At 47.5% G+C, this 71529-nt stretch overlaps 1 protein-coding gene across 2 annotated transcripts; it reads left to right on the top strand.

Moving 5' to 3' along the window:
* Positions 1-40634: 40634 nt before the first annotated feature.
* Positions 40635-44614, top strand: Six2 (SIX homeobox 2). Of its 2 annotated transcripts, none has more exons than XM_041631234.1 (2): positions 40635-41466; positions 43444-44614. In XM_041631234.1, the coding sequence occupies exons 1-2, from the start codon at positions 40907-40909 to the stop codon at positions 43772-43774; spliced, it is 891 nt and encodes a 296-aa protein (XP_041487168.1). In that variant the 5' UTR covers positions 40635-40906; the 3' UTR covers positions 43775-44614. The 2 variants fall into 2 exon arrangements, with proteins under 2 accessions (XP_041487168.1, XP_041487167.1); XM_041631233.1 differs by having other exon boundaries at positions 40635-41472.
* The last annotated feature ends 26915 nt before the right edge of the window (positions 44615-71529 follow it).

Raw genomic sequence — 71529 nt, 5'->3', positions numbered from 1 at the left:
AAGTAGCAATCTTAAAAAACAAACAACAATCTTTAAAAATCTAATGTTTTATTTTGTTACTTCTAAACTCTTATTTTTGACTGTATTCAGACTTAGAAGTAGAAACTCTCTGCAAAGACAGACTATGTCTTGGCAATCTTTCTGTTCCTAGCATTTTAACTTGGCTTCCTTCATTCTCTTGGCCAAAAGTCTAGCATATTCTGAAGCCTCCTTCTTGTTTTGCTTAGTGCGTTGTTTCTTGGGAGCTGTAGTAGAATGGCATCTGTGTTGCAGGACACAAGGAGTAACAGGACGCTGGATCCCCGGGGGCTTTGGTCCTGGCTTCTCCCCTTTGTTTAAGGGCTTTCTGACTGCATGCTGATGAACATCATCTCCTGTGGGGCAATTGAAAAAGCTCCGAGTTTCTGACAGCCAGCAGGTGGGAAGGAGATATTTAGCTTCATTTTGATACATCTTACCACCTAGTGATAGACAAAATAGGGGAGATGGATCAGCACTCAAGAGCACTGGCTACTCTTCCAGAAAACCTGGCTTCAGTTCTCAGCACCCATGTGGCAGTTCACAACCATCTGTAACTCCGGCTCCAGGAAATCTGTCTTCCTTTTCTGGCTTCCTCAGGCACCAGACTCACACATAAGTGGTGAACACATACACACAGACAATATTGTAAATATATATGTGTGCTTGTATGTGTTGTGTTTATGTTTGTTTTGTTTTATTTTTCAACACAGTGTTTCTCTGTGTAGCCCTGGCTGTCCTAGAACTGTAGCCCAGGCTGGCCTTGAACTCACAGAGATCGACCTGCCTCTGCTTCCTGAGTGCTGGGATTAAAGGCGTGAGCTTCCACTGCCTGGCAAGAAATTTTTAAAGGAAAGAAATATATATATATGAAGAAGGAAGCTTTTTACAATATTTTCTAATGGCAGAATAAAGATTGATCTATAGCTAAATAGTCTTCTTTCCAAATACCCTTGGGGCTAATGAGACGGCTCAGCAGTTACCGGTGCCTACACCCAGGCCTAATGACCCGAGTTTGATCCTGAGACCCACACAGTGGAAGGAGAGGACTAACTTCCACAAGTTTTCCTATGGCCTTCACATGTGTGCTCTGGCATCTGCATGCCCACCTCCCACTGAACAGTGTCGCTTACAAAATCCCTTCTATACACACCAAGAGAAAGGTCTACCAGTGCAGAAAAGATAAATTTATTGGCAAGCTATGAAATTCGCTTGGATTTGCCAATAGAAAGAAAGGGTCCATGGTGTGCCAGCGTTGAGAGTCAGTACCCAGTGTTTACAAACTCATTCCCACATCCAGCCCTAAGTTACTCTTGATTGCATCAATTGCCATTTTATTAGGTTCTCATTTCAGCATCCCGAGGGCCTGGCTTCTCTTTCCCTCTGAATTGGCTGGGTATCAAATTCTCTGCTCATTCCATCTTCTTTCTCTGTGTGATCTTCCTTGGGGAGACTGGTGTTCCCACTTGTAAAATTCACAGCCTTTCTTCACATTAGTATCAAGACTGTTCCATCTGCTCATTATCCTAGCAATCCCCATCTGTGTAGTAAATAGGGGCGGCGGGGCTGCGTCCCCAGCACCCCGGCTGCCTGCTCGGCTAGCTTATGCCCCGAAATAACAACATACAAACTGTATTCTTTTAGACACTGCTTGGCCCTTTAGCTCTAGCCCTTACTGGTTAATTCTGATATCCCGATCAACCCATCTCTAATAATCTGTGAGCACCGGTCTTACCGGGAAGATTCTAGCCCATGTCCATCCTGGGTCGGAGCTTCATTGGGTGTGTCTGCCCAGGAGCCGGGAGCATGGCGTCCTCTCTCTCTCTGAGGCGTCTGCTCCCGAGAGGAGAGCTGTGGAGTCTGAGCTCACTTCCTCTTCCTCCCAGCGTTCTGTTCTGTTTACTCCTCCCACCTATCTTCTAACCAATGAGGGCCAAGCAGTTTCTTTTTATTTAACCAATGACCTTCCTCCATCACATCTGCATACTTCCCCTGTCAGGAAGTGATCCTGCTCCTATGCGGGTATGTGGTGGTTGGGGGGGGGGGTGTGTGTGGCAGGTAATAGGAAAAGCCTGGGGTTCCAGCTTGGGGTGCTTTCTCTTGACCAATCCTACAACTGGTTCCCAGCACAATTTGAGTCCACATCCAGAGGCATGGACTGGATGGTGGATGGCCACTCCTCTAGTAAAATTAGGACTGGGTGAACCTCTCCAGAAGCTAGGCTGAGCCAGATGCAGTCATCTGAATCAAGAGGAAACCATCTGAAGGATAAGTTGTGTGCAGCAGATTTTCTTGGCGAAAGCTTTGAATCAAGAAACCTCAAGTGAAGGGTGCCATCAGCGATGAGGCTAGGACACGAAGCCTGTGAGGGGAAAGGAGACTGAGACAGCTAGGGACCAACACATGGTGACAAAAGGGGGGGATGAAGTCACAGGCCCTTCACCCACCACACAAGAAAAGCACGTGTGCTTACTGCCTCCCCCCCCCCCCACATGCTCACAACAGCTTTGTCATAAAACACTAGATTGAGCTGCAGGGCCAGGATGTTTACAGATCGGGATTCCCTTATGACTAGACCAGGCTAAGACTAGTACGGTCTGAGATGGCAACAGAAATCAGGACAAAGACAAAAGGCAGGGGCTGCAACCCTGGAATGAAACCCATGAAACAGCCCTGGTAAACCCTCAGCATCAGGGTGGATGCCAATCTGTCAGAGGGCCCAGTCCCACTAGTTTTACTACGAGGTAACATTTCTGAAGTATGAGTTTCGCTGACAACAGCATAGGTGATTCTACAGAAATATAAAGCTCATTTTTTTGCTAGAAACACTAAACCTTGGCCTTGAGAGATGGTTCAGCAGATGAAAGTACCAGGCAAAGTGACTCTGAAGTGGATCCTCCTGCGTACCATCAGGAAGTCATGTGAGGGGTGCGCTCTCTCACCCGTGCATGGATCTCTGTCAACAGTTTGGTTCTTAGTCCTTCTCTTGTACAAATGATGTACTTTGACGGCCGTTGGTGAATAACAGAATTGATGTTTGTTTTCTGTTTGATTTTAAACAGAGAAAATAAAAGGAGTCACTGCTTCTTTCTTTCTTTCTTTCTTTCTTTCTTTCTTTCTTTCTTTTCAAAGTTCTACCAGTGTATTCAGTGACAGACGGCAGAGGGACATGCTGAAGAGGGTTTTACTGTCTTGTTGACAAAGCTGATTTTGAACACTGGTAGTCCTGTTTCTTTGACACCACGCACTATTAAGTGTTGATTCTCTGTGACAACATCCTCTGATTCCTAGTGCCTGGGGTTCTCTTCCGTGTATGTAACTGAACACTCATCCATCTGGGCTGTTTTGTTGTTGCTGTTCAGTGGTCTTAAGGAGCACATCCTCTCAAGTCATCCATGTTGTTCCTCAGGCATTTTATCCTTGCTTAATTGTGAAAGAACGGTGGCTTGTTTCATGGCTTTTGTATTTGTGTCTAATGCACGTTGTAACATGAGAGCTGCGATGCATCGTGTAGCTACAGTTTTGTGAAAAAGTCAATCTTGTAGAAGTTGTTTTTCATATCTTCAATAACTTTTTTTTAAATTTCACAAAAAAATACTAGACAAGTGGGATGATTTGCATGAGAAATGCACCCCCCATAAGCTCATGTATTTGACCATTTGGTCTTGATTAATAGTGCTACTTGGGATGAGGGGAGATTATGGAATCTTTAAGAAGTGGAGGCCTTGGGCTTTGAGAGTTCATAGCCTGATTCCACGTCCAGCTTTCTCTCCGTTACTGCTGAGGGTATGATCTCTCAGCTTCCTGAACCAGGTACTCCCTGCCTGGCTTATGGACTCTCCTTCTGGAGCTATAAAGCCAAAATAAACTTTTCCTTTATAATCTACTACATTAATCAGAGTTCTCGGAAAGAAAAAAAAAACAAAATTGATATGGTGTGTGTGTGTGTGTGTGTGTGTGTGTGTGTGTGTGTGTGAATTTATTACAGTGCCTTATAGGCTGTGGTCCAGGTAGCCCAAAGATGGCTGCCTCCCCATAAAGAAGCCAGGTATCCCATAGTTGTTCAATCCACAAAATTGGATGTCTCAGAAGTCCCCAACTGGTGTGGGAGTCCAGAAAATTCCTAGGTCTTAAAGTCTACACTGGAATCCCAAAGAAATAAGTTCCAATGCCAGTGAAGAGATGCCTCAGCAACAGAGGAGACGAATGTGCTAGCAAGAGTAAAGGCAAGCAGGCAAAAAGCAAAAGCTTCCTTTCAGGTGGGCTGGCCCAGATTTAGGGTGAGCCTTCGCACCTCAAAAGATCCAACCAAGAAAATCCTTCCTAGTCATGCCCAGCTGCTTGGGCTTTGGTTGATTAAGATGGAGCCAAGTTGGCAAACACTATTAGACAGCACAGTTGATTATAGTGTTTCATCACAGTGACAAATGGTGGTTAACAACATTGAGCAAGTTTGGTAGACCAAGTCTGGTCCCCATAAGCCACATAAGAAGCTAGTCAAGAAACACTCCTACAGTAATGGGGGCGGGGGACAGAGAGAAGAGAATTTCCTGGAAGCTCATGGGCCAGCTAGTCTAGAGAACATAGCACAGTGGTTTAAAAAAGAAAAAAAAAGAAGAAAATGTGAGTTCCTGACTCAATAAAATGGAAGTCAAAACCAACTCCCAAAGTTAAGTTGTCCTCTGACCTTTAGACACATGACATGGCATACATGCACCAACACACACAGACACAGACAGATGGACAGACAGACACAAACACACATGGGGGTGGGGTGAAGACCACGTACAAAATACTAACAAAAATAAAATAAATCTGACTTTTTTCTGAACCTTACAGGTGACTAAAAGTGGGTTAAAAGCTCGGCATCTCTGTCTTTATGTCTGACTCCTTTGTTGTGCCAACTTTTGAGGCTGTCTGTCCTCAGCTCTGAATGTAGATAAGCCCTTGAGAAACACTTCATCTAAGACCACAATACAGAGTTAACTGGAGCTATTGCCTGTGTAAGTGGGTCTGTGTTTCTTGGCCTCCACCATGGTGCTCCAACTCCGCCACGAGGCCACGTGTGCATCATGGTGACACCAGCAACAGAAGAGACTCAACAACGCCTGATCAGTTACAGCGAGAATCCTTGAGCAAGATGGTGGGTCTGTCAAGGGGAGGGTCTTGGCAGTTCCTGGATTAAGTTGCCATCCTTTAGCCCATCGAGTACAAGGTTAAGATGCCTACACATAAGAAAAAGAACTATGTCTGTGACTAATGAGCAATCACCAACTTCAGTCTCTCCTCCAGAGCAACACAAGCCTGATGCCCACTTCAAGTAAGAAGCCTGCTCAGGACTGGCTGCATTTGATACAAGTTGGCCGGCCTGAGCTGATGTCCCAATACAGAATCCTTGCCAGGAGTGTTTGTAATATGGGGCTTGATCTCATTTCTACTATTTCCATGCCATAAAATCCCACTGTACGGTATTAAAACCAAAGAAGCCATGAGACTCCCATGTAAGCCAAAATTACATGGGAACAGGAATCAGATGTAAACAGAAGCCAGAAATATCAGAAGGAGAATGGAAAACCCAGAAAGGGAATACGCAGTGCTGCAGAGAGACAGACCACCGTGGGAGAAAGTAGCGGGCCAGATTTCTGGGTTCTAGACCACATCTCCTGCTCCAAGCTCTCACCCTTCAGCTGGCTGCAGTTGTTTTCCTTCACTGGGTTTGAATCATCTGGACAAGCGGTAGCTCTTTCACTGCTGGCAGTCCCAGGCCCTCTGAATGCCAATGGCTAGGAATTTAGCACACAGAGTTTTGTAATCCCCAGCCTTGAACTAGAAGCTGTGGCTCCTGAATTTAGAGACTGTAGACATATATTCAGACTAGAAGCTACTTCTGAGCCTTGGTTTCTAGCAATCTGACACCTTACAGCCATGATTCTCAGCAGCAGCTAGTCACAGCTAGTTAGCTCCAGCCAATGCTGTCTCTGCCAAGCATTGCATGCTGAGACCCTCAGACCCCGGCAAGAGCTAGTGTTACAGCTGTCAGACCTCGGGCGTTGGGACCCTGGGTCCTTAAGGCTTGACAGCTCTTGCAGACTTGTCTTTGGCTCTTCCTAGTCTTCTGCTGTCTACAGACTTCACTTTCCCTTCTTTCTGCCATCCTTCATTGTCTTGGCTGTCTCTTCTCCCTGCACTTTCTGCGCATGTGCTCTCTAGAACTCTTCAACTGCTTTCTCACAGCTCCAGCTATAAAACTGCTGCCCTTGCATGGATGCTGCTGCACCCCTGAAAGCAGCCACATTGCCATGGCAGGTTGACAGCTGTCCATCAGAGGGTTTGACAGGCTGACCCCCAGTAGCCTTGCTTAGCTAAAAGGAAAATTATTCACTGAAGGTTGCTGATGTGGGATTCCCCTCGGTATGCTGTGAATATGTTTTATTACCATTGGCTAATGAATAAAGCTGTTTCAGCCAATGACTCAGCAGAGCAAAGCCAGGCAGGAAATGCAAACAGAGGGAGAGAGAGAGTAGGAGGAGTCAAAGAGACGCTGTGTAGCTGCCGAAGGAGAAAGACGCCGCAGCCAGAACCTTTCCAGTAAGCCACAGCCTCGTGGCAAGCAGTCTCCGTTTACAGGTTGCTTATAATAAAGACCCATTATCATTAATATTGTCATCAACTTCCAGTGCTGTGGAGGTCAGAAGAGGGTGTCAGGTCCCCTGGAACCAGAGCTATCGGCCAAGTGAGTCATATAATATGGATGCTGGGGACCAAACTTGGGTTGTATGCAAGAGTTGTATGGACTCTTAACTGCTGAGATACCTCTCCAGCCCTTTCAGCTGCATTCCTCCTGAACACATGTATTTGTGGTTGATAGTCTGTGAATGTCAGGCTCCAACTTCTTCAGCCTTTAAACATGAACTCGAGTGAGCAAATCTCCAAAGAGCTTCACAATGAAATTATATCACTGGTCCCCCTTGATCTGAAACTTCCAGCTTGCTGGACTGAGCAACCACTGGGTTCTCTACCTTCCCGGCATACAAAATAGCCATTGGCAGCTGACCCAGCTTCTGCTCATGCAGGCTAGGTCAATGAGCCCACCTCCTCTACTTCCTGCCTGCCATGATATGAGCTGCCCTACTCTGCTGCACCTTTCTGGCCATGATGATCTGACACCGATGGAATCATTGACCAAAATAAACTTTCCCTCTCCTTCATTTATTTTCTTAAGTAACTTGGTCACAGTGCTACAAAAATAACAAATATGATGAGTAATTGTCTGAAAGTTACTGTTGTTCACCAGAGTTCAGATGTTGTCTAAAGTCTTATGGACGCTTATTTTAAAATTATTAATAATGGGCTGAAGGGGTGATTCAGTGGTTAGGAGCATGCACTGCTCTTCCGGAGGACCTAAGTTTGATTCCCAGCACCCATAACAGGCAATTCACAATTACATCCAGCCCAGGCAGAGGGTGGGGGGGTCTGACATCTGTGGCCTCTTCAGATACCTGAACTCATATACACAGACACACATACATCTAAATAAAAATTAAAGTATATTACCATTATTTGTGGGTTTTCTAACTTCAGAAATAAACAAGTTGTCTTTAAGAGAAAACAAAATAATGCATGAATCCAGGAAGTATAAAGAAAATGATGCATCAATGATGACAGCCCTAAAGATAGAAACTAGTTCCAGAGTATGCACAATATACAGTTGCTCTTTTCTGAGTTTTTTTAGATAGATGATAGATAGATAGATAGATAAAGAGAGATACAGACATATTAGATAGATTACACACAGACACACACAGAGAGAATGTTGGGTGTGCAGCTCAATAGTAGAGCATGTGTCCAGCATTTGCTAGATCTGGGCTCCATCTCTAGAATTACAGGAAAAAGCATTTGTACCAATGTGCAATTTCTCGTTGCTGTTATTGTTTTCTTTTTAAGTTGGAGCATTGTGTACCTTTCCCCACATGGTGACATACAGATCCATGTCATAGTTTTTCATTAATCCCATGACTTCCATTCTGCACGTTGTCAAATAACTGCAGCTTGTTTCTCTATCAATGAACGGTTGTGGGGCAGGGATGTACTGAGGGCTGGACATGGTGGTGCCTGCCTTTCACCCCAGTGCTTGGGAGGCAGAGGCAGATGGCTCTTTGTAAATTCATGGTCCGCCAGGACTACAAAGTGAGATTCTGTAATAATACTAGTAACAATAATAATTTCATGAGTATGTCTTTCATTCACAACTATGTGAGGATTTCCATACAATATAATCCTATATGTGTAAATTTTTGTTCAAATGATATAACCCTTCAGAGTTCAATAAAGAATGGCAAATTGTACCTCAAATTATTTTGCCAATTTTTTCTTGCATTCTCAGAGTAAAAATGTCTTCCTCCCACATCTCTGCCAAACTGGGGTGCTAGTAATATTTGTCATATTTCATAACTGAATAGGAAAATTTAAAAAAAAAAAACAGACCTTGAGCCAGGCAGTGGTGATGCACACCTTTAATCCCAGCACTCAGGAGGCAGAGGTAGGCAAATCTCTAAGTTCGAGGCCAGCCTAGTCTACAGGGCAAGTTCCAGGACAGTCAGGGCTACATAGAGATACTCTGTCTTGGGGGGGAGATAAAAACTAAATAATAAATTGTTTCATTTTGCCTCATTTATTATTAGTAAGATTAAGCACAACTTAATATGTTTTAACAATTTTTTTACCTCCTATTCTATCTTCTGTAGATCTGTATAAATATTTTACTCCATTTTTCTAGCAAGTTGATTTTTTTTTCTACTTATAAAAAGACAGCAATTGACTGGCGTGATGGCTCAGCTGGCAGAGGGAATTGCCTCCAGTCCTGAGGATCTCAGTTTGATCCCTTGAATTCATAGTGTAAAGAGAGACCCAGTTCTTGCAAGTTGTGCTCTGACCTCCACATGCATGCCTGCGTACACACACACACACACACACACCCCAATAATAAAATTTAGAATGTTTAAAGAAGACAGCAGTTGGAAAAGCCTCTATTGAAATACATAAGTAAGTGGTTTAATAAACTGTGTATTTGTTTATCCTCTTGTGTCAATATGGGTTTTTAAAATCTTTTGCTGTCCTTATAAAAGCTCAACAACATTTGAGGGTGATGGTGCATGGTTTTGATCCCAGCTCTCAGGAGATAGCAACATGCAGATCTCTGTGAGTTCAAGGATCAGCCTGGTCTACATAGTAAGTTACAGGCCAACCAGGGATACCCAGTAAGATCCTGCCTCAAAAAATAAATAAGTAAAAATAACTCTTTCGTGTTTTGAGTGCCTGGGGCAAAACTAGGTATGTGGATTAGGAGGAGAGCATTTATAGAGGGATGAGGTGAGAATGGAGATGACAGTCAACATTTGATGTTATCATCTAATGCTCATGGTCACCTGTTCCCACGGGAGCTCACCATTAGTCACACAAGATAAGGAGGGGTCTAGTTTGAAACTCAATGGTTCCCAGACATTCAGTAAAGATTCAACTGATGGTTTTGTTTTTTTTTTCTGCTTTCTTTTGCTGTTTTCCAAATAACTAGAATGCACCACGTCAGTTTTGCTCAGCAGATGGTCTATGTTCAGCTCAGATCTCTGATCTTGAAAGGTTCCCATCAGAAATGCGGGTCAACCCTCCAGGGCCAGCTCTAAAATTATGGCATCTCAAGCCAGTTCGCTGTTGACTTCCCCTCCTTCTAAGCCTCTATTCCAGGATACATGCTTGCATATAATAGATACATGTTTGCATATAACAGAGACATGCATATGGCAGATACATGCTTCTATGTAAGACTCACAACACAAGGGTGTTGGCACCTTCCTTCTTTGTTGCTACCCAAATGTAACTATGTTAACAGTATCAAGTGCCCTCTACTAACTATAATAATCAAGTTGTGAAGAATTGGTGGTATAATCTCCTTCAAGGAAGGAAAACCATACCAATTTAAACTAAGATCTGAAACTGAAGTGAGCACTGAGCACTGAGGCTCAGAGCAGTGTTTCCACTGTTAGGTGAGGTTTCTCCTCCGGAGGAAATTGTTGTTTTGTTTTGTTTTTTCTTCCACTGATTTTCACTTTTATCTTCACCCAAGGCACACCAGCTTCTCCACCCGCCCCCCCCCTCCACCCGCCCCAGGCTGCAGGAGGCCAAGGGGGTGCCCACAGCTGCTCAGCAGGAGCCCTCTCTGGCAGCTGATTAGTCCCTGAGCCCTGTCTGCTAGTCCTGCAGCGTTCCCCAATACAAAGCCTGAAAACATGCCTTTGCCAATGAGGGAAACATGTGAGATTGAGTTCCCAAGTCATGTTTCATGTTTACAATGGTCTTCTCATCAGCGTTAGTTGGATTAAATTTAGTGATTACAGAGATTTTTGTTTTTATCAATAATACCCTTGATCTTGAAAACAAGAGCAATTTAAACAGCCCCAGATGTTCTAAACCTCGCCACATGTGTGGGGTAGCTTTTTTTTTTTTTAATCGCATTGTGTTTGAGGCTGTCCCGTCAGCCAATAAAATACGAACGATATTCCTACGGTTGCATTTCCCAGCTTCTCGCACAGAGCATTCACTGTTTTGAGCTATTTGACTGCAAAACTTTATGAGGAAAATGTTTAATATCAATTGTCCTATTATCCCTCTTTCTGGCAGCACAGGTGTGCACCCCAAGCCGACCCCCCCTGTACCCCCACTCTCACACAGGTCACAAAGCTCATGGAGGAGCAAGAATAGCATTCCAGGAAAAACATCCCTGAACCTGCAGAGTTGTTGGGGTTTAATCCACTGATGCCTGTTTATTTCTTTTCAGGAAAAAAAAAGAAAAAAAAAACTCTAAAAAATAGGTCTTTTCATTACATTCTACGATCACCTTCATCTTTTTCTATCAATGAGATTCAACCAACCCTTACTGTGTGACCAATGACTTTGGGTAAACATCTCCTCCCGCTCTAAATCTAAGAAAGCAACTACAGCGACTTTGGTCATGCAGCAGTGCATTCTAGGACAGGAGAGGCAAGGAGTAGGGAAGGGGGGCGTGAAACAACGCAATCATGGGGGATGTGTTTAAGGACCAGAAACTACATCCTGACTTTAGCATCCATCAGGGACCCCAGACATCGCACTTCGTTGGAATTTATTTTCTCATCTGTGAAATAAGCACGTACCCGACATCTTGAACAGAAACACCTGTCTGGACACTTTAGAGTAGTGGTTCTCAACCCTGCTAAGGTTGTGACCCTTCAATACAGTTCCCCTTGTTGTGGGGACCCCTTAACCATAAAACTATTTTCACTGTTACTTTATAACTATAAACTTGTTACTGTTATGAATTGTAATGTAAATTACCTATGATTTCCGATGGTCTTGGGTAACCCCTGAGAAAGGGTTGTTTGACCCCAATGGGGTCGAGCACCCACAGGTAGAGAGCCACCGCTTTAGAAGATGACCCTTGCAGAACAACTGCTTCATGGTGGACTAGCACAGGACAGGAGCTGCTTCCTTGTCTTAGGAGATAGAGCCTTCTCTGCCAGCACCTGCACAGCTTTGGGATTGACCTGACTGGGGAGCTGGGGAGGATGAAGAAACAGTAGACACACATACTAAAAAGCTGGGATCAGGGGACTTGGTGCTTGATGGAGCTGCTGCAGAAACCCGGAGTCCAGAAATGCAATACATTTATTATCATACACAGCGGGGTTAGCTAACCTTGGCGGGGGCCCTCTGAAGGCATGGGCTTGGCAGGGGGTCTAGTCTAGGACACAGTCTTCCAGGAGGGAGGACACTGACAACATACATACTCACATCAGATGAAAGCCTTGCTATGCTCATGGGGTCTGAGGCACTGGGGTCCTGACATGGCCATGCTCATGCCAACAAAACATTCCCTCAACATTCCACCCACCACTTTCCATTGCTCTGAGATAAGGGAGGAAGCTGAGGGACTCCAGCGGGAAGCACTGAGGGCTACATTGTGCAGGAGAGGGGTGCAAATCATGGTGCCCACTGCCCAAAGAAAGTCCAGAGGCAAAGATGAAGAATAAGAATCTTACTTCCTAGTCCTCTTGTTGCAATACAATGCCCTGGCAAAAGCAACTTCAGATAGGAATGGGCTAGTCTGGGTCATAGTCTGAGAATATAGATCGTTAGGACAAGGAGGTCAAGGTGGCAGGCGCTTGAGGCAGCTGGGTAGATCGTGTCTGAAGCCAGGAAGTGCAGAATGCTAAATGTCAGTGTCAGCTCCTTTTCCCCTTCCTCCTTTACAGGGAGTTCAAGCCCAGAGAACCGTGCTGACCTCCTTTAGGGTTGCTAGTCCCACCACAATTAACTTAACCAAGATAACTTAATCTAAAGAGCCCTCGCAGGGATTATTTAGAATAATGTGCTTGGAGACTTGTCTCCTAGGGATCCCTGATGCTGCCAAATTGACAATCAGCCTTGTCATCTGCAAGGGGCCTGAAGAGCTATTCACATCCTTTAGATGGAAATGAAGAAACTTTATCTCCTTAGGTCCCTCCCAGGATGAGCCCTGGCTTGGATCCCTGTCCTCTCTAAACCAGCATTGGAGGTGGGTGGTGTTTGGTGCTTTTTTTCCTCTTTTCTTTTCTGGGCCTTCTTTGAGGGTTCCTGAAGACTTTGGAGGAACACTAATTGAACTTATAAAGGGGGATTGTGCCCCACTGGGGAGGGCATTACAAGAGCAGCCCCAGATACACAGGCCAGCAAGGGGATGGGCGTCAAAAGAGTTAGTCATATAGGATGACTCACCGTGGACCAGGATCACTTGATTCCGGTTGTTTCTTTTACCTTAATAGAGTTTAATTTTAGCAAAGGGCAAAGTTGTCCCACGCTCCTTCCAAGTCTCACTCCCCAAACATCCTACACGCTGACATCCCATTGTACCAAACTCTACCTCCCATCTCTAGCAATGGAGGCGGGCTGTGAGAGCCACCCGCACCCTCTCCCAGGCTCCTGGCGTTCCAGCTGCACTCTCGGACTGACCAGACGCACTTGATGCAGCTGGCAGCCTCGGAAATGAGTCCTCTAATATCTCTGCTTAGATATCAGCTTGACCACTTTGAGATTTAGCTCCTCCAATCAACTGCCAATCAGCTCACCCGGGACTCCCTTTAGGGTGTAAAGAGCTGAATAATCCTGAATGGAGTCAGGGCCATTGTAGAAATCAGCTTGCTGCCAGGGGTCAAGTGCTTTCCATTAAATGTCAAAAGGCCACTTCAAGATCAGAATGACCTCCTTTCTCATTGGTGTTTGTTATCTGTGTGCTACACCAAGCACGGTAAATGGGAGTCTGTAGTGTCTAGCAGCCTGCTTCTAGCTAGATTTGAATTCAAAGACTCAAGACCTAGTAATAAAAATGAACCTCTTTTATTTTTTTATCATGATGCAACTTTGGTTAAGCACAAATTAGTTCACAAAATAAAGACAATAACTCTACACAGTTTGGTCTTATTTTCCTTATTCTGATATAGAAATGAAGCCATGGAGAAAGTGACCTGTCCAAAGTCACAGAGCATGCGAATCTAACGGCAGGTTCAAAGGCAAGGCTGGCTTCTTCAGTACACGAGCCACCCTTTCCAGGGGCTGGCACTCCCTGTGCTCCTGTTACATACAATACAGACAGCAACAACAGCTAAAGAAGCAAGTAAGTTCCAGGCTATGGAAAGGGACTCTAGAAGAGCTAGCAGAACCCAGAGGAAGTCAGGAGCCTATGGAACATGAGCAGGAAGATGGGCGGGCCACCTGTCTGGCCGACTCTTATCTTCAGAACTCCTAGGAACAATACCACCACCTGGAGAATAATCAGAAGTCAGTTGGCCCAACCTGGCTATGTGTTCAGACAGCACCACTCAGCCTTGACCAGCGGGGCAGGCTTAGGTGCAGCGTGCCGAGAAGGAAGCAAGGTCAGGAGTTTCCTGGGAATCAGGGCACTGTGAGCCCACTAGAAACTGCTCCTCTGCCTTGGAGAAGACTGGCAGCACTGGGAGAAGCATTCCCTCTCACCCAGGGGCCACGGAACCCTCCGTGGAATTCTTGACGGACTCCTGGCTGGTCCCCGGGCTCATGGACCAGTTTGTATGAGCTGGTCCACCATCAACAGATAGGTGTCCTTAGCCCAGTTCTCCTCCTTAAGAGGCCTACGTGGCCTATGCCTTTCCTCAGTTTGTTTCCCCACTCCTCTTACCCCCTCGCCAGGTACTCTCCAACACCCTACCTAAATCACCTTCCTCCCTCAGCGAATGTCCAATGTCCTCTGAGAAGCCTTTCTTGGTCCTTTTGTATTCTCCTCCTCTAATAAACACCTTCAGCCATTAATCTCACTTGATTTTGAACTGTATTTACCATCCCTGTTCCAAGAGTTCAGAAACATTTTCCCCTTCTTGGCCTTCTCTTCTGCCAACTAGAATAAAATTGGAGATTTTCCCCCTCCGTGTTTTTAGGTTTTCCTTACATCAATGAGTATATGTCTGAACACGATGGTGAAAAAGACCCACAAATATAATAACTACCTTTATATAGCCTTTTCAAAGGCTTCTTTGTGCATTATTTTATTTCTTCCAGCAGCCCTGCGAGACTATGCCACTCTGACATTGCTGCATGAGGTCCCACGCAAGGTCCTCACTGGAGGACAGAGTCATCTAGTGGCTGGTGTCGGTGCCAGCTGAGACTTCTGGAGCTGATGGCCACAGCGCCCACCTGTCTGTGGCTTGGACTTCCCTCACAGCATGGCTGTCTGGGGTTGTCAGACTTCCTCTGGTGACCCAGGACTCCACAGGTGAATGATTCTCAAGAAGACCCAGGCAAAAGCAGGGCTACCTCTTCTGCTCCTGTGTCTGAAGTCACGCTGTATTACTCCCTGATGCATTTCATTGTCAGTAGGCTGGGCTCTGGTTTACAAGGGAAAGAAGCCGGGATACTGCTCAATGAGGAGAGCGTCAAAGATGCTGTCTAGCATGATTTTAAGTTGTCACAAGTCCACACTGTGCTGACTGTTTTCAATGAAGAGCATCCGCAGGGGGTGAGGAGGTTATTCAGTAAGTGAAAGGCTTACTACACAAGTAGGAGGATCTGAGTTCAATTCCCAGCAACCCACGTAATACCAGATGCAGTTGTGTTCACCTGTAATTCCAACGCTCCTATGATGAGAGAGGAGGCAGACACAGAGAAATGTCCAGAAGCTCCAGGGTCTGCTAGCCTGGCATAGGCAGGAGTGAAAGTCATGGGACCCTGTGTCAGCCAAAGTGGAAGGCAAGACCCGACATCAAAGCTGTCCTCTGACTTCCACACAGGTGCTATGGTGTTGTGGGATATTTGTTTAACCGGACAAAGATGTGTTACATTTGTTCATGCTGCTTTGGTTAACTATGTAAAGAGTGTTGCGTTTGCATTTGTTAAATAAAATTAACCTGAGCTCGGAGAGGCGGGGTTGATAGGGAGGAGCTTAGTGTGCTTTTTTGTTATGGTTGTTTTGTTTTTTAGTTTGGGTGATGTGGAAGGGAGTGCCTTCCAGGATGGCAGCAAAGAGAGAGAGTTAGCCAGTTGCTGCTCAACTAACTCTCTGAGCTCTCAGGTTTTCACAAAAAAACTTTGAATCTCGAGTTTTATTAGAAGATAGAGATTTAGTTAGAACTACCTTTAGTGACAGCAACAGAGCGATTGTCTGGGGAGCAGAATTCCTTAGCTAAAATGCAGTCATTGTAGAGGAAGGAAAGGAACACTTATGGTACGAACCTGCTTGTTCTCTCTCTCTCTCTGTCTCTCTCTCTCTCTCTCTCTCCCTCTCTCTCTCTCTCTCTCTCTCTCTCTCTCTCTCTCTCACACACACACACACACACACACACAAATACACCATACATATCATACATATAAGGGTAAGGATAGGGCTAATTGGCTTATGTTTGAAATCCCAGCACCCAGGAAGTGGAGAAAGGAGAGTAAGGCATTCAGGAAGAAAAGAAAAACAAACAAACAAAAAAACAAAGCAACAACAACAACAACAAACAAACATAGAGAGGTTAGTGTCCTTTCCCAAATGGTGCACCTGACTAGGAGTGTGCAGTGAGAAGTCACCTTTGTTCCCTGTGCAGTGCTTTTCCTTTTCCTGCCATCTCTAGGCATGTGCAGAAAAGAGAGAGGAATCAAGGCCAGTGACCCCTCTATGCCTTCTCAGCATCAGCAAGTACCTGGGATCCATCCGCACCTCTAGGTGCAATTTGACAGGTGTCTACCCTCTTTGTTACCTAGAAACTATTAAAGTACGAGCACTAATGACAGATGTGTATTATTGTATGGAGGAGCAGGCTGTGTCCCACCACCCAGCTAGCATAACCACCCAAATAACCACAAAGAAATCGTATTAATTTAATTACTGCCTGGCCTATTATATCTAGCCTCTTCTTGGCCAACTCTCACATCTTGATTTAACCCATTTCTAATAAATCTGTGTATCACCACGTGACTGTGACTTACCAGCAAGATTCTAACCAGCGTCAGTCTCAGGCCAGAGATTCATGGTGTCTCAACTCTGCCCTTCTTCCTCCCAGCATTCCGTTCTGTCTACTCCACCTACCTAAATGCTGCCCTATCAAAAGGCCAAAGCAGTTTCTTTATTCAACCAATAAAAGAAACACATAAACAAAAGACCCTCCTTCACCAGATGTGTGTACCCTGTATTAACCCATCTATAGGGAGCAGATATGGCTCTGTCTACAACCACACAAAGGGGCTGAAACTGAGCTCAGAGCTGGCAGATGGGCTTAGGGACAGGAGCTAAACGTGAGGCTAGAGCTAAGTCTGGACCTAAGGACAGGAGTGGGAGCTTAAAAGAGAGAGGCTGGGGCTGGGCTGGTAGCTAGAGTTTATGTTGGAGGCTAAAGGCTTGGGCTGGGGATGGGAGATGGTTTAATTGGGAATGTGTTCTGGGGACCTCAGGACTAACATTGGAGCTAAAGGATACAGGTTAGGGTTGGGGCTGGAGACTGGAAGCTATGGTACAGTGTAAGTCCAAAACCAGAGGCTGGAGGCTGGAGTAAACATCTTTAAGCCCACTTTCCAGCAAGATCTGGTACTCAATCCAAGCCAGGACGCCTGCTCACGCATTTGATCAGTACTTGCTAGTGATCGATCAGTTGGGTTTTACTATTGGACTTGCCGCCATATTGATGTAGCTGAATGTTTAAACCACTGTAATTTGTAAATCTCTTTAAAAAGCTTTTGTTTGCTGCGTGGTGGTGGTGGTGCACGCCTCTAATCCCAGCATTCAGGAGCCAGAGGCAGGTGGATCTCTTGAGTTTGAAGTCAGTCTGGTCTACAGAGGGAGTTCGGGGACATCCATGGATAGACAGAGAAACCCTGTCTTGAAAAAACAAAAGAAAAAGCTTTTGTTTTAGTTTTTAAATTTCATTTAGCTAAGACACTGAAATAAAACAATATGATTTGGGGATATAGATCCGCTGTGGAATAACTAGCATATGAGAAGCTCTAGGTACATGACAAAACTCCCAGCATGCAAAAAAATTAATTAAAAAAAACAACAAGAGCTAGGGTGTTGCTCAGTTGGAAGAATCTGACATGTACAAAGCTCCATGTTGGATCTCCAGTTCCTCAAAATTTAGGCATAGTGGTGCCTAACTGTAATCCTGGCACTCAAGAGTTGGAGACAAGAGGCTAAGAAAGTCAAGGACATCCGTGGTTACATCAGGGGTTCAAGAAAAGAATACATAAGACTCTGTCTCAAAAATAGTAAGTAAATAAATAGATAGATAAATGATAGATAGATAGATAGATGATAGATAGATAGATAGATAGATAGACAGATAACGCAATCATGTAGCTATAGACCTTCTTTCCCTTTACTTTAAGTCAAAGCTTGGGGTTCTGTGTAATGCATAAAATGTGTGAGCTAATATTTCACAATTAAAATCAATTTCCCATTTAGGAAGACAGGATAATGAATTCATTGTCACCTGTAATCTACTGACATTTCTATTAGGAGCAAAAGTTGCGTGTACCTTGTGATCCAGATGTCCAGAAGTCACGCTATGAAAGCAGCCAACAAGCCCAAGAAGTTGAGACCTCTCGCCAAAGCCAAGGTAGCATGTCTCATGCCAAGCCATAGGGCCACAGTTTAGAAAGGCTGCATCCTCACCAAATACAGAGATGAAGCCCATGAAAACCAAAGAGCGCACCTATTGAACAAATTCATAGCCGAAGAACAACCTCCACACACCTCAACCACCTTAGCTTTGCTGGTCGTTTGGTCTCTGAGACAGCATCTTACCATGCAGCCCAGGGCCTGCCAGGAACAGAAGATTCCCTCGTCTCAACCAGATGAGGGCTGACTCCCTTTGGCAGGCTTGGCTTTGCATCCCACCTACAGACGCCTTCACCATAAACCCTACAGGATAGCTCTCAGAGGCTGTTGAAAACCCCCAAACAATAAACCCAACCGCCCCTCTGAAGGCCCATTTTTTTAGAGTCACCTGACATGGTGGCTGGATGTTTATAGGCAGCAAGATAGAGGAAGGGAGCCTGGCTCTCACTCTGGTTAATTGGTCATACCATAAACTGGATTATCTCAGTCTCTCTCATTCTATTTTCCTAAGTAAACAGGGCTGGTTAGAGGATTTTGTTTTTTTTTTTTTTTTTTGTGGTTTTTCGAGACAGGGTTTCTCTGTGGTTTTGGAGCCTGTCCTGGAACTAGCTCTTGTAGACCAGGCTGGTCTCGAACTCACAGAGATCCGCCTGCTTCTGCCTCCCGAGTGCTGGGATTAAAGGCGTGCGCCACCACCGCCCGGCCTGGTTAGAGGATCTTTAAAATCACTGTTATATAATTTTTTTTTATTTCTTATGTCCCCCAGAATCTTTTATTTTACATAGTCATGTCAGGGGTGTTTGACATTCTTTTTAGGAAAAAGAGATGTGTTGTAACAGGCAGGGCTTTGAGATGGGTCCCCAACTCCTCTCCTTGACCCCCTGTTTGGTGCCTTGCTCTGCGAGAGCCTCTCTGTGAAGTTCAGTGCCCAGAGAGGCCCTGCGGGGAAAGTGGCAAGGCAGTAATTGGGCCCACATGCTGCCTGGTGGCAGGGCCCAGCCAAGAAAGATAAGGATGACACAGAGGAGAGTGAGGCCCATCCTTGTGGGGTTGCCAGTGGGGCTATCAGTGACTCCCAGAATAAGATCAGAGGCAGAGTCTCTCATCGCCCCACCTCCATGAAATAAGTCATTTTCAAACATGTTGTCCTCTATAGCAGACCCCTTCAGTGAAATGAAGAATTATCCAGAACCTCGTAGGTTAGACATCTCAGATATGAGGGGAAAGAGGTGTAGAGGATATCCAGGAAATCTGAACTTTAAGTAAAATAATTAATAAAAGTTGAAACTTACTATTTTCTAAATATTTCACGGTTCCATGTAGTTGGTTGTTTTTTACTCTTTTGGGGGGCCCACCACCCAGTTCCCAAATAATCACACACAGAGACTTATTTCTACTTATAAATGCCAGGTCTTAGCCCGGCTTCTTTCTTACCTGCCTAATTTAAATTATCACGACGACCTTTTGTCTCTGGGCTTTTGCCTTTCTCTATTTCTGTGTATCTTTCTTTACTTCTTTTTCCATGGCCAATTGTATAACTGAGTGGTTGGCCCTGGAATCCTCCTCTCCTCCTCTTTGTCGCTCCTCAATCTCTCTTGCTTCCTGATCCCTCTTTTTCTCCTCCTATTTATTCCATCTGCCTGCCAGTCTCTCCTATTCTTTATTCAGCTCTTTGTTAGACCAACCAGGCATCTTAGACAGGCAAAGTAACACAGCATTATTGTGGGAAGTCCTTCTGTATATGTGTTGCTTTTATTGGTTAATAAAGAAGCTGATTTTGGCCAAGGTTTAACAGAATATAGCCAGGCTGGAAGAGATATAGAAAGAGAGAATAGGTGGAGTTAAAGAGACACCATATAGCCGCCAGAGAGGAAAGGTTCGAGCTGCTAGCTGGGACCTTGCTGGTAAGCCATGAGCTTCATAGTAAAATATAAAATAATGGAAATGGGTTAATTCTAGATGTAAGACCTAGCTAGCAATACACTTAAGTGATTGGCCAAGTAGTAATTTAATTAATACAGTTTCTGTGTGGTTATTTCAGGGCTCAGCAGTCGGGAACGAACAAGCAGTCTCTGACAATACAGTATCCCAATGTTAAACAAAACATAAAAGAATGCAACACATCTTTGCATCACTAAAGCAAATATTCCACAGCATAAACAAATATTCCACAGCATAAACAAATGGGACATACCTTAAAATAATATTTCACAACAGTTTCACTTTTACTAAATAGTAGTTATTACTTCCCTAAAATTAAACTTGAACTGAATATTTTATTGCTAAATTGAAGAGCCTACTGGAGATGACAAAGGAATGGGAGTGAGGAACCCTTGGGCACAGGAGCTCCACAATCAGGCTTTCGGCCTCTCTGGGCCTAGTTTCCCTGCTGACAGAGCCAGAAGCTACATCCAACAGGTCATGATGGGAGAGTGGGAGACCCCTGCATTCCAGAGCTCAGGCTGAGGCAATCCTAGGGCTTCTATCAAATATCTAAGAAAGATATGCAACTCAGCACCTGGCTGTGGTGGCTATAGAGAAAAGGGCTCTGTCTGGGGTTCGTTTTCTGGAAACTCACCTTAGACTTCTTGAATCTCCATAGATTCTAGTTTTCTATCTATTCATCTTTGCTACTCTTCTTAAATGTGAGCCAGAAGCTGGTTATAAGCTCTTGTGGCGCCATCCTGAAGACTGGAGTTTGAAACCCTGCATCCAGCTAACAAGCCATCAACCATGCCACACACACATGTAACCCCAGCTTTGAAGGGGGCAGAGGCAGGACGATAAGTGAGGCTTTCTGGCTTTCAGACCAACACACACCAAAACAAAGCAAAACAAGAAAATAAAATGAAATACACACAAGCCTTCCGCTCAGGAAGAGACCCTGCCTCAGTGGAATAGTTGGAAGGTAATAGAGGAGGATGTCTGGAGCCTTCTTCTGGCCTCTGAAGGTGCACACAGGAGTGTATACCCACACATATGCATGTGCATACAGTACCACAGACACATACACAAATATCATAAGCAAATAAAATCTTGTAAAAAACAATAAGCCAGGTAGTTGGGGGCTAGGGATGACGCTCAGTATCTTGCCTAGCATGTGCAAGACCCTGGGTACAATCCCCAGTACCATACACACACAGAAAACAGTAACTCAATAGAATTCAGAAACACTTTAGAATGTTTTAGAAAGGTACAGTGACTCACACCTGTAAACCCAACATTTTGGAGACTGATGCAGGAGGACCCTCATTAGTTCAAGGCTAACCTAGGCTGTATAGTAAGTTTCAGGCCATCCTGAGCTACAGTGTGAGACCCCGCAATTGAAAAACAAGCAAACAACCACAGAACCCAGTGTGGTTGTTTGATACGAATTCTATTTCTTTCCCCTCCTCTTCTTTACCTCAAGTGACTCCCTCAGTCTAGCAAAAGGCTGGTCAAGTAGGTTCTAGAGCTTAAACAAAGCCCCAAGATGCCTAAATGGCTGTTCCCAAAGCTGTTCTCTTCCCTGGATTAGGGAGCTGAGTTTGGCCTCAAAGATCTTTCACCTCCACGGGTCTTAGAAGTGCTGCCTCTAGGGTCTCCCACCCCTCCCCCAAGAGTTTAACTGGCAAAAAGATTAATGCTTTTCAATAGAAAGAGAAAACAGTCCTAAAGCTAGAGAGAAAGCAGCAATGGGAGCAAAAAAAAAAAAAAAAATGGCCAAAATCTTGGAGCAGCCTTCAGGAATGGGCTTTGAATGGCATGGAGCACGAGCAGTTCCCCAGCACCTCCAGCACCCCCAGCTTCCGAGCTGGCTGTGAGTGGCTGAGCCGCTCAGCTGGCCATAGCGTTTGTTTTCTCTTGGGGGTGGGGTGGGGGACTGTTGTCAAGGAAGTCTGCTCTCAGTTCCCTATCCGATGGCTCATCTAAGCTGCTGGCAACTTAAGGGTAAGGAAGAAGGGAACTGGAAGTCAAAAAATGGACTAAAAGGGGCCCAGACATAGACAGAGGGGAGCTGGAGAAGCAATGGTCACAGATACGCCCTCTCCAGTATCTACAAGAGCGCTGCGAACACAGTGAAAACCAAGCAACAGCAAGAACGGCTTATTTCAATTTCTCATGGGTCTGTGGGCTGACTGGGTTGGCTTGGAAGTGCTCACTGTGGGTCCCTGCAGCCACCTGAAGCCTTGGCTAGACGAAGTCCTCCAACAGGCCCTTTCATGCGTATCTGGCAGCTTGGTAGAGACCATAGGGAAGCTGGGTGGTAGTCTCCATGTATTCCCATTATGTGGTCAGTCTGGGCTTCTTCCCATGTGGAAGTCTTAGCATAGTGGATTTCTCACAGATTGGTGGCTTACCCCTAAATGTGGTGTATATCTGGAGACCATGACAGAAGCTGCAGACTTATTTCTATGACTTGGCCTCAGAACTCACACAGTATCACACCCTTGTGCATATTGGCAGCAACGATTGGAGGCAGCAGGTTAAAGTACAAATAAAGAGAAAGAAGTTATGAGATGTGACGGCATTCTGGAGGAAAGAGTCGATGCACTCAAGGTATTCTGTATGCTATATAAAATTTTTTTAAGGTTGATTTTTTTTAAATCATGTGTCTGCGTGTGGGTATGTGCACATGTATGAGGGTATCCTCCAAAGCCAGAGGCATCCGATTCCCCTGGAGCTGGAACTGCAGTCAGGTGTGAGCTTCCTGACTGATGTAGGTGCTGAACTGAACTCCAGTCCTCTGCCAGAGCAGTGCATGCTCTTAACTGCTGAGCCATCTCTCCAGCTCACAAATATAAAAATTTCAAAGAACAAAGAAGAAGGAGGAGGAGGAGGAGGAGGAGGAGGAGGAGGAGGAGGAGGAGAAGAAGAAGAAGAAGAAGAAGAAGAAGAAGAAGAAGAAGAAGAGAAGTGAACTACTTACTTGCCTCTGGTATATTCTAGAAACTAAAAGTACCAGGACAGATCCAAGACGGGGGACTTTGGAGAGTGTAGGCTAGCTACCACAGTGTCCTTGCGATGGTTCTGGAACAGCAGCACAATGAAGGCTTCCAGGTAGCAAAAGTTACTTTGGTCAATGGTACGAAGGTGGTCCTCTAGACCTCAGAACAGATGTGTGTGCTTGCTGTAGTTTAGATGGTGAAGGTCCTTTGGAGGCTTGGTGGCCCAGACTGGTGGAACCCCTAAAGATGGGGCCTGCTAGGAGGTCTTTGATAGCTGGAAGCGTACCATTAAAGAGGATTATGGGACTCCACCCACCAGGCTTTAAATTTTCTGAAGCAACAAAATTCAGGTGGCTCAGTGGGTGTGTCCAATTGAAGAGGTCCTCTACTTCCTACAAGGTCAAATGTGTGTGTGCACGCATGTATGTATGTGTATGTCTGTGTGTACTAGAACATACATGTGCATTCGAGAGGATGCAAGTGTACCTCTGCACATCTGACTCTGCCCCAGAGAAGACTGCCAAATGGGTAGTTTATTCTGGAAAAACCCAGAAAGTCTGGCAACTTATGTAGCTATGTGTATGGCCTCTTAATTTAGCCCTCATTCCAAATGCATGACACATCCTTTTGACACCTTGAAGAAATGTTTCTCAGATGGCAGGCTGGGCACCACAGCTCCAGGCTGCCAAAGGAAAACACACATCTCTGAAAATTAAAAGTGATTTAGATCCTCCTAGGAAATGCCTCGCTTCAGGCCACTTGATGTGGTCATTTATTAAGTGGCTTAATCAGGAAGGGAACTCAGTCTCGGAGCAATTAAGTCCCTTTCTGGGCACTCTTGGATCCCCTGACGAAGGGTGGAGAATGTGATCATGATATATTCTCTCCAGAGGAGAATTGAGCCCTGAATTGGACAGGGGTTTGACTGCGTAGCCAGGAAGACTGCTGCCTAGAAATACACAGAAATCCCCTCCCTGGTTTCGGGGACTTCGCTTTGATGGAAGCCAAGATGTCTTTTAGCATGGTTTCATTTGCCATGCAGCGGGAAGGTTGGGGTCACAGACTGGCAGGAGGTGAAGTTCTGCCCTCTCCCTGGCCCAAGCCTGCCCTCCCTCTGCCAAGGAAACCAAGACAGAATGTCAGTACACGAGGCCACACACTTTGACTTTGGCCTAACACCACCCAGAGCTCCTTTCTCGAAATGCCTGGCTCTTGACTAAATTAGAGAGGAAAGGGAAATTCTTCAGGGCTCTATGGGGATTCTGAAGGAACATTCTAGAAACCTGCCCCTCCCCCAGATAAGCAGATATGGATCCAGGAAAGGAGTAAGACCAAACGGACTCAATAGTCCTATGCCAGTGTGAAAGCTGGGTATGCAGAATTCGTTCAGAAGTATTTGTCCGGGGCTCACCCTGTCAGGCTCTATGTAAGGAGACAGGACAGATCAGGGGCTGCCATAGGGGGCGCTCTTGCCTTCCAGCTGGTAGAAGGAAGGCCGAGGGTGAGCGGATGTATACATGGACACCTGTAGATGAATGGACAGCTGGGAAATAGATGGCAGGGGAGGGTTCAGAAGGGAAAAGCTGCCACTGCTCTATAAGCCCACAATGCAGCTAACATCAACTCTAAGCAGAAATTCTTCTCTGAAACTATAAACTGCACAGCCAGTCCTCCACCACCTACACCCTGTCCTGCTTCAACCTCTGTGTCTTAGTTCCCGTTCTGTTGCTGTGATGAAACACCCTGAGCAAAAGCAACATAAGGACAGAAAAGGGTGTTTTAGTCTTACAAGGTTTCAGTCTATAATTGAGGGAAATCAAGGCAGGAACTCAAGAATTTGAAGCAGAAACCATGAACCAACCCTGGCTGCTGACTGGCTCACCTGTAACTTCCTAACTGACTAGCTTTCTTGTAAACCCAGGACCACCTGCCTGGAGATGGTGCCACCTTGCTGTCTCAATAGTCAATCTCCCACTGACATGCCTAACGGCTGTCCCCAAACCAGGCAATCCCCAATCCAGGCTTTCCTCTAAAACGACTGAGCAGTGTCAAACTGACAGTTAAACCAGGACACATGGCCTTTTGTTTCAGCTCTACCTAATCACATCACAGTGCCCCCAGAACTACCACTAATTAAAGTCATTCCTGCCCCTTAACCCAGGCTGACGCCTCCTCCTTAAAGGTCACCCCCTCACCCACCTACCCCTGCACCCAGCACTCTCTCTGCCTCTTCTCCAGCCCCTGCTCTTGACACCGCACCTAACCACTGGAATTGGGCTGTATCTATCAAGTTAGAAAAGCCTCATCATCCCTATTAGTTGATCAGGTCATCAAGGATATACACTGCCCCACCCTCCAGGCTTCCCAGAAACTAAAGCGTGTGGTAGGCACACAATGGATGATCAGTAAAGACTTTAAAAACATCATAGTATCTAGAAGTAGGTGTGAGGGGCCCTTAAGGCACATCCCTGGATGGGGCTGGCCCCCGGGGAATTGAAAAGACCCCCTTCCTGTACTTCTCCATTCTGCATTACTTTGTTGGAGGCTGCCCTAGGGTTGCCTTTAAGTGGAAACCAGAGAACCAAACAGAGACGGAGAAGGAGCCTCGTGGCTCCTTACCAGCCATTTTCTGAGTTATTAAAGGACTCAGAGAGAACAGCTGTAAACATGCGTTTCCTGTCCTGATCACCCAGTCCCAAATAACCTTCTCAGAGGCCTGAATATGAATTATAAGTGCTTGGCCAATAGTTCAGGCTTGTTACTAACTAACTCTTACACTTAAATTAGCCCATGGCGACACCTTTATTAGCATGGCACATTCATCTCCTGTTCCCCCTGCATCTGGCTGGTGACTCCTGACTTCCACCCTTCTCCTTCCCATCATCCTTAGTTTGGTTGCCCCTCCTATACTTCCTGTCTAGCTACTGGCCAATCAGCATTTAAGTAACAATGAGAGCAGTGCATATTTATAGTATACAGAGGTGGTTCCACAGCAAACAGTTATTCTCATGCTGTTATGAGAGGGGCACAGAGGGTCCAGCTAAATGCTGCCAGGCCACTGTGCCAGGCTCAGCTCCCGGCCGCAGTAAGTCAGGGCACCTGAGGTGTGAACTGCCAGCTGATCTAAGCCATTCTAAATAGACCAAAATCTCTTAGAGTTTCCAGGCCGTCTCTTTTTGTCCTTGATGTCTGGAGCTGAAGCAGTGGCTAGAGGTTAATAACACTGGGTGCTCTTCCAGAGAGGACGGGGTTCCATTCCCAGGAACACGGTGGTTCAAACCATCCATAACTCCAGTTCAAGGGATCCAAACCTTCCGAACTCCCAGGGTACCAGGATGCGTATGGTGCATGAGCACAGTGCAGACAAAAAGACTCATATACATAGAATAAAATGAATTTTTTAAAAATTGACTGCAAGACCTAGCAGCAAATCTAGGAAGCATCAGATTATCAAAGTGATGGGCATAACTCTACCACAATAACTGCATTGGCTAAGATGGAAATTTTGAGCATGTCCCTCACTTTGTTATGACAACTGCGTGCATTCCTAGAAGGCCTCTTAAATTTCATTTTGAGGTTATAGAAAGTAAAGATGCCCTTTCCCCATCCACGTTCACAGATGCCTTGGATCCCTTGGTTAACATTTTATACAAGGGTTATGTATGCCATGATAGTAGAACTGTCCATCAAATGGTGTGATCTCGTGCAACAGCCTTGGCATCCTCAACCCTACGTACTCTGTTTGCCGGGCACTCGATGAATGGTATCTGACTTCCCCTCCTGTCCCTACCTACTGAGGGCTACGGGAGAGCCTCCACCTGCAGGCTTCAGATCGGCTGTCTCCTAAAGCAGGCCTATCCAGAGAGGAGCAGGCTCCTGCATCTCTTGTTGGACTACGATTGGAAGTAAGTGGGCAGGAAACGTCTGGAAACAGTTCATCCTTATGAAAACACCCTCCCTTCGACACCAGCCAGCTCCAAGATGGGAGGAAGGGAAATGAAAGCGAATCTCCAAACTCCAGCTCTGCCCATTACTGAATGACCAGGAAAGCATGGTATCAGCTTCTCCTTGCATCCCAGCTCCAGTTGCTCGGCCCCCAGAACCACAGCAGGAGGAGAGGTGAAAGGCCTGGCTTTAAAGGGTTCCCCGTCCTGCCTACAATGATAGGCTTGCTTGATGACCGGTCAGGTCCCGATTTCCTTTCTTTCCTTTGTCTTCTTCCAAATCATGAACCTGTGTAGTCAACTTCAATCCATCAGTCCCGTTGCTTATAGCACAGTGTGGGATAATGGCCACATGTCAAGACTCTGGTTCAAGTTCCTTCTCTGTCACTTTCCTAATAAACTCTACAGTCTGTAACATGGACCTCACCTCACAGAGTTCTCAGGGAGTCCCTGAATTCCTTCTTCAAAGTCCCTTGCTTGGGGGCAGATGCACATAGTAAACACTCAGTGAAAGCTTCCTGTGATTTACCAATTAACAACAACAACAACAAAAAGATTTCATTGACCTCCATTGTGGATAAAAGCTCTATGTGATTGTATTAGATGCTTTTCTGCTGCTGTAATAAAGCACCATAACCAGAAGAAACTTACAGAAGGAAGGGTTTATTTGGGCTTGCAGTTCCAGACAGTTAAGAGTCTATCATGGGCCGGGCAGTGATGGTAGAGGCAGAGGCAGGGGAATCTCTGTGAGTTTGAGGCCAGCCTGGTCTACAGGGCTCGTTCTAGGACAGCCTGATCTACACAGAAAAACTGTGTCTCAAAAAAACTATAAATAAAGATGATAGATAGATAGATAGATAGATAGATAGACAGACAGATAGATAGACAGACAGATAGATAGATAAAAATCTTTTTTTAAAAAAAGAAGGTAGTTCACCATGATGGAGAGGCATAGCAGCAAGTAGCAGGCATGGCAGCCAGGATCAGGAAGCTGAGACCTCACCTCTTCAGAAGCAAATTGCAGACACAAAGCAGAGAGCAGCCCAGAAGTGGGGTGAGGCTATACACCCCCAAAGCCTGTCCCCAGTAACATACTTCCTCCAGCAAGGCTGCACTTCCTAAACCTCCCCATACAGTAAAACCACACCGAGTGTGCAAGTGTGTGAACCTATGAGGACATTTCTCAACCAAACCACCACAATTAAACCATTTATACACTTGTCAAAGACAGACAGGGCAGGGAGGAAGAAATGATTTAGTCCAGTAAATTATGAAGAGTTTCAGAAAAAGAAAGATTTGGTGTCTAAGGAAATTGATGGTATTGACTGACAGCTGAGAATGATGTTTACTCTTGATGAGAAGGGAGGGTCCAGGGGCAGGAGGCTGGGGTGAGTGGGCAGAGTCTTCATCCACCCTCAAGCTATGAAAAGGGATTAAAACCCTGTTCTAGATACTAAAGGTGCTAAGAGCCCCCAGCAGGCAAGAGCCCCCCTGCAGCCTATCCGCACCACTGAATTTGCATGTATGTACCTGTAAAGCATATTTGCGGGGTGACAGCTCTCTTCCCATGCTAGACTGGATCTCTGGCCCCATCTCAGCTAAGAACCACACAGCGTGCTCAGCCTATTTAGGGAACCCCACCCACACCTCTCCCTGCAACAGAGCTGGATTTACTCTACAGAGCTGTCCCTTCCTGTTTTCTCATCGTAGAAGTCTGAAGGCAGCAAACACATACCCTAGGCCTTCACCCGCCCCAGCTAGAAATGAAACTGCAGCCGTGACCATCGTGTCCTTCATTGTGAACTGCAGGATTGTCGCTCACTCTTCTCATTGTGGGGCATTTACTGAGGACCTGCTACTTCCAGGCACTGCTTCCCATGCTGGAGGTCTAGACAGGAATTGATCAGGTACGTAATGTATCTTCTAAGTGGTAGGCTGGCAGCGAGCAATCAGAAAGACACGATGCCATCACATGGTGGTAAAAGCTATGAAGAGGGCTGGAGAGATGGCTCAGTGGTTAAGAGCATTGCCTGCTCTTCCAAAGGCCCTGAGTTCAATTCCCGGCAACCACATGGTGGCTCACAACCATCTGTAATGAGGTCTGGTGCCCTCTTCTGGCCTGAAGACATACACACAGACAGAATATTAAATAAATAAATATTTTAAAAAAAAAGCTATGAAGAAAGCAGGATTACAGTGTGGAGATGAAGGGGGGCAGCAAAGGTGTAAGTTAGAAGTGGGGAGGGGCTTTGTACGTTTGAAGGGCAGGAAGGGAGCAGAGAGAACCAAGTGTGGTGTGAGAGCTAGGCAGGGTCACACTAGCCCTAGAGATCTTGCTTAGGAGTTATGCTGGGTGCCATAGGGAGCCACTGGGGAATTCTAATGTTGCAGCACCGTGGCACATTTGGAAAATTGATGGAGGTTCTGGGAAAAGTTATGGGGAGGAACAAAAGCTGAGAAGTCACATGTCAGGCACCAAGCCAGGCCCAGTAACCCCATAATGAACAAGACAGCTCCAGTCCCAGACCTCATGGTGCTTTGGGTCTTAAATCAGGGGCTTTAGGGCTTCCTGCACCAGGCTGAAACACTGGTGGTCTCTGAGCTCAGAAAGAGGGAGCTGCAAAGTTGCCTCCTGCTCTTCCCAGTCACTTCAGAGGCCTGTCTTCACCCTACAGACCTCCATACTGTCCCCTCTCAGTTCCTCTCCCCTAATTATCTGGTATCCAAAGTCCTTATCAAGGCTGTCTTTCTCCAAGATGTCTTCCTTGCCCACAGGCATCAGTCTGATGGTGAGGAGCAAATGGGTGTCTTTTCTTCCGCATCTTAATATTTTCATTGCTAGGGGTAGAGATGCAGCCTAGTTTATAGGGTGTTTGCCAAGCATGCCTGGAGCCCTGGGTTCAGTCCCTAACGCTGAGTTAACCAAATAGGGTGGCACATGCCAAATTCCTAACATTCAGGAGGTGGAGACAAAAGAGCCAGAATTCCAAAGACATCCTTGGCTACACGGTGTGTTAGGAGCCAGCTTGGGCTACAAGACACCCTTTCTAAAAGGGAAGAGAAACAGTTATCATCGTTGGACATTGCCTGTTCCCTCACCTGTGACTTTGATTTGTACTGACCCGAGCATAGAGTCAAAGCACCTTAAATGTTCTTGGGTTTGTATTGGGAGCAGGGAGTGTGCTTGTTGACCAGAACACAACGAGGTTAGGCTGAAGTGAATGGCTGTCAGGAGTGATGTGGGTGATATGTGACCTTCCGTCATGTCTCTGATGAAACACAGGCTAGAAAAAAAAAAAAGCTACAGATTCCCCAGCCACGTGCCGCAGTAGCCACAAAGATTATAACACATTGAGGGCACAAATTTTTCCAATTAAGAATGCATGCTATTCAGTAACTGAATTTATTTACATTTTCTACTTTCAACTTCCCCTCTTACCACTTGAGACTCCCTCCCCCCAAGCCATGGCTATAAATCATGAGTGAAACCCCTTCTGAAAAACCTGACTCGAGGGATCCAGAGGCATGGAGTGCATTGATGGTGAACTTGCCACTGTCGTGGCTTCAGGAACTACTTTTACTTGTGAATATATGTGCTCACATGTGTACCTATCATCCCAAACTATAAGCATGATGCATTAATGTAAATCTATATGCACACATGTAGGAACACAATGTTGCTTGTATGCTTGTTACTTATATGTGTGTACACAGATGTTCCTATTTAGTTCTATGTACATGTGTATGTATGTGTGTTCCTCCATATACCCTTAAATGTCTTTCAGGGCTACCAAATACATTGCTATATCTTAAGCCATTTTCCAGGGCTATAACAAAAATACTTGAAGCTGGGAAATTTGTGAAGAGAAGAGGTCTTGTTTGGACTGATGGTTCGGGAGGCCAATGAGTAAGCCGAGACAAATCCCGAAAGCCAGCCTCCTTTGTACAACCCAGTCCTGCAGCAGCATTACTCGTGAGAGAGAGGTACACTGAGCTTCGCCCCAACCCAATGCTCCCTCAGGCAAACCCAAAGTCAGTGAAGAAGGGAATTGTGGATCTCCTACAGGAGCATAAGTAGGTGATGAAGGACGTTTACCAGAAGGGTGGGAAGAGGCCATGAGCTGTAAACTGTGCAGGGTGGCAGTAGCCTTGTGTAAGAAGTGAACAGCATGGAGAGACTATCTAGACACACATGCAAAGTCAAGGGCCTCATAAACATTGCTGGAGTCCTTGTGTCACCCGGGGCTGCTGGATACTGTTGGATGAAACATACCGAGCCTTATCTGTGCTAGATGGTACTGGACGTTTGTAATGCACGGTCTAGGCAACATGCTGGCGCTAAGACGTAGGGAGGAAGAGAAAAAGGAATGAAATAAATGTTTAATTAATGCCTCTCGTATACTAGGCAGTGCACACTTTCCATCAGGATCGAATAGTATCCCTTCAGCTGCTCCACTCTTGGCCCCACAGTCCCAATGGACTAGGCTGTTGGTCACATGGACCCCCCCCCCCCATCCTCCTGTTCATCTGAGATCTCTGAAGTGGGGATCACCTAACCCAGAATGAGCCCATAGGAGTTCTCTGTCTCTCTCTCTCTCTCTCTCTCTCTCTCTCTCCCTGCCTCCCTCCCCCCTTCAATAATTTGGCGCCAGAGCAGAGATTTTAGAGTGCTCTAACCAGAAGAACGGCCAAAAGCAATGGACACTGGAAAAGTGACTCTTCATAGAACAGAGGTGCCCAGGGGGCGCAGAGCAAAGAGGTCACTGCAATACCAGTGGGAGGAAAAGCAGCTGCCTTGGTTTTCAACTGCCCCCCCAAGTCCATGTGCCACCCCCTAAAGTCAATAGTGCTCCCTTCACTTACACCTGGACTGGTGCCTCCTGTCCCCCAGTTCTTACATGTTTATTCTTTTGTTTCTTCTCTGATCAGAGTGGATTTCTGCAAACTTGCTCCAAAGTATCTTGACTAAGACACTATGTCCCACATAAGAACACAGCAGGGCCATGAGCAAAGTCAGGGCTCAGCGAATGCGAGCTGAGCGTGCTGCCTGTAGCAAGGCCAGGGCATATAGGGACGGGAGGGCATAAAACCCAAGAAATCTCAGGGGTTGGGGACTGAGACTCAGGAGGGCAAGGAGTGATATTTCTTAAATAGCTCTCAAATACTGAGAGGGCTATGGACCCTGGGAGCACGGAGGAGCATGATGGGAAAACCTGCCTGGTTTGAGAAGCCTCTGGACCCTGGGAGCGCGGAGGAGCATGATGGGAAAACTTGCCTGGGAAGCCTGGCAGTGTGGTTTTTAGAGCGGCTCTGGTGTAGCCCTGTGATTGATACCCAGTGTCACAGTTGTCCCGCCCTCCCAGAGGTATCTGAGTGCGTGAGAAATGATGCTTGGCACCTGGAAGGCTGTCAGCAAGCTCTCCTGTTATCACTACAGAGGAGCTAAGCCGAGCAAAGTTGGAGTTTACAGTACAAGTTGTGGTGTCAAAGACGACATTCTGTGTATATCTGCATGACCTTGGTCAAGATGGTTAACCTCTCTGAGCCTGTTTCCTCATCTGTAAATACTAATTATACCCACTTGATAGGATTCTTATACCTACTGAACATTAGCATGTTATAGTACACACACAAAGTATTCTATTAATGGGAGCTCTTTTTTTCCAATTTTAATGGGTATCTCTGGCTTTATTTGAAGGCACAGGAAACTGGTGAGGAAAGAGGGAAGAAAAGGAGGGTGCACTTGAGTGGTTTTGATCCCCATCACAGTCCACACATGACATCACAGTCCATGTATGACTATAGACTGTCTAGTGTAATTTGTCTTGTGCTCAATCCTGAGAACCAACCCAGCAGAAAGGGCAACATTGTCTTAGGCCCATAGAAATATGCAATGTCACGCTTACATGCAGCTGTCTTTGGCTTTCTGGAACTGTTCTAATGAGACCTAAATTCTGGAAACACCATCAGATAACGCAAAATATTTTGGCAGCTGAGTCTTCCATTTGTCTCAGAACAGGGACCAGCCATTTTGCGTACATTAGCTCACTTCCTCCTTCCACCCCCCCCCCTCCCCAAAGCGGCTCCTTTAAGGCCCTCCTTCTCCAGACATGGGGAACTGACTCCTGAAGATGAAGTAGCTTATTCTTGGATACACTGCTACAGAGTGGCAGAGGAAGAGCTAACCCAATTAGCTTACGCTAAATCCCACACTCTTTCCAAGGTTGTCATAGATGGCGAACCCCAGAAACACAGGTAGTTGCCTAAGACACCCTTCTTCTACCGACCTCCCCTAAAATCCTCCAGTCGAGTATCTGAACATTCCTAGATTCCTGGGTATATCATACAGGCTTGGTGTTTGTTTGAAAAGTAAATTTTTCTGACAATCAGGAAGTTTTCTAAAATACAATAGTCCCCACCATGTCTGCAAGAGATGTGTTCCAAGACACCAAGCACGTGTGTGCCTGAAACCACAGTGACTACTGAACTCTCTCTGTGTACTGTCTTCTCCAATACATATTTATTATAGTAAAGTTTAGTTTATCTGTGCATAATAAGAGGTTGACAATGATGACTTATAACAACTTGAAACAAGAATATATTTGGATAAATGGTTATCATTACTCTTGTGCTTCAGGGCACAAGTAAAGGTTGCTTGGGCAAAAACCCCACAATATCACAACAGAAGACCTGGGAAAAGAGAGTTACTGGTGGCTTGAGGCTGAGTAGGAAAAGCTGCAGGTGTGTTGAACAAAGAGGTGGTTCATCCCAGGTACACACAACAGGACAGCTGCAGATTTCCTCACAGTGTGCAGAAGGAAGGGTGTACACCGCAGAAGTGGGGAGTTCTCTAGTTCTGAAAACATCTCTACGGGACTAGAAAGGTGGCTCCGTGGTTAAAAGTTTTGGCTGCTCTTGCTGAAGATCAGCTTGCAGTTCCCAGCACCCACAAGATGGCTTACAACCATCCATAACTCCAGTTCCAGAGTATCTGACTCCCCCTTCTGGTCGCCAGATGCACTGCAGGCACCCCGTGGTATATCTATATATTCAGGTAACACACACACACACACACACACATACATTTTTAAAAATTAATCTTTAAAAAACAAAAATCTCTGTGTAGTGTTTTCAACGTTTAGTTGCCATTGGCCACTAAAACTAAGGACATTTAGGGACAAAGTAACACTAATTGTAAGTAGTTCTGAACACACCTTCACAGTCATGGCCCTAGTGACGATTGCCTTCGTTATAAAGTACCTACTACGAACCAGATGTTTGCCAAGCTTAATCTCCCAAGTAATTGCATTCGATTTAACCACTTAACAATTTAACCATTGAATGTTTGCTGTTGGGCTCTCAAACCCATCTTACAAAAGAGCAAATAAAGCTCCAGGCTTAAGTAGCTCACTAAAAGGATGCCTGTGCGTCGGGTGCCCATAGCTGCCTGATGCCAAAGCCCACAACTCCTGCTCCACACCCCTTGCATTCTTCGTGCGTGAGCACACGCTGACAGAGCAACTCTATTAGAATGGCCAGACAGAGACAGCCATGCCCGTGCAACAAGCCAGAGTGCCACCATGCTAATAGCAGACATTTAGTTAAGGCTGGTTTTGACCACTTTCCCTCTGCAGCCGTCTCATCTACCGGGTGTCCCTGTTCTATCTGTTTCCCCCATATCTTATTTCTCCCTACTTCATTAAAGTGTTCTTCCAGCACTCTGCATAAATCAATTAGTGCGCATCATTCTATAAGAATCGGCCCGGGGATTTTAGTCTTAATTCAAAACGACAACAGCGGATTGGATTTCCAAGGTAAGAACAATGTTGGCTTTTTCCAGGTGCCCTTCCAAGTGCAGAGCTTCGTGGGAAGCCCTGAGTGGCTGCTGCCTTTGATGCCAGCTGGGAGGAGACTCCCACCCAGGTGCAACCCAAATTGCGATTGCCAACAGCAGCCACTGCCTAGGCGAGGGGCCGTCGCTGATGAGGGTGGCTGCTGCGTTGTAATTACTGGTAATAAAAAATAGATACCACAGAAGAGAGACGTGCCAAGCGAGGAATCCCTACCCCCAGATAGAGTTTCTCACAGGTAATGGAAAGAAGAAGAAAAATAATAAAAGGGGGGGGGGCTCTTACTTCTTCCAGGAAATCTGATCTACCCTTTGTCTATGGAGAATTTTTGTAAAGTAACTGAGGAAATGCAACTAATGACAGCAGCCCCCAGAAAAATTAGAATAACTCAGAAAACTTTCCTGTGACCCACGGAACTTGGCAATACTGTAGGCGGAGTGAATTTTTAAGAGCACTCATCCAGGATCCAGTCGGTGGCTTCTTGGGCCATAAGAAAACTCCAACTCCCAATTCTGCAAGTGAAGGAAGGCACCCAGCTCAGCAGGGTTTCCCCTGTAAATAAGAGGGGAATCTTAAAGAACATGCTAGGACTGAAGGGCAGGGAGGGAGGGAGGAGGAGGAAGGAAGTCATTGACTGACCCGATGACTTCCCAGTTGTGGCTGTCAGTCAAACCCTTGTGGTCATTTAAATATATTCTGGGCTCCCAGACCGTGTGTGTGTGTGTGTGTGTGTGTGTGTGTGTGTGTGTGTGTGTGTGTGTGTCGCTCCTTACCGATAAGCACCAGGTACCATATCTCATGCTTTCTCTGCCAGCAGTTAGGTGGTGCTGATCTGCTTTGTGGGCCAGGAAGTAGCTAGCGATCTATCCGGGCTCCTTATCCCTTCTACTCTAGAGGCCTGGGGGAAACTGAGTAAAACAACCCTTAGACCTGAACTTGATGACTGGACGCCGGGCGGCGCTAGCGCATACTGTCGGCAACAGAGCGCCTAGGGACGCACAGACACTCTCCTGTCCTGTGGAAAAACACCCCGGGGCGGATTTCAGCAGCTTCCTGAAAATTCCATGAACCTGCCCCTCGCCGGATGCCGGGCCCCCTGCACTGGCGTCCCCCACCTCCACTCGAGGGGCCCGGCACAGGGTGAGGAGCCTTTGGAAGGCGCACCAGGCCCGAGCGGTGATCGCGGTCGGGGACCCGGCCAGGCGTCGCAGGAAGGCGGCCAGGCCTTGGTAGTCGCCTCAAACCCCGCCCGCTGCTGGCACCTCCCAGGCGGATCGGCTGCCTTGCTGGCCTCCAAACGCTCCGCGAGCCCTAACTCCCCCTCTTTTCGTTTGCCTAAGATCCCGGGTGGGGCCACAGCCCCCAAACCGTTTTTCGATAGCCGGGCCTTCTCTTTACTGCCACGTGCGTCTCAGGCAAAAGGTTCGCAGGTCAGAGAGGCAGAGTGACCCCTGATATTCCTGCTGCTCTGACCCTTGGAACCTGTTATAGTCACAGTCACGTGCTGTGCAAGCGACAATACAGGTTACACCTTTTGTAGAGCGCAGCCACTGGAGCTCAGAGCCCTGCAACCCTCCCTGCGCGGGGGTGCCCTGAGAACCGTTCAGCAAAACGGGGGCGAGCAGTAACCCAACATCTGACCCGGTTCAACGTGCGGAGCAACACAGAAACCGCGGGGTGTCGGAGTTTGCAGAAGTCAGCAGCACTTGCGGAGACACAGACGACCTGACAGCTGCCAGAGGCAGGTGGGAGGCGCAGAGGGCCACAAAGCAAACCCGCTTGAACTGCGAGCTACTTTGCCCGCTTTCAACGAAACGCACTGCTCAGGCCCAAGAGGGTTGGGAAAAGTTCGTGGAGGAGAGCGAACAAGAGTCACTGTCCAGACCCCGGACTTGCAGGAGAGCGGACGTCCCCTTCTCTGAGCCTCGAGAGCATCGTCCATCAGGCGTTTGTATCAAACAGCGGCAGCGCCGACTCCGAGAGATTTCTGCAGCCTTTATAAGGGCAGGGAAAAATAAAAATGAAGCACACACCCACAAACTCTGCTTCTCTGGTTTGGCATGGAGAACCCACTCCCTTTTCTTCTTTTTCTGAGTTACATGAGTTTGCTCGGAATCAAGTCTTCTGGTCCACCTAGGATATAGTCAGCAAGTACTTTCTTCCCCCTGGATCATGATTCACTTCCAATGGCTCCAACCTAAGCCGAGAAAACCCTCGGGACGCCTATTGGGCCGGCCCGCGTGAGTGCGGTGTGCCAGAAGTCCGTTGTTCAATGGACGCTGGTCAGTGGTGGCCTTTGGGCTCATTCTGAGAGTTTCCTGTCGATCTTCGGGCACAAAGGCCTTAGACCATTCCTGTCCAAAAGTCTGGGGCAAAGAAATCCTGTCCGCGTGAGCTCATGGGGCGCACCCAATACTGCTTTCCAGACTGTCCGATGCTTCTAGGGAACCTTCCAGCGCAGCTGGGAATGCAAGGAGATGTTTCAATGAATCGCAAATTCCCAACCGGTTACAAAAGTTTCCTCTGTCCTGGCCATCAAGTACCCTGCCAGTGCTCGCTGAAACAAACTTTTAGTGCAAGCATTTTTTGAGTGGACGACTGGGTGGAGGAAAACGCACAAGGCTGAAAGCTGAGGTCAAGTAAAGACCTAAGGCTTGGTACCACACGCCTGCGGAGCAGCTGTTGTATGTGCTGGAAGTCTGAGGGTCACGGCTGGTGTCTATCAAATCCCCACCCAGACAACCTATGTTCTGTCCTGTAGCAAATTCCGGGAAGAAGGGGCCAGAAGGAGACTGCTAAGTATGAGGAGACCCTAGCTGAGATTCTAACCTTTTTAGGGCAGGCATTCAGTGGCTACCACCCCACCCCCAGCTGCCCAGAGGTTCTGACCCAGACCTGCTAGAACTGGTTTGTGACCAAGGTGGAAGGAGGGGTTAGCTAGGATCACGTCACACTCACACTGGGTAATGGGGTAACAGTTTTTTTTTTTCTGTGCTAGCTAGGTAATGACTTTTCATCTGGCACCCTGGGAGGCAGGTGGCCTTCTGGCTCGGCCTACTCCTGAGAATTGCCTGGAGTCTCCAGGCAGAACTGGTGAAAGAGCTGTGGCGTGGGAACCGCAGGGAAGGCTGGAATTGTGGATCTCCAGAAAGACACAGAAAATCTGCCTGCCGGCAGCATTGACAGGGCCCAGTGCTGGAGAAACCCCATCAATTGAAAGCTTCAAAGGCCCAAGAAGGGGCAGGTTTGTGGTCAAGTCAGGGTTGGGGTTCAGAGAGCATCCTCCTTGGCAATGATGGTAGGGCCAGCACTGGAAGGGATTAGGAAGATCATTGAGACCCCAGCTAATAGTGGTGAGATGGACCCAAAGTCTTACACCAGGAAGTAACTGACTGGTCCAGCACCAAACCATGGTGTTTCTCCCCCTCTCTGGCCTTTTTTTTAAAAAAAAAAAAAAAACAAAAACAAAAACACCATGGATGTGACCAGAGCTGGGATCAGCTGAATCCTTTTTAACTGTGCAGCTGAGGAGAGACCTTGGAAAAGATAGGTCACCCTTAATAGCGAGATATGCTCCGAGCCCTCTGCCGTTGGGTAATGCATTTTCCAGGTCTCTCAGGATCCTCATAGCTCACTCAAGGGCAAGCCCCAGCCATGGGTGTTCAGAGATACACTAAGATCTGCCCTACCAACACACAAGTGTACAATGATGGCATCTGAATTTCTGCAAGAACTTAGTCTCCCTGGGCCGGCTTAACACCTACTCAGGCAGTCCTGTGTCCTCAACTCAAAGGGACAGGCCTGGAAGAACTAAAGTCTTAGGGAAGTCTGAGTGCTCCACTCCCCAATGCTTGCGTCACCACCAAAAGGCTTTTGGCGTTCTGGAGCAGAGGGGAAGTTTAGGAAATCATGTTGGATCCTTAAATAAATAAATATGTACCTCAGCCATAAGCAACTGGCAAAGCCCAAAATCAAAGCTGAGGCTCTAGACGCCCTCATTTTCAGTATCTGTCTCTCTGTCCCCCTTAGCATGCTTACAGGGGTGGTAACAAAAAAACGAGGCCTAGAAGTTATTCGGCAAACAGACCTTGCGATCTGGGCTGCCTTGAGTCTTGGTATTGAGAATGCCAGTAGGAGCTTGCAGCCTGAAACCTGGAGGGGAGGGGGCAAGGAGCAACGGATAAGCAATGGGCAATGGACAAGTTGGCAAGGAAATAAGCCCCGTACTTTTCAAACCTAGAAACTTCAGGGACACCCCCTCCCCTGTGCGCAGTTCCCGGAGCTCCCTTGTCCTTCTTGCCCCCCCCCCCCCCCCGTGTGTGTCTCTCTCTCTCTCTCTCTCTCTCTCTCTCTCTCTCTCTCTCTCTCTCTCTCGTTTTGTTTTTCCAAAGAAGCAGCGCCACGTGTTTTCTAGAGGTGTTCTGACAAAGAAGCTAAAAGCTCCAAGCCTCTTCTAAGGCCTCTCATGCCGGAACTCCACGAGGGGTTCTCAGGCTGAAGCGACCAGGAATCCTGGCCCACTGGAGAGGCTGGAAACTGGTGGACCTTGCCTCCTCTCTCTTGCGCACCAGCCCCTTGGGGAGCGCTATAATCATCCTGCACTGGCTGTCCTGAGCTCCCCGAGGACAGTCTGCGGGTCTAAGCAGTTCCTTAGTTTGCATCGTTGGCCCTCAACTTCCGCAGAGGCCACACCAGGACTGCCGGGAGTTTCTCGGGTCCTGGGCCCCGTGGGGTTAAAGTCTGAATCCCAGCCTGGCGAGGAGCAAAACGCGCCGAGTGGAGGCGGTACCGGCCGCGGGGCAGCCAGCCGGCTCCGAAAGGAAGGAAAGGCGGGATCCTCCGGGAAGTTGATTCTCAGGCGTCCAGCTGCGGCCACTGCCAAATCTCTGACTTCGCTCCCCACCTCCTCCCCCTTTCCCAGGAGGACAGCTCGGGCCCCGGGTTTCTAGCATGGGGGTGGGGCGTTGTCAGTTGGAAAGTCAAGTCTTTCAGAGGCCCCCTAAGAAAATCCAAACTGTCCATCCACTGACCTCCTCCTGGGTTACAGTATCTCTGCCTGACAGCTGCGACCTTCCGAGCGACGCGATGACCCAGCCAGGGCTGAAGCACCTGGCGAGGCCTGGGCTACGCTGTTGCGTTTCCCTTTTAAAAAAAAATGAAAGAAAGAAAGAAAAAGAAAAAAAGAAATATACCACACTTCTTCCCCTTGGAGGCGCCTTCTGTTCCCCCTTTTACTCTTTCCTGAAAGGCACCCCTTTAAACGGTCCTCCGTTTTCCCTTCTACCCTCTTCCTTCCCTTCCCACCTCGGTCCTCCTCTTTTCTTCGGGGGCCCCCACTCAGTCCCCCTCCTTCGGAGTCCTTCTCCTCCTCCTTTGCTCTTTGGGCGTCCGCCCCGTCAATCACCGCCGTCTCGGGCCCCAGCCCGGCCCCTCTCCGCCTCCCAGGCTCTGGGAGTGCCTGGGGCTCCTGTCTCGGCCGCCCTTTGCTGTGTGCAGAGCCTGAGCGATCTGTCAGCGGAGCCGGCCAGGGGGGAGCAGCCCCGGCCGCCGGGGCTCGGGTTACCGGTGACTGACAGCGTCTCCATGGCGAATAATTTGACTCGACTATTGTCTGGCGCGGGCAGGCCCCGGGTCAGATAACCGGACCAATCAGGGCGCGGGCCGCCGCGCCTCATGCCCGCTTAGAATAATATTATTAAAAAAGCTGCGAGCGAGCTAGACGGGAGGGAGAGCGAGCGAGGGACTAGGGAACAAGCGGCGGGCGGGCGCGGAGCATGCGGAGCGGCGCCCCGGGCGGCCCCCGGGCTTGGGCGCGGGCGAGGCGCGCGGGTGGCGGGGGCGCGGAGCTGCGCAGGGCCGACGGCGGGAGCGAGGACGGACCGCAGTGACTCAGGAGTCGCCCGGGAGCCAGCGCCTGGCCAGGGGGCCCCGCCCGCCTGTCGGCCCGGCCAGGCCGGCGGGGAGGCGCCCATGCGGGGCCGCGAGGCTCGGTGAGAGCGCGCGGGCAGGCGGGCGGGCGAGCGCGCAGCCGGCACCATGTCCATGCTGCCCACCTTCGGCTTCACGCAGGAGCAAGTGGCGTGCGTGTGCGAGGTGCTGCAGCAGGGCGGCAACATCGAGCGACTGGGTCGCTTCCTGTGGTCTCTGCCCGCCTGCGAGCACCTCCACAAGAATGAAAGCGTGCTCAAGGCCAAGGCCGTGGTGGCCTTCCACCGGGGCAACTTCCGCGAACTCTACAAGATCCTGGAGAGCCATCAGTTCTCGCCGCACAACCACGCCAAGCTGCAGCAGCTGTGGCTCAAAGCGCACTACATCGAGGCAGAGAAACTGCGCGGCCGGCCCCTGGGCGCCGTGGGCAAGTACCGCGTGCGACGCAAGTTCCCGTTGCCGCGCTCCATCTGGGACGGCGAGGAGACCAGCTACTGCTTCAAGGAGAAGAGCCGCAGCGTGCTGCGCGAGTGGTACGCGCACAACCCCTACCCGTCGCCGCGGGAGAAGCGCGAGCTGGCGGAGGCCACCGGCCTCACCACCACGCAGGTCAGCAACTGGTTCAAAAACCGGCGGCAGCGCGACCGGGCGGCCGAGGCCAAGGAAAGGTACGAGTAAGTAGAGCGTCGGCGCCGGTTTCCCTGGTCCCGATGGTCGGGGGATGGTGTGCTCCTGGAGACGATTAAACTGGACCCGGGTCCAGGTTACCCCGGCTGCAGCCCAGCCTGGCTCAAAACAGCGCTTAGATCTTGCTGGAGACTGAGTGGCCAGGAATTTGTCTAAAGCGGGCAAAGTAGTGTGTACATTCTCAGCTAATTCCCTTGTCCCTTGTGAATGGCCTATTTGGATAAATAATTTCAGAGAGGGCAGGGGTGTGGGCCTGGTTGCCCCTGCAAGGTAGATTTAGGCTCGGGGCCTGCTCTTCCTCGAACAACCAAGGGTATGGGGGATCGGAGATGATTTCGGATGTCACCTCTAGGTCAAAGTGCTTTTTAAGGAGTCAGAGCTGGGATTGGAACCTCCCTAGTATTATCCGAGCAATGAAGATAAAGCTGAGGACAAGGGAGTTGGGAGTTATCCCGCGTGGAAAGGACCAAGAGATGAAGGGCCCCCGGGAGGAAGTGTCAGCCGTGGGGGAGAAGACAAACACAGACCTCTTTTCTGGCCTGCTGAATCCAGCAAGCCTTCTAGGACTTTCCAGACCCCTTGACCTTTTTCTCATGGGGTCCTGCTCTCTTCGATGGGCAAATCGGGTGTGTAAGGTAAACTGAGATCTGCCAAGGGCTGTGAGTTGTATTTTCCCTCGGAATCCAAGACTTGCGGAACTAACCTAAGCGTGGAGGCCCTGCTACCCGCTTCGAACTTTAATCTGGATGAGGGGACTGGAGAAAAACGGGGAATGGGAACAGAATCCCTCCTTCGCGGCAAAACAACAGTTAGGCGGTTTGGGATGTGTGCATCTCAGAGTTTGAATGACCCTAGCCCAGGGTAAGGGGGACAGTGGGAAAGATGAGCAAACGGCAGAGTGGACCTGGGTATTTAAAACCTTGACGTCGTACTTTTTGTGGTGATGAAGTCTCACTCGCTCAACAGCTAGTGGGGTAGATAGATGCTCCCTCAGGAAATCAGACAGAACAGCTGTTAGGAATCCACAGAGATTTTACGTAGGATTTCAAATACTCAGCACCCCTCCAGGGACTGTCCACAAAAGCAGGACCGAAGGCGGGCTCTCGATCTGGGTTCACACTCAGGCTGTCTCAGCTAGGGTTTCTGACCAGGCCCCAGGTAAGGGCTACAGATTGTGTCCCCGGGTTCTGGCTATGACAGAAAGAGCCAGGCCAGCATTAACCACTGGTCCTTCCCTCTAGCTTTCCCCAGGGGCTGCTCTCCATTCTGAGCTTCTAGTCCCCTGGCTAAATATTTTTCAGCAGATGGCTAGGGAGAAGTCCTCCGTTCTCAAAGCCTGATCCTTATGCCCAATCAAATAGGGCTCACAGAGGCTCAGTTTGGAATCCGGGAACGAATTCTCAGGAGCCCCCACCCACCCTCCCACCCATGCCTATCTGCAACCAGAAGTTACCCTCGGGCTGAGAAAGGCGAAGGGGAAAGGAGGCCCATGCCTACCCAACTCCAAGTGGGCCCCTCAAGCTGGGATCTCCATATCTGGAACTTCTGACCCCACTTCTACCCAGCAAACCTAGTTTGTCCAGCCTAAGTGATTTGAAAATTCAGGCTCCAACACCCCATTCACCCAATTCCTGGCACCCTGCTTGGTGCCTCTGCTCGAGGGAAGAAATAGAGTGGGAGCCTAGGACAGGACATATAGAGAGAGTCCGAAAGGTAGTCATGAGATTAAGAACATAGGTTGATAAGGAGGAGAAGGACAAGAGAAGGCTAGAGAGTCGCGGGGTTCAGAGCGCCACAGGAAACCAAACGCGGAGCGTCAGAAATGGTAGAAATCGAAAACACCCTTTAGCAACCTCAACGACACTGAGTTGAGCCCCAGGCGCTGACGTCCTGAGGGGTGGCGCTCGAAGTGGCCTCGTTTTCCCACTGACCCCACTGCTTTGCTCCTGCGCTTGCAGGGAGAACAGCGAGAACTCCAATTCAAGCAGTCACAACCCGCTGGTTTCTTCGCTCAACGGCAGCGGCAAGTCGGTGCTAGGCAGCTCCGAGGATGAGAAGACACCGTCGGGGACGCCAGACCACTCGTCGTCCAGTCCCGCATTGCTGCTCAGCCCTCCTCCGCCCCCTGGGCTTCCCTCCCTGCACAGCCTGGGCCACCCTCCCGGCCCGAGCGCAGTACCCGTGCCAGTGCCGGGTGGAGGCGGCACGGACCCTCTGCAGCACCACCACAGCCTACAGGACTCCATACTCAACCCCATGTCTGCCAACCTTGTGGACCTGGGCTCCTAGAGCTCTTGCTTTCCGAGCTTGGTGCGGGCACAGAAAAGGTGGTGCGGGAGAGCGATAGGTGCTGGACTCCGTACCAGGTACTAGAAGACCGCCATGCCATGCCACGCCACGCGACGCAGGAGCAGCAGAACTGGCGGCGGGACAAAGTGGACAAATGTCTGCTAGGGGACCCTCTGGGGGATAAGTTGCTTTTGAGATATTTTCGAGGCCAGGGACTCGGTCTTGAACCAGGCAAGGGAATAAATTATAAGCCGCAATCACCACCCCGATTTTTCTCATCTCTTCTCCCTTCTTTCTTTCCTCCACTTGCCTTTCTGGTTTCTTATTTCTCCTCTGTGCCTTCTTGCTTGTTATTCCTCTTTTCTCTTTTCCTTCTAAATGTCTGGAGTAAGCTCTCAATCTCCCCCCCCCCCATTTTCTCACATCATACTCCAAGTCTTTCTTCCTTCTGGTCATTTATTTGAGCCACTTCTTCTCTAACTCTCAGCGAATCCATATGAAGGAAGGTAGACATCCTGGGACTTTGGTCCTCAAAGACTCCTCCTCTCAGTGTGAGCCTAAGTGCCAGCTAGAAAGGACTGCACCCCAGAAGCCCCCCTCTCTTTCTCCCCCTCCCTCCCTTCCTTCCTTCCCTCCCTGCCTCTGGCTCCTTCCACCTTTCATCCTCCCCCTCACCCCCTTCTTCCCACCACACTGGTTCTTCTCTTCCTTCCTAGACGGTGGTCTCTGCACTCCCAGCCCAGAGCGCCTCCCAGCCGCAGACTTGCCTTTCCCCTTTTATGCCCTCATGTGAATGTTCGTCGGGAGATATTTCTGCTTTTATTTTATAATAAAATTAGAAATCATAAATATATGGATATGTGCCCCAAGGCCCGGCGGCCTGGCTTGTAACAGAGTCTGATTTCCCTATAGGGACTAGATTCCCCGGGGTGAGCGGTTCTTCACGGTGATATTGGGCAGAGTCCTGGAAACCTGGACTGGCCTTCCTTCTTAGTGTGTCTCTCGCAAGGTAAAGGGATGAGACTGAAAACACGGAAGCCTCCTCCTATTAATACCTTAGTCTCTTTTCTCTGCTGAAACAAGGACCAGACTTCCAGCTTCCACCACAGCCGCCACAGTGGAGCCCCCACCTGACGTTCCCCCCAACACACACACACACACACACACACACACACACACACACACACCACCGCTGGGGTTGTAGAGGGAATTGAGAGCCTGCGTACAGAGGTAGAAACGAGTTTGGAATTGTGGGGTATGGGAGGGAAAGTTTTGAGTCGGAATTACTTCTCAGCATGGTCGAAGTCACTAGAACTGGAGACGGCAGTCCATGGAGATTCGCCCGACTAGAAGTATCGGCTGAGACCTGTGTTTCCAGAGCACACCCTTGTCTAACCGAGGAGGAAACATCTCTGAGTTTGGCTACCTGCCCTGGGTAAGGTGGAAGAGAAGGAGAGTGGACCACCAGCCGAGGGCCAGTGTTGTGGATGCTAGCAAGCGGGTGCAGAGGCTCCTAGGGGCAGACCTAGTGGCTCTTGAGTGTGGGGCGCTAGCTGCAAAGAAACCTACAGTATTGTTTTTGGTCTGTAGTTCTAGCCCCCTTTTATCCTACAAGTCCAGACCGGCCGAGACAGATCCAAATCAGGCCAGACTCAGGAGGAAGTTAGGGGCTTCTCAGTATTGACTCGCAATAGCAGTGACTGCCTGACTAGGAACAGGGCTATCAGGGGAGCGCCTGCCCACCGTGGGCTGGATGGGATGCTAGGGAAGAGCTGGACCTTCCCCTGGACCCTATGACCTCTTCAGAGTTTTCCTTTCTAATAAAACCAACACTTCCTGTTTCGACCATAAACTCATCAGACCTCTTCTCTCGGATTTTTTTTTTTTTAATCAAGAGTTTCTTCTCCCATGACTCAGGCAGTTGAATGGGCTAATGGGCTAATGGGAGGTTTCACCCATTGTGCGGCCTGGAGTTCAAGGGGAATTCACAAACCTGGAAGACTCCTAGAGGCTGGATTCCTCTACCTGGGCCCACACCCAGGGCCCCTCCTCTTCCGCTCCAAAGAGAAGGCCCAACCCTGGGAGCGTCCTTGGCCTCTTGGGGGAAGCCCTTCTTTCCAGAAAGGTCTCAAGTACTCTCTGGAACTGGTTTGCTCTCCTGCAGACTGAGCAGCTCAACTTCCTCTGACTTGAGGCAAGCAGAGCTAGCAGCTACTGCCTGAAGGTCCGTCTGGAGAGTTCCAAATGGAGCTGCCTGTGTCAGCCCACTTGGCCAGACTGCCTGGTGATGTCATAGTCCACACTTCTGCACAATCACTTGGCTGGATAAAGAAAATGCAGTAGCCTCTGTGTTCCAAGTCATCCCTCGCACCACGTTCACAGGAAAATGGGCTGTGAATTATCACATGAAAAAGAAGACACACATTTAACTTTGGTTCCGGTCACAATTATTTGGAGCCTGCTTTATTCCATTCATTTTGATTAGCACCAAAACCAATTATGATCGTCGCTGCTTCCCAGGGAAACGGACTGCAGCATCCATGTTAATACCTGGAAATAGATGGCAGCAACATCCTTGTAAATTCTTACACTCAAACACAGAACCAAGCACTGGGTATCTCAATACATTACCACACAAGCATGCTCCCTTCTTGATCTATGTGTATGTAGTACACACGTGAACCTGTCCAGCATACACACAACATAAACGTATGTCAAGCGTCCCCCACACCAGGATTCTCTCCGAGGAACATTAAAGTCCACAACTGTCCTCTGCCACCCCTGCCAACTTACAGTCCCTGTAGGATGACCTGTTGAGCAACGTCTTGCAGAGGACCTTTCTGGAAAGGTCTCTGTACCTAGCTACTTCGTCACAGAGACAGAAATGATCCCAGCCAAGAGGTGGCAGCTGATCAGGGATCCATCAGAGACACCCTCTCTAGTGTCTTCCAGGATACAATTCCTGCTCTAAGAAGCTCCCGAGTGCCAGCAGGAGGCAAAGGGCCAGTTGCAGGGCAATATTCCATAAAGTGATTACAGAGCAGTTCAGCTAGATGGATCGCCCTCGTTCCACTCTTTCTCCACCAGCTAGCCTGTGTTTAAAGACAAGTGCGGGGAGAGGGTGAAGAAGTTCACCGCATCTATCAGTACAAGCCACTCCTACTGCAGCTCCTATCATAACACGAAAACTGGACATAATAAACAGATACTAACTGTATTTAAAAAAAAACCACCCTTACCAGAATCTGTGGAACAAGATTCTTAGGGACCCTCTTCCATCTACCGCTTAGAGCCAGCCCCTCCCTCAGCAGTCAAAGAGTTTTGCCCTGGCACCTGGGAATACCAAATCTCCCTTCCTGCTCCCCTGAGAGTCTGCTAAAAGATGTCCTTTAATTTGTTCCTAAGCAGGTACCCACTACGACTTTGTAATGAGACCACAAATGAAGACAGCAGGATCCAGTCACTAAAGGACAGCTGACAAGACCTGAGAAAAGAAACTCTCCTTTGGGTTTAAGAGCTCTGAACCCAGGGGATCCAGAGGGACCATCCCTCTCCACCAGCACCGGTGGTCTTCTAGAGTACCTGAGGGGCATCTTAAGGAAGTGACATCCGGCCATGTCTGCGGAGCAGTTGATGATTCCGGTATCCACAGCCAGGAAAGCATATCAGAGCCAAGAAGACTGGAGGAGAAAAGCAGAGCCTGAGCACCTACGACAGAGCAGAGAATCTGAAATCGCCTCCTCGCGCACCAACCCCACGGATCTCACCAGCAGCTCTTTGGCTCTCAGAACATGCAAAAACCCTGGAAGACGGACACCAAAGCTTTTGTGTTTGAAGACCTGTGTGGAAAGACCAAATTGAAACTGTCCCCATTCTGTCCCTCTGACTTATTCAGCCTTCTGAGCTAATTGACTAAGACCTCATGAATGTTCTTAAGGATGTGAGACCAGCAACTGTGTGCCAGAGGATGGTGTGACCAGACCTGCCTGCAGTAGGCTCAGAGAGTGACTGCAGGCAGAGGAGAGAGCAGAGTGCCTGGGCTGACCCATATCTGTGGCCACTCCTTTTCTCAGCGCCTCACCGCTTCCCGCTACCCGTAGCAAGTTAGCCCTCACTGTCTGCTCCCCCTGGCCACCTTCCAGTAATGTAGAGGAAAGGAAAAATTCCTATTCCTGAGTTTAGGGCTGTTGACCCCAGCTGCTGTCCGCTGCTCCAGAGGAGTCTCTTGTGAAGATTCCAACGGTGTCTGTAAGATTGGAGTTGGGAAATAATTTCTCCATGGTGGAGGGTGAAATCCGAGTGTAATGGAGCAGATTAAACTCACAGATTGGAGTCACAGCAAAAGTGTGTCCCACCCTGCTTAGATGATTGGTTGATGAGAAAAGGCCTCCTGACACAAGGAAGGACATTCTGAGAGAAGACCCTCTCTAAATACTCCTAACCTTCGCCCCTTCCTAAGATGAGATCTAGCATAGGCCCACTGGACCTGGAGCATCTGAGTTCCGAGGACTGCCTCGCAGTAGCCCTAGCCAGTCTTGGTCACTTCTGTCCCTAATCGGCTTTCTAGGGACCACTTGCCTGCCAAAATAAAGCGAATCTTTAGCATCAGGGCAGACTGACACCACCGATTGCGAAGAAGCTTAGGCACTCCACCTTCTGAGCTTGTGCACTCAATGGGGAAGACAGAGGTTTTGGAACGCAGTAGAAAAGTTCACAAGTCAGCCATCCTGGAAAGCCAGGAGGGAGGGAGGACTTTACCTCCACTTTCCCAAGGTACTAGGTTCCGTTAGGCCAGGGCCTAGGATTCAAATGCTTTCTCCGGATCGGAATCTTCCCCTCCGGTACCCCCCGCTGGCATTGGGGCTTGACCGCCGCCGGAGGGTCTGTAACAAGAGCGGTGATTCGTTCGGTAGAAAGTAGCCGCGAGGGTCTTTGCGGTGCCAAGGCCTTTTATTTATTCCGTTTTACCGGGACTTTAAGCTGGGGCAGATGTGTCTATCCAGGCAGGGGCTCATTCGCCCAGTTCGTTGTTGGCAGAATTAGCGAGTAACTTGTGAAGACGCTGTTCTATAGTGATTCATATCAGCTTCATCATCGCTGCAACTTTACAAGCACACTGTCATTATTGGCAAGGGGAACTGAAGGACCAGGTTAGAGAATTTGCATATTTGAAATATGTCTTTGAGACTGCAGCTCACGGTCTTCCTCCGAGGGAGCGCAGTGTTCAGAATTAGAACACTGGTTCCCTATCCTTCATCTCTGAGTGGCAGAGATGGCGCTGGTTCGGTAATTGGAAGACTTAGGGCTAGCTGCAGCCGAGGCGCAGCAGGTTAAAGTCAAGGGAAAGAACTTAGCTCTACAACTGGTTTCTACCGGAGCCCTCCCTCTAGCAGGCTGAGTTGCACCGATTTCATCCTCTGCTGGATCCCCGGAGTGAAAATAAAACCTTGAGCCCCAGGGTGAGATTGGTGACGTCCACTCCCTCCGTTTGTGTCTCCTATCTCGCCCGCCCGGGCTATTAGGCTGGGAAGGGAAGGGTGAGGCTAACCCAGCACCCTGAGTTGTTAGGAGGATTCTCGTAGGTCCTACTCTGGCCCTGTGACGTGGCTCTCCGGGCAGACAGCACATTAAAGCTGCCATCCCATTTATGCTGTATTCCGCCAGGATATGAGGAAGGCCAGGATACAGCTGGCCCATCCCGGTGAACTCCTTTTCCTCGCCGGCCTCTCAGAAAGCAGTCGCCCATCCCCTTCTCAGCCAGAAAGGGCATTAGTGGTTCACACTCTCCCGCCCTCCCCTTTACACTTGTCAGTTTCAAGACAGAGTGTGTAGCATCTTATTTTCCTGTAGAACACCCGCCAGAGTCTCCGGAAAGCCACCAGGAGCCACTTGAACCGATGAAGGAGGTCACTAGTCCATAAAGAAAAAGAGTAAATGTGAAAGGTGAAATGGGTAAGGAATGGAGCTGGGAAGTATGAGAGGCTCCTTCCTTTTCCTGCACAGATGTCTCCCTAAGGAAGGGAATCAAGGGAGCTCTCTACAGCTCAGGGAACCCTAATGGGGTAGAGGAGGTGAAGAGGAGGCTTAGGAAAACAAAAGGAGATGCTGAGCAGCTTCTAAAGGCACCATAGAATACACAGCTCCCAGAGTTTATGGGGAGACTTATAGTCTGTCAGTCGCCTGCAGAGCATCCTATTGTTCGACATTTGAAATTATATTGGTGTCTTAGTTAGGGTAGAGATTGCTGTGATAAAACACCACAACCAAAATATTTGGGGAGAAGAAGGTTTGTCTTACACTTCCACAACACTGTTTCACATTGAAGGAAGTTAGGTCAGGAACTCAAATAGGGCAGGATCCTTGAGGCAGGAGCTGATGCAGAGGCCATGAAGGAGTGCTGCTTACTGGCTTGTTTCCAAGGCTTGCTAAGCCTGCTGTCTTACAGAACCCAGGACCACCAGTCTAGGAATGGCACCACCCACCATGGGCTAGGTTCTTCCCCATCAACCACTAATTAAGAAAATACCTCAGAGCCGGATCTTGTGGAGGAATTCTCTCAACTGGTGTTCCCTCCTCTCACACCCTTGGTCAAACATCTTGTTCATCCTTGAGGAACAAGAACAGGTCTGAACTCTCTGACCTTTAGCCAAGATGAAACAGATTCAGAACTATGGGCCCTCACAGGCTAGACCCAAGGAGGCAACACTCGGCAGTATGCTGTGTTGCTAATCTAGGATATCTGGGAGGTTGCATGTAGTAGAACCTTGTGATATTATCATCTTGCAATGGGCTTCCTGGGATTTGAGACAACTGTAAACCCAAAGGCATCTGTGTGGCTTCTACCTTCCACAGTTTCAATGACAATGACCAGAGTCGCATAGTAAGGCATTAATTGAAGATGGAAGCGCATTAATCTGCGTTCCTACATGACTGCATGGACAATAGCACCACCCTCACCCCCCAATAAAACACTCCGGATTAGCTGCTCCAGTCTAAGGAAGACTCGAACTTCTCTTGTGTGTTTATCCAGCATGCTTTGGGGCATCTCTTTGTTGCCCCAACTCAGATAATTCAGTTCCCACCGTCACTGGTCCAACAGGCACCATTCACACTGGGACAGGGCACCATGATAAAGAGCATGCCAGGCAGACAAACTCCAATGTGGGCAGGTGATGGGTTCTGGGTCGTGGCTGTAAAGTGAAAACTCCTCTTCATTCCTGTGCCACTCAGTGCCACAGATAACAGCAGGTAGTCAAGAACTCTAAAACGTAAACACACAGAGAGCAAGGCTTTGGATGAGATTGCGTTCTCCCTGGGAACCAGCCTGATCAAGAAAGTCCCTTAAGACTGTCCTCCCCCCTCCCCTGTGATGTGTAGGAATGGGTGGGAGGAAGAATAGGGAGCTAGAGCAAAGCCAGTGTTTGAAACAAGAACATGGGGTTCTGGTTTACCCATGTACAGTGTCTGCACACACCTCTGCAGCTTTGCATCAGGAGAGAGCACTTGATGGGGTGTCCAATGTGGGTGGGACCTTGAACAAGTCAGCAAGATTCTCCAGACTTCAGTTCTTCTGAAGAGGGGACTATCCATCACATCACATTTTACAGACATGAGGAAGGAATCTTATCCACTTGAAAAGCAGCATGAAGTCTTCATTAAAAAGACCCTGAGTGAGGCTGGAGAGATGGCTCAGTGGTTAAGAGCACTGGCTACTCTTTCAGAGGACCTGGGTTCAATTCCTAGCACCTATACAGCAGCTAACAACTGTGTGTAACCCCAGTTCCAGGGGATCTGACACCCTCATACAGACATACATTTGGCAAAACACCAATGCACAATAAATAAATAAATAAATAGTAAAAAAGAAAGACTCAGAGAATGGGGCATGATGGGAGCTTTGTTCCTCCAGAAAGTGAGAATAGAGTCAGTGCTCTCTCTGTTACATGCAGATATGGTTTGGAAGACACTTCTTTAAACCCACCCCCCTTTGAGCCACTGAGACTTTAAAGTGTGTTTGAAAAACAAAACAAATAAATAACAATAAACAAAGAAATAACCTCTCTAGAGTCGTTTAGATGTTTCAGTGGGTAATGGGTTTGCTGCATAACTCTGACAATCTGAGTTCAATCCTTGGAACCTCATAAAGGTAGAAGGAAAAAACTGCCTCTCCAAATTGACCTCTGACCTCCACACATGCACCATAGGTTGTACAGGGCCCACACACATCATGCATATGTACAATAACATCAATTAATAAATAACTTGTCAAAACTCTAATAAAAAGGCATAATTGATAACTCCAAAAACCCAGCCTCTGAAAACACAGTGAAAATAGAGAGAAAATTATCATAGCCAATTTTTCCAGAACTTTTTAATGCTAAAAGCACACAGCAACCGCAGGAACAAGTATTCTTAGTAACAACAGCAATCCTTCCTGAAGTTTAACTTATTCTAGTTCCATCTCCCACTTACCAGATGAGAAGTAGTCCTTGGAAGTCACAGTGCAGGAGGGAGCAGATTGCACCTCCATTGCAAAGTGTCTGTATTTGATCTTTTTCGTGCCTGCTTGCCTGGAACTTGTGTGTGTCAAAGCCACCATCAATGAGCATTTATCAAAAACTTCCACAGGCCAATTGTTTTAGTTTCTGTTGCCTGAGGTCCTTGGATAACAATTGGGCAAACAACAGAAGAAACAAAAATACCTGGGAGGAAAGGCTGGAGTACTGTGCTTTGGGGAATAAGGGTTTTGGAAAGCTACAATGTGTTCTTAGTAGCCTAGAGGACCTTGTACATGCCTAAGGCTGTATGTACACCTAGAAAGTGCCAGGAGGCCTTGGACTCTCAGTTTAGGTCGACCTTAAGGTTCTACAAAAGAACAATTGGAAGGCTGAAGCAGTGTTAACAGATTCTAGCTGAGTGTTGGAGACAGACCTCACAGGCACCCAGAATTCCTCCTCAAAGACACAACCTCCAGGTTCCATTTGTTTAAGGAAATACCTGTCTCGTAACTACCTGACTTGTAGTTAACGGAACAGATTTCGATGACAAGACTATAGACTTTACAAATTCGCTTTAGCTCAGAAAGGTCTCCAACCAAACAAGCTGCAGCAGAAACAGACATAAAAGCCAGGGGCTAATAGCTGATGTCCAGGTTTGCCACAGTGTAATACCGTTTCATTTTCGACAAAAACAACAACCAAAACTGTGAGGCATACAAAGAAACAATGTATGCTTCTGTCCTGGCAAGTTTTCTGTCAATTCGCTCCAAGCTAGAATCATCTGAGAGGAGGGAGTTCCTGTAGGGCCTCCAGAAGATTGACTGTAGGCATTTTCTGAACTAGTGATTGATATGGGAGGACATTCCATTGTGGGTGGTGCCATCCCTAGGCGGGTGGTCCTGGGTTCTATAAAAAGCAGGCTGAGCAAGCTATGTGGAACAAGCCAGCAAACAGCACCCCTCCGTGGCCTCTACATCAGCTCCTGCCTCTAGGTTCCTGTCTTGTTTGGGTTCCTGTCCTGGCTTCCTTCAGTGATAAACAGCAATATAGAAGTTTAAGCCCCCAAAACGTGTCCATCCTCAACCTGTTTTGAGTCATGGTGTTTCACCATAGCAATAGAACCCGTAAGACAGACCCATAAACAAGAAAATAGGATCCACAGAAATTGTGCCCCAAGAGAACTTACTAGACCAGGAGTTTGAGATCAGCTCAAATAACTAACATGATTGGAAGCACAAGAATGTCTCACTAAACAGAAAACATTAAGAAAGAAAGAAAAACTTAAAAAAAAAAAAAGACCTAGGCAGAAACTCTAAAGTTAAAAAGTACAGTAACTGGCTGGGCGGTGGTGGCGCACACCCTTAATCCCAGCACTCGGGAGGCAGAGGCAGGTGGATCTCTGTGAGTTCGAGACCAGTCTGGTCTCCAGGACAGCCAGGGCTGTTACCCAGAGAAACCCTGTCTTGGAAGGAAAAAAAAATCAACCAACCAAGCAACAACAACAACAACAAGGTATATAACTGAAATACACAACCCACTAAAGGGGCACTACAAAAGCTCTCAACTGGCATTTAAAAACAACAGGATTGAGGATTAAACGAACTGCTGATTTCTAGGCTGAAGCAAGCAAACAAACAAATAGACAAAAAAAAATGAGGAAACTGAAAACTGAGGAGAACTATGGGAAGCCCTCAAACATACAATAAAGTTCCCAATAAATCACATCTAAGAGGCTATGTGAATGACAATAGAAAAAACTCTAGCGTTGCATGCGAAAATACATCACAGCCAAAGCAACAAGAGACAAAGAGAGGAGCATGGCTTGTCTAGAAGAAAGGATCATCCAGAAGGATTGGTCGGAGGGTGGCACTGGAGTTGAGAGAAAGAGGATGCATGTTGCCCCACTGAGATTCTGTATCGGACATCAGCCTTCAAAAATGCAGAAGAAAGGGCTGAAGAGATGGCTCAGAGGTTAAGAGCATTGCCTGCTCTTCCAAAGGTCCTGAGTTCAATTCCTGGCAACCACATGGTGGCTCACAGCCATCTGTAATGAGGTCTGGTGCCCTCTTCTGGCCTGCAGACATACATACAGACAGAATATTGTATACATAATAAATAAATAAATAAATAAATAAATAAATAAATAAATAAAATAAATGCAGAAGAAACCAAGACATTCCCAGATGCAGGGAATCTGGATGGCAAAGAAGAGCTTCCATTTTAGAAGCTCTCCAAAGCCATGGTGCTCTCCTCAGTATCTGTAGAGGGTCAATGGTACTACCCATAGCAATTAGTTGGCGCTCATCACTCTTTTCCAAATAACTCATTTCTAAACAAAATAAAAATAAAACCAGTCCAAAATTGGGGAGAGACTGACTTTCAGGCTCTGTTCTCAGAATCTCAAAGGGCCCTGCAAGGATCCTGAAGAAAAGAAAACATATTATTTATCTGTTTTCCAGTCGAGAAAGCTATTTCCAATGAGTGAGGTATCTTCTGAGCCCTCTTTGGGGGATGACTGTCCTAGACCCCTGGATTTGTGCTTTTCCTTTTTTTTCCACACTTGATAATCATTCGTTTTATGAAGATCAAATACATATGGAAAGGAAAGTCAAAATAATTTTTATTTAGTAATTAAATAATCTCAGTCCATTTTAAATTTTGTTCAGAAAGACTTATGTCAAATACCAGGAGGAAGGAAAATGATGACTGGGAAAAAAAGAATATGCAGACAGAGGTGGGAAAAGAGAATATCAGGGTTTGAAGAGACTAGAACAAAAGATAAAAGGAAATTGAGAGCCAATGAAAAAAGGAAGATAGAAGCCCAGCCAATGGAATAAAAGGAAAGAAAAAATATGAGAAAAGGAGGGGGCACTGGGGGTTTGGAAGCCCAGGTAAGCCTGGGTACATCTCCAAACAACACTCAGCTTCCCTAAATTGAGAGGGGCCATGTTCCTTACACCTTGGAAAAGTTGCAAAGAAATGAAATTTTATTTTGCACTGTGAAGTGTGGCGTTTGATGTTAGAGGTCGACACTCATGGTGAATAGGTTCAGACCCTCAGAGGCCCAGCTCTATTCCTCTGTACCCTTCATTGCTGATAACACTAGCCTGAGACAAACTCATTGACCCCAGAACAAATGCTACCCTTGTTCTCATAACACAGCTAAACCTTCACTAGAACTTAGAGGAGGGCTTTGCTCAAATGTGTGCCTTCTAATAGTCTCTCCTCTGTCTCCTTGGTTTTAGCCCCATCTGGTTCCATCACCTAATCTGGATTCCTGCAATTGACAAAAGTCAAAGTGTTGGTTTTTAGTTGTCCATCTAGGCTTCTATGATGGAGGAAGGTCACTGGCTAATAAAGGAACTGTCTTGGCCCATTTTATTGGTTAGAGGATAGGTGGGAGGAGTAAACAGAACAGAACGCTGGGAGGAAGAGGAAGTGAGCTCAGACTTGACAGCTCTCCTCTCGGGAGCAGATGCCTGAGAGAGACACCATGCTCCTGGCTCCTGGGCAGACGCACGCTATGAAGCTCCAACCCAGGATGGACATAGGCTAGAATCTTCCCGGTAAGCGCACCTAGGGGCGCAACACAAATGATTAGAAATGTGCTAAATTAATATGTGAGAATTAGCCTAGAAGAGAATGGGCCAAGCAGTGTTTAAATGAATACAGTTTGTGTGTTGTTATTTCGGGCATAAGCTAGCCAGGCAGCCAGGGTGCTGGGAACGCAGCCCCGCAGCTCCTTATTACTACACTTCTACTCTTCCCTACTGAAGTCCCTTGATTGGGGAAGAAACCAGGTCCAATATCCTGCCAGGAGTGTTTACAGTCTTTGTTTCCCTTCTCTTCTTAAGAGAGCCTAGACTTTCCTTTGAACGCAGTGATGCTCCCAGTTTCATGAACAGCCCTGACTTTATGGCTGCCATCAATACCGTCACATCTCCCTTGTCACAGTCATAGTTAAAAATGATGGTTGTGTAACCCCGTTTACATCTCTAAAGTTTGTAAAGAGCTGTGGCTTAGGCTCCTTGACTCACAGAGAAAGTGTTGGACTAATATCCTAAGTCTAACAAAGGAAGACATACCGCTGTCTCCCTCTGCCTCAACTGAGTGATGAGGCTATGACCTGGAAATGCTGTGGCCACAGTCGACTTCACCACCACTTTGGAGAATATCCTGGGGGTAGAGACAACACTCAGGAAGAAAGACATTGGAGAATCCCTGATAAACTGAGCTGGCATCTTGGTCAACTGTTCTCAAAGGTTCCCCTTAGGTCTAGACATATTTATTTCTGTGACAAGGAATCCCTTCATTACTGGAAGCTGTGTTGCTTGGGACCAAGAGCATCCTTTGAACACTCAGTTCCACTGCATTACTGGAAGCTGTGTTGCTTGGGACCAAGAGCATCCTTTGAACACTCAGTTCCACTGCTTTCAGTCTTGTGGGATTGTTGTGGTTTGAACATGAACCATATCCCACAGCCTCATGACCTTGAAAACTTGGTCCCTAGCTGTTGTCACTGTTTAGGGAGGTTGTGAATTTTTGTATAGCACATCCCACTTAGCAGAGGTGAGTTGCTGGGGGAGGGCTTTTGAAGGATCTAGCTGTTTCTGGTCTGTTAGGGGCACCGTGCTTCCTGGTCCAGGCCATGTAAAGCACCATGTGAAGACATTGGTACAAGCTAAAGCCACCTCTTACTAAGAAACTCCTGTCACGTTGACTCACAGGTCTTCTTGTCCTATACTGAAACTATAAACTAAAATCAAAGTTTCCTTCCCTAAGTTGTCACTGTTGGATGTCATGGTAAAACAATGAGAAAGTAACTACTACAGACCCTACAGCCTTTAATGCGGTCCCCCTTCCATTAAAGAAAGGAGCTCACTGGTCCCAAGTGCCCATCTGCAGAGCTCCAGACATGACGGTCTATACAAATCCCAGTGGCAAGCATGAGGTATTGTCCTAGAAGAGAAGCAGTTTCAGCTCTGATCCCTGTCAGTTTCCCAAGACTGAAACTTTCCTACTGAGTTCTCTGGTGGCCACAGCCACTGTTTATAAAAATGCCTCCTGATTCTGGAATGTGCTGTCATCAGACACCAGATGACAAGTAATCCTACCAGGGGGAAGTGGGGCCAGTGCTTCTCAGGGAAGATTTGCACAGCCTAAACATGCATGTGTTTTGTTTCCCAATAACTGGGTGGAAAGGGTAATTTTCTGAATTTGAGATGGTGAGTCAGCCTTTGGTGAAACAGATGTGACAAAGACAGGAAGTGCCCCACAATGCAACTGGCGTGAGCAACAGTCAGACTTATGCCATTCAAGGCTAAGCTGGAAAAGATGATCTCCATCCTCAGTGCAGGATGATAAGTGACAACCCGGGCTAAAGGCTGAAAGGGAGAAGAAGTGATGCTTTGAAAGCAAGAAAGATGAAGAGGTCTATAGTAACTGGGCAGGAAGAGAATAAAAGAAGCAAATCCATTGGACATGGTGGCACACACCTTTAGTCACAGCACTGGAGGCAGAGGAAGGCCTCTGAGTTCAAGGGCAGCCTGGTCTACAGAGTGAGTTCCAGGACAATCACGGCTACACAGAGAAACCCTGTTTCAAAAACAAACCAGAATTTCTCTGTGTCCACTTTCAAAGACTGTAGTTTTTGCTCTCGCAACCCTGCAGCCCTTCATGTGTGTGACTTGCATTACTTTTCTCAATTTTTACCTGTCCTGCATCGCTAAGTGTGAGTATTCCTATTTCACAAAAGCACTAAAAGAATTACATTTCTGAGTTTAAAGTACTGCTTAAGACAATGGAGTGACTTGGCTGAAAACAGTGTCTCTCCTAGCTCCCCCTGGACTCGCTGGTTTTGTGTCAACTTGACACAAGCTAGAGTCATCAGAGAGGAAGGAGCCTCAGTTGAGGAAATACTTCTATATGATCCAGCTCTAAGATATTTTCTCAATTAGTGATCAATGGAAGAGGGCCCAGCCCATGGTGGGTGGTGCCACCCCTGGTCCAGGGTTCTAAAAGAAAGCAGGGCTAAGCCCTGTGGTGGTGGCACATGCCTTTATCCTAGCACTCAGGAGGCAGAGGCAGGCAGATCTCTGTGAGTTTGAGGCCAGCCTGGTTTACAGAGTTCCAGGACAGCCAGGGCTACACAAAACAAACAAACAAACAAACAAACAGGATATATCAGAGCTGGAGTGATGACCTAGTGGTTAAGGACATTTGCTGCTTTCCCAAAGGACCAGAGTTCAGTTCCCAGAATGCTCACCAGTGACTCTCACCTGCTTATAATTCCAGCACCAAGAGATCTGACACTCTCTGGCCCGCAAAGTCACCTGCACATTAATTCACCCAGGCATACATTAATATGCATCGATAAAAATAAAAATATTTTTTTTAATTTTTAAAGAAAAATTTCAGCATAAGTAGATATTTTATTTTTGTTGTTGCTTTTGTGGTTGGATGACATGAAGTTCACCGTGTAGCCCAGGCTTTAGCTTTGCTCTCACTTGCTACCCCAAAGTTCACTTTGTAGCTTAGGTCTTGTGGTGAGGCCACCAATGAGCTCAACAAAGAGTGTAGTTTCCTTTTGTGGCCATACTGGTGATGGAGCCTAGGGCCTCATGTGACCTATACATCCAGACTAATAAAGAGATTTGAACAGAGCAGGTGGTGGTGGCGCACACCTTTAATTCCAGCACTTGAGAGGCAGAGGCAGGTGGATCTCTGTGAGTTCAAGGCCATCCTGGTCTACAGAGCTAGTTCCATGACAGCTAGGGCTGTTACATAGAGAAACCCTGTCTTGGAGAGAGAGAGAGAGAGAGAGAGAGAGAGAGAGAGAGAGAGAGACTTAAACAGATAAGAGAGACTAGATTTAGTAAATGTACAGTTTCAAGAAGACATGGAAAACAGAATTTCAATTAAATAGCATGGATTCAAAACATAGAGGCAGTTGTCCCTCTTATCCCACCAGGAGATAAAATTTGTCTTCCTTCTCCTCCAGACTGGGTAGAGCTTTGAGTATCTGGACAAATAAGTTACAGTTGACCATAGGGCTACAAGACTTCTAAGGTTAGATAATAAAGGGCCATGTGGCCTCACTTATTTGCTGGTATTCAAGGAGCTGAATCATCCCACAAGATGGCAGGCTACCTTGAAGACTCAATGCTGGAAAGGCCCAGTGAAGCTGATCCCATGTCCTGTCCAGCTTTCCAGTTTACCACCAAGATATCAGATGAGCAAGTGTAGGTAGATGTTTCTGTCCCACCAGTCACTCCCCAAATAACTGCACAGAGACTTAATATAAATGCTTGGCTGGTGTGGGAAGTTTTTCTGCCTGTGTGTTGCTTTTATTGGTTAATGAATAAAGAATCTGTCTTGACCTGTGATAGGGTAGAATAGAACTAGGTGGGGAAAACTAAACTGAATGCTGGGAGAAGGAAGGCGGAGTCAGAAGACACTATGTAGCTGCTGCTGGGAACAGACATGCCAGACCTTGCCAGTAAGCCACAGCCATGTGGTGATACACAGATTAATAGAAATGGGTTAAATTAATATGTAAGAGCTAGCCAATAAGAAGCTAGGGTTAGTAGGCCAAGCTGTGATTTAAATAATACAGTTTCTGTGTGGTTATTTCGAGTCTGGCCAGCCAGGAACTAATAAGCAGGCTCCTACAACAATTTGATATGCCAATGTGGTCAATTATATCCATAAAAATCTGAGATAGCTTAAAAAAGAATTCTAGACACAAAGAAACAGAGTTAAGCATGACTTCTTGGTAGCCAGCATTTTGATGGCGGCCAGCCCACAGCTCCTTTAAGAGAGGTCTTCTTGATTCAGTGGTAGCAGAAAAAAAAAAATGTGTGGTTTCAAAACAGCGGTTTCCTGGTCCTACAGCACAACTGGCTCTGACTCTTTCAGGAGGTCCGGCTCTTTCAGGAGGTCCGGCTCTTTCAGGAGGTCCGGCTCTTTCAGGAGGTCCGGCTCTTTCAGGAGGTCCGGCTCTTTCAGGAGGTCCGGCCAATGAGCATTCAAATGGGATTCGTGAACAAAGTGCTGTAACTTATTTAATGGCAACATACACTGGCTGTGTGCCTAAACATGGGGCAATGCATATTGATCTCAGAGGCAGCAAACATGCATCTGCCATGTTGGCCTGGGTTGAGCAAGCAGGCGGGGCCATGTTGGTCCTAGCCATGCCCGCTTAGCATTTCAAAAAGCCCTTCTGGTCAGAAAATAATTACAGATACACAATCAAGACAGATTCAGATAAAAAAAAAAAACAACAAGACCTCTAAATGGGTCACAGTGTTGGATAAATGTATGTAGGCTTGGGAGAGAGAAGAAAGAGTAAAGAGACAGTACATGTAATATAAAAGAGTACAGACAGTCATAGATTAAAGGAGCAAAGGTAATAAAATAAATACTAAACTTTCAGAAAAATTAATAAAGTAAGAAAAATAAGCCATGTAAAGATGGGATATACAAAGAGAGTCTGGATTATGTATATGACTGTGTTTTCTTTGATTTTTTTGAATGTGAGTGAACTAAGTACAGAGAGACGTTTCATTGTATGGGTTGCTAAGCTAAACCTACGTATATCCACACAGTGTAAAGGAGTAGTCCACAAGGAAGAGACAGGTCTTGTACCCTCCGCCAGCCCGCTAGCCAACTAAATGTCACCACATGACCTTCGTGATGCCACATGGAACAGAGAACTCAGCCAGACAAGAGTTCCCTAAATTCCTATTGCACATGCTGTGAACTGGAGGTATGCAGGTGTTTAAAGTCACTATGCTGAGGGTAGCTTGTTACTCAGCTGTGAACAACCCGGATAAAAGCAACATTTATCTTAAAATGAGAGGATGCAGAAAACGGAACAGGCATCCTGCCTCATGCCTGGAATCTCGGCACTTGGACTGTGAAGGCAAAATGATTTCTGGGAGTTCAAGGCCAATTTGAGTCCATGGTGAGTTCCAGAGTAGCCTGAGCCACAGTATGAGACCCTGTTTCAAACAACAAACAAGCAGGAATGATTGTACCCCTCCCCGAGTCTTAGTTTTCTTTTTGGCCGATTCTCTTTTGGGTAGGTTTGGGGGTACTAGAGATCAAACCTGGGACCTTGGGCTAGTGTAAGCTCTACCATTGAGCTATATAGCCCAGATACTTGACTGTGCCAGTATTCGATAAAAACTGGATATGCTTATGCTAAGGGCTGCTAGATGGCACAGTGTGGAGTCACAGGGGTCCTGAGAGGCTCAGAGTGCAGCTCAGGGAGAGCCTGGCACAGACTAGAAAGGAGAAGGAAGGGAAGGGAGGGAGGGAGGGAGGGAGGGAGGGAGAGAGGGAGGGAGGGAGGGAGGGAGGAACTGGGCTCAGAGTCAATCATTCTGAGACCCTTCCTACACAGGAGCCAACTCACTCACTAAGGAGTGCTGTGTATGTCACAGAGTCCTTATGTTCATCAAAATGGATCTCACCGTCTGCAAACTGGAGGGCTCTCAGAGAGTCCTGTCTTGGATGGGCAGTTGATTTGGGTGAACTGTCTCTGCAAGTCTAGAAAACGAGGGACTGTCCTACTTCACAAGCTAAGGCATGAATGTGTGTACTAACGTTTGCTCTGAGTGTTATTAGCTGTTCCTCTTCCCAAAGACTGGTCAGCGGTGCGGCCAGGGTTCCTTGCTGCTTCAGCAGGCCTCTGACATCGAGAGTCAGCCAGACAAGCCAATCTCATGAGATTTTTAGAAGTCCCTAAAGGTCATTACAGAGAGGCAGAATGATGAAGGATCGGGAATCCTTGACGGGAGGCGACAGTCATGGAGATCACAATTCTTTATGACTTGACTGAATTCTGGTTGTTCGAATCTAGAAAAGCAAATCAGTATTTCTGACAAGCTTGCAGGGCTTGTTTGTGATGCTCGCATAAACATGAAGAAGTAAGGAGTGTCTGGGGAGAGTGCTGTGGGGAAAGTTACTTTACTTAGAAGTCCCACATAGCTGCCTCATGTCCTGGACTTGCAATATAGCATCTCCCTCGAGGAGGCGCGGAAGGTAAAGTGATGGCGCCACCTGCTGGACAAACAGAGGCTTAGCCTCACTCCTCTTGGAGGTTCTGTTCCTAAAACAGCCCCTAAACTCAACCCTCCCGAGAGCCTAAGGAGGGCGGCAATGAGACCCGGTGGGAAACCACAGTTCTACTTCTCCATATTCCTACAATTCTTGTAAGCCCATGCTTTTCTGTTGTTTCGTTTTGGTTTATTGGGGAAGGGGTGGTTCTCAGAGTTGAAATCTACAAGCCTAACGATCTTTCCCAGAGGACTGGGATCCCATGAGGACCTACCCACCAAGTCCCTTACAAAGACGGGAGGGGAGGAGAGGTGGCGTGCTTCCTCACTCCACCAGCTCCCCTGCCCGAAGGAAGGGGCACGTGACAGAGATGGACGGACATTTCTGTCCCATACCGACACTGACGCATCTCTTATGGCCCCACTCTGTGCGGACCGCCTCTGAAAGCCTCCGTAATGACCCAATAATGGAACAGACACTCTAAAATGGCTCCCTCCTCTAGGGATCATTAGAGAGCTGTTAAGGTGTCTAATTATTTCCTAGTGCTAATAAAGGTGCCAATAAGCAGACCAAGTTTTCTCATTTTTATGGAGGTAATTAGAAGGCCAAATATTTTTTATGTACACAAAGGAGGAAAACCTTAGCTGCTGCCTGTGCAGCTGTATCTGAGCCTGCACATTTGACAGGAGCAACAGCCTAACACTCCAATCTTAAGGACGATTGGGGCTGAACTACATACAGTCTTCCTCAGATCTGGGGAGCAAAGGGGGAATTTAGGTCTTCCTGGTAAGTAGCCACGAACCCTACTGAGGAAACAGTATCCCATTTGCCTCTGAGGGGAGCCACACAGCAGACTCCCAAGAGGCTTGCTCAGGTGTACCCTCCTGACCCACAGCTAGGGTTCCTAAATTGGATGTTTGGGAGATAATTTTCATTTCGGAGAGATGATGCTATCCCACCTGGTTCTGGGGCCTCGTTTTGAGAAGCACTGTTCGAAACAGGTGCATGCTGAACTTGAAGCTGCGGTCTTTGCCCACCAAGAGAGTCCCCAAAAGAATTCCAAAGGTGCTTTCCTTGGGGAATTCTATGTTCACTGGCTCCCAACTGAAATGTAGTTTTTCTTACACTGTGAACGCTAGAGATAGATCATAGTACTATTTAGCAGGGATGTTTCAAACTGATGGCTCTTAGTCCTGCCATGGGATTTTATTCTCTAATCTATTAATGGAGGAGCACACATTACTATATTGCAACTTAAAAAATGTTGTGATCACTGTATTTCAAAATGATTGGCTCCCTTTGAGGTCCTGTGTACTTTCTTTTTGTGTGTGTGTGTTTGAAAACGTTCTTCAGACTGCCCAGGGAGAGGGAGAGAGATTGGGGTTGTGAAATAAAAAAGGAGGTGAGGAGGCTTAAATACTTTGCTTTTGTATTTTAGGATCAAGGTGATTATTCACTCCACAAATCTCTTGCCCCACAAGCATGAGGGCCTGAGTTTGACCTCCCGACATCTATTAAAAATCTGGTGATGTGCACTTATGATCCTAGCACATGAGGTGGGGACAGGGTCAGCCTTGGGGCTGGCCGACCAGTCTAGACAAAGTGGTGAACTCCAAGTTCAGTGAGAGACCCTGTCCCAAAAGACAGAGATGGAGCAGATAAAATCACACCAAACAATAAGACACACCCCAAGCTGGGTGTGGTAGGTGGCTCGCACCTTTAATCCCAGCATTTGGGGAGGAAGAGGCAAACTGATCTCTGTAAATTCAAGACCAGTCTGGTCTACATAGTAAGTTCCAGATGATCCAGGCTACATAGTGCGATCTTGTCTCCAAATAAATAAGTAAGGAGACTGGAGAGATGGCACAGTGGTTAGAGCACTGACTGCTCTTCCAGACATCCTGAGTTCAATTCTCAGCAACCATGGGGTAGTTCACAACCATCTCTAGTGGGATCTGATGCCCTCTTCTGGCATAAAGGTGTACATGCAGATAGAGCACTCATACATAAATCAGATACAGTGTTCTGCCTGTATGTATCCCTGCAGGCCAGTAGAGGGCACCAGATCTCATTACAGATGGTTGTGAGCCACCATTTGGTTGTTGAGAATTGAACGCAGGACCTCTGGAAGAGCAGCAGGTGCTCTTAACCACTGAGCCATCACTTCAGCCCCCACAAATCAGATGATCGAGGAGGATGCCTAACATCCACCCAGGCATGTCCATGTGTGCACACCTGCACACACTTGCTTTCAAGGTATGAAATTAATCATCAAGAGGCATTTAAAGGTTGCCTTAAGCATAAGTTTGTAAGATGTGATAATGTCTGGACGGGTGAGGAGAGGGTGGGCTAGAAGGAACCCAGAGGCAAGAATGGACACGATGGCCAGTTGTTTGCACCCAAAGTGTAAAAGGAGAACTGAGAGAGTCATTGGGCTGCCATCTGCCATATGCACACTGTGTTAAGAAGCACCGCCTAGTACAATGCCCTCCTCAAGAGGGAACGGGGAGAGTCAGCAGTGGAATACGGGGAGTCGCGGGTTTGCTAAGGACCACAGTGCATGGGGGATCTCAAGAGGATGGGAACTTTTCGAATGGTGGGAATATGAAGTCATTCAATAAGAGAGGAGATGAGCCCAGTCTTTGCATCCCCAAACCTACACTTTTCAGCCCCATCGAAGGGCTGTGTGTGCGTGTGTAAACTGGAAGGTAGGACCTCTTTGCATCTCCTTTAAGTATTATGTCCTATCACTGTGGCTCCCTGGGCTCAAGCCCAAAGTTCCTCTTTGTGTGACAGAGGAAGGCGTGGGATCTGGGAACCGGACCTTGGGTTTGACGCTGGTGCTGCCACTGTGTCTACCATAAACCCAATGCCCACTCAACCATGCCGGGTGGCACACATTGGCTAAGTAATAGATAAGCTGTCAGAACATTGACATTACCTTTGCTCCTGTGCCCCTGCCCAGCCTCTTCTTCTGCTCTCCTGCCATTCCTTGTTCCTGTATGGCCAGTCTTCTTCAATTGTACCCTAACTTTGCTGACTCCTGAATCTCTCAGACCTGGAGCATCTATCTCAGGCCTTCTGCATATGTTCCCCTTCAAGGCTGCAGAGGGTCTCTGCCTGGTCAGGGGGACAGAGGATTCCACACATGCTGTTCAAATTCTTCCTAGTTCTTACTAGAACCCGCCCAGGACCTGCTAAGACCTGGTCTTTCTTCTTCCTCTTGTGGGCGTTGAGACAAGTCTCCCACACTTTTGAGTGCAAGCCTAGAGCTCTGTACCCCGCTACTCCTGCCCCACCTCTCTGTTTACCCTCCCTTTTGGACGGTGCAGAGAAGTGCAGGGAAACCTGTGTAAAAAACTGGGAAGAACTGGCTGGGTCGGTGGCAACACCCCAAGAGCTGCATTCAGAGGCACTAATCCCTTTGTTTGCTGTGTCCTCCGGCAAGTGCCCAGCCTTCCTGGCTTAAGAACTACATCCTGGTGTATGAGGTGGAGTTGGAGGGTGCAGCTGGTTTCCTCGGTGTCTAGAAGAGGTGAAGGAAGATTTCATCACATCCAGGGTTGGCTATGGCCTTGCTGTCATGACAACATGACTGACAAAAGCGACTTAAGGGAGGGTGGTTCATTTCCATTCACAGTTCCAGGGTCCTGAGCTCCGTGTGGGGAGGAGCTTGTGGCAGCTGGTTACAGTGCATCAGCAATCATGAAGCCACCTCATGAATGAGTGCCCAGCCAGCTGTCTCTTTTTATGCAGTCCCAGATGCCAGCCCATGGTGCTGCCCATATTCAGAGTGGGTCTCCCTATTTTAGTTGGATAACCTCTCACAGATTTTCCCCCAGAGGCTTGCCTTATTTTATTATTTTATTTTTGCTACTCTAAATCCCTTCAAGTAGACAATATTACGCCATATACCCTAGGAAGGGATGGTTAAAGTTTAAGAGGGTATTGGCTACATTGATACACCCAAGAGTCCCAAGGCTTTTCCACACCCACTTTTCTGTCTGTCCACCCTTGACGCTGCCTTTGAAGAGGCATGTAAAAACAATGAACGTGAATGTAGCTGGTTCAATCCTGGACTTCCGTGAACACTGTACTTGTGCAAGGAAGAGAGTGGCTGACTCCTCCTGCAACCCAGTAATGCGCTCGAACCGGAGTTGTACCTGACATGAGGCAATCCTGCAACCCAGTAATGCGCTCGATTCAGAGTTGTACCTGACACGAGGCAATCCTGCAACCCAGTAATGGGCTCGAACCGGAGTTGTACCTGACACGAGGCAAAAGAGAGGCATCACAGAGGCAACAGCACATGTTAGGATCCAACCCATACATGTCTGTGCAATAATAATCAGGGATACGCTGAGCCATCTGGGACACACTAGAGGTGATGCAGCTTTGCCTCCAAAGGTAAGGATAACAATAATCTATGGCTGGGCAGGGGTAACACACATTTAATCCCAGAACTCGGGAGGCAACGTTGGTGAACCTCTGAGTTTGAGGCCAGCCTAGTCTACAGAGTTTCAGGATGGCCAGGGCTACACAGAGAAATCCTGTCTCAAAAACCAATAAAATAATAAATCATCTGTCTGGATGTAGACAGGTCACAAGTTCTAAACTGGAATCTAGTACTCAAGGGCCACAAATTCGGAATGAATGCCAGGGACAACCAAGGCATTCCCCAGGGAAACCTGTGCGCCCAGAACACAAGGATATAGCCATATCTTTGTAATATAAGTATAGGTATATATTAGAGCAATAAATGCAATGGCAAGCTGCATTTAGTGAACCTGTACTATGTGCCAGGAGCTTGCTGAGCAGCCTCACTATTATGCGGTCCTCACAGCAGAACCACAAGGCTGGTAAGGTGCCCCAGTTTTACGGCTAGGAAAACTGCATCTTCAAGTGCATGAAACTCAAACTCAGAAGTGCATCCCGTATGTGCCAGCTTTCTGCTGTGGTACCCAGTGAGCCAGATGGAACCTCCCAGAGGCTTCGTCTAAGACCAGCTAGTGGTCACAGGACAAGGGCCACCTTGGATGGAATGGTCCCTGAATTGCTCCCCTTTCTCCTGGGCTCTGAGCCCTCGTGGCTGCACTAGTGGAAGACAGTCCATCTTATGAGAAACAATCAAGGTCCACTGCTGAGCCAGCCTGTCTGGAGGCCCAGACCCATTGTCCCTGGCTCTGGGTGTATAAGCCTCACACAAGCAGGAGGCAAAGGAGGAGGCTAGAAAGAAGGAAGGGCTCTCCTCCAGAACTGACCTGGCTTCTGATCTTACCAGGACAGTCCAAGTCCTTGCCCAGGATCCTGATGGCTTACAGATGGGGTGGGATATCAGGATATGGGGCAGAAAGGAGCCTCCAGCATCATTTCTTTCCTCTCTCCTACTGAACTTAATAGCCAAGCCTCATAGGCTGGCTTCCACTCCAAGGCCACTACATGTAGGAGTTCTGCAGTGTGTGTAGGGGGCCACTGGGTTAGAAGTAGTTGGTCTCCACTAGACTTGTCTCTGACCTTCTCTGAATGCCTCTGGCCCCAGACTAGGTCAGAAGAGCAAACAGGTAAGCTGGAAACAGCTGCAAGTCCAACAACAACCTGGAAAACCAGACCAGAGTCCCCAGGAAGCAGGACAAGGGGGCTTTGTGCAGTCCAGCACCTGGGAATCTCAGACCAGACATGGCAACTGCTGATCCCACACCTTTGCCTTAGGATCTTTTCCAGAGCCCAGGAGCTCCTCTCTGAGAGCAGGGATCAGCCCCTACATCCCTCCTCCACCCCATCTCATCTCACAGAGCAACTCTGACACAGCAATGGTCACCTCCCTCTACCATCACCTTCCACTATGGAGGAATCAGGAAGCTACTAGAAGCTTCCTTCTAACGCAGCTATTAGAAGACTGGATTTTGCTAGGGGTGGCAGTGCAAGCCTTTAATCCCAGCACTCAGGAGGCAGAGGCAGGTGGATCTCTGTGAGTTTGAGGCCAGCCTGTCCTACAAAGCAAAGTCCATGCCAGCCAGGGCTGTTATGCAGAGAAACCCTGTCTAAACAAAACAAAACAAAACAAGCAAAAGACTGGATTTCAGTAATTCTTACCCCAATTTTTAATTGGGGCCAAGAACATGAGCATGACTAGTTTTCTCTTCAATAATGCGGGATTAATTACTTGTGATAAAATATGTTAAAAAGCTCCCTGTCTGTTTGAGCTACTGTAACAAAATGCCCCAAATCAGGAAATGTTTCAAAGCTAGGTGGCCTACCCTGCACAGGAATGTACAGGAGAAGCTGATCACTGCCCTCCAATATTTAAAGAGATGCTGCACTTGGAGAAGCAGTAGCTGGGTGATCCTTAAGAATGCCAAGGGGAGGTAATGTGACTGCAGAAGGCACTATGGTGAGATATTCAGCCAGTGGAACTCCCCAGGGCCAGACCAGAAGTGGAGGTGTGGGTGGTGGTGGTGAGTTCTCTGATACTATAGGAGCTCACGCAGAGTCTGAGCAAATGTCAGCAGGACTGGAGACTGGGGACTGGAGAAGGGATTGGGTCACACAGCCTTATACCTCCCTAATCTGAGGCTCCCAAGTCTGTTAAAACAAGTGACTGCTAAGACAAATGTTTTTAGGGACCTTCACCCCAAATGTCTCTTGCATTCTTACTAATGTCTGAGTAGGTTTTATAGAGTTGTTGCTCTGAGTCAAGGCGCTGTCTGCACAAAGTCAGTCTCTCTGGGTGGTGTCACACTGGCTCTCAGAGGCCCGGTGACACATCTGATTGGGACGAGGGAGGGTGAAAATGGGGCTACCCTAGGGGGAAGGGCACCAGAGAGAGAGAAAAGTGGAGAAAGACAGGCAGTTCATGCATGTTACTAAGGCAGCAGATCCTGCTTTAGTGCCCAAGATCCCAGGTACTCAGGGACCCGAGAAAGTTGAATTAAACCTTGGTACAAGAGCAGTCTAGGCTTGAGTGCATTTCTCGGGGATCTTGGAGAGATCTGGGTTGTAGGCCTCCTGCTGATATGCACCGAAAGTCTTGTAGATCAATCTAAAAAAGGTGATGCTGTAGGTGGAGTTTCTCTGTGTCGGGGCTGTCACTCCTAAATAACCACCCAGAGACACTGCTCATTATGAATGTTCAGCCAATAGCTTAGGCTTGTCTCCAGTCTGCTCTTACAGCTTAAATCAATCCATTTCTATTCTATGCGCTGCCCTAATACCCATGTACCTCATCGATGAACTCCCATGTTGCTTCTTCCACATCTGGTTTGAGACTCCTCACACTCCACCCTTCTTCTTCCCAGCATTCTCTCTGCCCCGGGAAATCCTGCCCAGCTATAGGCTAATCAGCTTTTTATTAACAATGAAAGCAGCACATTTTCACAATGTATAGAAGGATTATCCCACAGCATGGACCCAGTCCTCAAGAGGCAGCAGGGTGGGTAAAGGGCTACAGATAACTCTCACACCTGTAATCCTCCCACACCGATAATCCCCATGTGTGTGCTAGGTCAGTATTGTGAGAAAAATGGCCAGCAGTGACAACATCAAGGCTTATCTTCAGGAGTCATAACCATTTGGAAAAGTGGACATTGTCTTCATTCTGTAAGTGGCAAAGTCTGCACTGAGACACAGGTGACCCAGAGTGAAGGGCCACATGGCGTTATGTGCGCTGTCCTAACAGTCATCCTGAGCGGGAGTTCTCACATTGCCTGGCCTTGGGACCTAGAGACTATGATGTGTGCCTAGATCACTGAAACATGGCGTCTATCCATTTCCCAGATCTTAGGTGGCTACCAACCACTGTAGATAGAAGTTTCTGTCCCACCTGGTCCCACAGGTTCAGTCCCAAAGAAACACACAGAGGTTTATAGTAATTATAGACTGTTTGGCCTATCAGCTCAGGCTTCTTATTAACTAGTTCTTTTAACTTAAATTAACCCATAATTCTTGTCTATGTTTAGCCACCTGGCTTGGTACCTTTCTCAGTAACACATTCTCATCTTGCTTCCTCTGTGTCTGACTGGTGACTGAGTTTCTGTCTTCACTCTTTCCAGAATTCTCCTAGTCTGGTTGTCCTGCCTATACTTTCTGCCTGGCTACTGGCCAATTAGCATTTTATTAAATCAATATAAGTGACAAATCTTTGCAGTATACAAGAAAGCATTGTCCCATAGCATTTCCCTGATTTTTTTTTCTTTACAAAACAAGAACTCTGAATCTAATCTCCTTTGTTTAGGTTTTTTCCTGACCATTATCCATAACAATTTATAACCAACACTCTAAACAAAGACTCACATCTTTAATCCATTTTTTTGGGAGTGTGGGATAGTTTTCTAGGCTACTTCCTGCTGATTGGGGTACTGGTAATCTTATGAGAACCCAAAGAAAATTTAGGATTAAGGTCAAGTCCTGACTGGAGTATTCTATGAGGCTGGATCATCTCAGCCAGCAGTCTTGAGGCTGTTCTTTATGTAGAACGCCAAGAAAACTGCAACGGAGGTGCTCTGAAATGTTGGATCATCTAGGTCATTCACTCCCCTTGGAGATTTTTCAGGGGGTTGTTACAAAGGAGAGGGTCCCTTGTTTGTCCCAGCCATCCAGCTAGCTTACACCCGAAATGATCACACAGAAACTGTATTCATTAAAACACTGCTTGGCCCATTAGCTCTAGTTTCTTATTAGCTAATTCTTACATCTTAATTTAACCCATTTCTATTCATCTGTGTATCACCACATGACTGTGGCTTGCCGGAAAGATTCTAACCAGCATCTGTCTCAGGCAGAAGATCCATGGCGTCTCTCACTCTGCCCTTCTTCCCGCATTCATGTCTATCTTCTCTGCCTACCTAAGTTCTACCCTATTAGGCCCAAAGCAGTTTCTTTATTCATTTAACCAATGAAAGCAACAAATGAACAAAAGAACCTCCTACACCAGGGGTTTTTCCTCAATCAAACCTGATTTTTCTTAACCTAGAATGAATTCACAGCCTCTCATTTCCTGTAGAAACAAAAGCAAAACCTCTTCTCCAAAGTAACATATCTTTTCATTTAAATTTTGAAGTCAAGGCATTTTAAAAATATTTAAGTTGGATTAATCCAGCAGCATTTACAATCGAATGTCTTTTAGCAGCTGTTGCTCTTTCCTCAGCAAACAAGTCAAAGACAAAACAATAACATACAGTATCCAGACTCTCTGTGTAT

The sequence above is a fragment of the Microtus oregoni genome, unplaced genomic scaffold (genome assembly GCF_018167655.1).
Source record: "Microtus oregoni isolate MIOR12 unplaced genomic scaffold, Mior012 000036F_ref0000092, whole genome shotgun sequence".
In the NCBI taxonomy this organism is placed as follows: domain Eukaryota; kingdom Metazoa; phylum Chordata; class Mammalia; order Rodentia; family Cricetidae; genus Microtus; species Microtus oregoni.
This window is presented reverse-complemented; position numbering and strand designations above follow the sequence as displayed.

Excerpts from the sequence above, each read along its gene's own strand:
- Six2 (XM_041631233.1), top strand. The coding sequence starts at position 40,907 with ATGTCCATGCTGCCCACCTTCGGCTTCACGCAGGAGCAAGTGGCGTGC. Across the intron at positions 41,473-43,443 it reads GAGGCCAAGGAAAGGTACGA|GGAGAACAGCGAGAACTCCA; the intron begins GTAAGTAGAGCG and ends CTGCGCTTGCAG.